Here is a 61,389-nt window from a genome sequence, read left to right as displayed (position 1 = left end):
AGAATGATTGGAAATTAGAATTCAACTAGATATTTTGGAGGATTATGATCAGTGATACTATGGTTTCATTAAAAGATTGTTTTAAAGACAGTTGAATCTGTGAAACAGGCAATTTCATATTGGGTGTGTAAGTGGTGTGACTCTTGAAGTTTGCATGAAGCGCCAACTAGGGGGGCTAGGAACTCTTTTCCCTGGTATACCTGGGACAAAACATAACCAAATTCCTAAATGGATCCTATCACTACAGTGGATAGACGGTTGGCTAACCCATGGGACTGGATGGGGTTAGGCTAGACTGATGGATCCCTAAAATGAGACTCAATTCTGTTATGGTACGATAGATGAAGCAAATCACAGATAGTCTTGTTCTATGGAAAAGAATCAATGGCTGTGTCTCTCGATGAGGAAAAAAGTGTTGGTCTCTATGATCCAAGTGCAAGTTTCTTCCTTTTACTTTCTACTATTTTCTTTTGCTTAACTCACCTTCTAGTATTTCTTTTGCTTTTAACTTTTTCTTCTTCTTTTTTCTTGAGTGATGTAGAGAGAGAATCTACTTTTTAACTTCTTCTTCTTTTTTACAGGTTTTACATTTTTTTAGGTTGTAGGTTTTCCTCAACTATTAAAGGTAAGAGCTCAATCAACTGCTTTTTTTTAATGGTTCAATATGTGTGCCATAATTTTTTAAAACTTTTCTGTTATATATGTTATTGAAACTGTGTACGTGTGTGTGTGTGTGTGTGTGTGTGTGAGAGAGAGAGAGAGAGAGAGAGAGAGAGAGAGAGAGAATATGTGTTTTTTTTAAATAGTTGTGATGTACAAAGAGAAACTCATGATCTTTTAAAACTTTTTTAAACATTTAGGCGAGGAGAGAGAGAGAGAGAGAGAGAGAATAAATTACAGGGAAAAACACTATCAGTTCTAGGGTTATACTTGGTGACACTTGTATTTAGCCATGGGCAATTATATGTGATTTTCTCACGAGTGAGATCATCAAATGTTTTGAAAGTATTTATTTCAAACATTGTATCTGAAACTAATATGAGTACTTCTAGCATTGTTTGCACCATGAATGTGGTGTTCAAGGAGGTCTTGCAATAGGCTTCGAGATGAATGTAGAGATAATTTGGCAAGATTTTTTAAAAACTTTGATGAAAGGTAACTTTTTAGGTCATTTACTTAGATATTTTGTGTGATTCAAAATAATTTTTCTATTTCCTCTACGCTTACATTTTTTTCAAGATTTTTTGGCTCTATATAGACATTGATACATGTGTGCTTCATATAGGATTAGAATAAAGAGTTATTTTGTGCTGACTCCTCAGACTCCTTTTATGTTTCTCAGTGACTCCTATACTCAGGTGGAAGATACATAATTGTAAAAGTACTAAGGGTGTTGCTTTGTGTTTTCAATAACATTACTAAAGTCCTTTTACCTAAGAAATTATGCAGATCCCTTTCTATGGAGAGCTCTTGTCCCTACTCAGTTATTGGTTGAGCTCTTAGACATAACAAAATTTGTGAGTTAATATTCCAACCTTTTCTGTTGATTATTCTTTGTGAAGGAGATAATGTTCTCTAGTACATACATGAGTATAAGGGATGGTGTTATGAGATAACAACTATATTCTTGATGTATCTATGTTTATTTTGACTTTTTGGACATTATCATTGTTAGTCTTGAGTGAGTGTTTTGTTTTAGCTTAATGGGGTTATAGGCTTTAAGAGTTCATTTTGTATTGATGTATTCTTTTTGGCTACTAAAAGCATGTTAACTAGGAGCCTATGGGGCATGGTTGTACTGAGAACTACTTATATAGCTTTTTTGAGGTTAATCTATACTCCTGTCGAAGAAGATGCAACATCTATAGACCAAGGTTAGTTAAACATCATGATTGTATGATTGTAGAGCTCTTTATCTTTAATTTGAAAATCCAAAGTTCTCATGGGTTGTATATATTAACTAGGTATAGGTCAAGTCTAGAGTATAGGTTGTCTATTTTGTTGACTATCTATGTGATGTAGATTAAGTTTGAGAAATTTATATACTTACAATTCTTTCTATTTTAGCCTTTGCATACACATTGACACATGTGTACTTTGAATAGGATTAGGATGATATGATAACACTAAAGTTATTTACATAAGAAAATATGTCGATCCCTTTTGATGGAGAGCTCCCGTTTGTGCTTAGTTTTATTAGTTGATCTCCTCGAGATGGCAAGTCTTTGCGGTCACATATTCTAATCTTTTGTTGCTAATTATTCTTTGTGAAGAAGAGGGTGTCATTTGGTTCATGCATAAGCGAGTATAAGGGATCTTCTTTTTGTAAACGAGTTCATTTCTGATGTGGATATATTTATATTGAAACTCTCTATACGTGATTTGTTTTTCGATAGAGAATACATGTCGCTTGGGTTTTATACAATAGATCTTCATAGGATTGCAGGCCCTTACAGCCCAAATTGTATCACTATGTCTTTCTTAGGCTATCGAGAGCCTACTGACTGGCAAGCTATTGGGCATGGTCATAATGATGACTATATGCATAACTTTTTGAGGCCTACCCATATGTCTATCCATGAAAGTACGTCGTTTATTAACCAGTGTATCTTAAATATTATGATTGTATGATTATAAAGCTCTTTTATCTCAAAAATCTAAAGTTTTTAACGGGTTTCTATGTATTTCCTACTTACAAGTAAAAAATCTAAAGTTTTTAACGGGTTTCTTTGTATTTCCTAGGTACAGGTCAATTTGAGAATAGAGCTCGCAACTTTTAGTATATAGGCGTGCTCGCAGCATGTGCAAGACATCACATAGACGTTGCCTTTTTGACTAAAGAGGCTCTACGTCTGCTTCTGTGGCACCATCTGATTCCACTTAGATATCTTCCAGTTTAGGGTCGTTGTATATGAGTTCTTTTAGTGGTCCTTATATAGATTATGATGATCTTCATATTTAAAATGTTTTGGTTTCCACATTTCAGTATAGTCTATTATATTTATGAGATATTTTGGTGACCACTATATAGCTTATGGGGTCGTTGTATATGAGTTTTTTTAATGGTCCTTATATAGGTTATGATGACCTTCGTATGTGAAACATTTTGGTTACCACATTTTAGTATAGTCTATTATATTCATGAGAATTTTTGGTGACCACTATATGGCTTATGGGGACTTTTGTATGTAAAGCATTTTGGTCACCACATTTTCGTATCGTTTTCAAATGTATTGTTTTTTGTGTATAATGTTCATTCATGATTCTAATTATCGTTTTGGTTATTTACAAACTTTTCAAGTTGAGAGAGAGAGAGAGAGAGAGAGAGAGAGAGAGAGAGAGAGAGAGAGAGAGATGATGAAACCTACGAGAGAGATTGGATTACTTATTAAATTTGAGTGGATTTATGCCTATGTCCAACCTATTATCTTGGGATGGACCCAACAAGCTAGTAGTTTTGCTACACTACAGTGAAGACATTGCATAATTTGTTTACGATTTGGTGATGTAAGTCAAGTTGCGATCATTGATGTTATGATACCTATCATTCGTGTCCTAGAGTGTAAAATTTGGTATGACATTGGCATTGGATGGTAAGGTTGTTATGAGATTGTTGAGAAGACGGTAGGTAGATGTGTGGCCCAGTATGAAAAGGTAGAATATTCACATTCCAATCCGTGAATGATGAAGTCTCTCTATTTGAGCATTTGAGTGAAAGCGTCCCCACCGTCGTAAACGGGTGAGGCTACTCGTACTTTTATCTTGTAGGGCCCATATAGGTATGGGAAGAACATGGAGGGGGCGAGAGATAGGTTGTGGGGTGTGGGGTTCGTAATGTGATGGGCCCAAGTGTGAAAGGGCCTGACAAGTCTGCAAGGGGAAGAGATGATATGTATGGGAGAATATATATGGCAAGAGATGTACTGTAGAATTTCATTTGAAATAAGGGCTTCCTTATGCTTTGGTTTTAGGCCCAAAGCTCACAGCATTCAAAAATTTCTCAGCAGCAACATGGCGTCAAGCGCGTATCATTTACGTTGCTGGCTTCCATCAGGTTGATATCCTTCTTTCTTTTCCTGTTCTTCTTCTTTTTGTTGCCTGTTTGCCTGCTTCCTTTACAGGTTGTCAGTAAAAAAAAAGACCATTTTTGCAGGAAAATGTTCTTAACAAATTCTTGGACTAGGGTTAAAAAAATGCAAGAAGGTTTCATGGCTTAAGAAAATGGCAATTTAGGAGCCCATTTGCCACTGGTTGCTCTCTTTTTGGAAGGCGGGCAATCACACAGGCACAAGTTGTGGGTGGTATGTGATTCAGTTTGCAAAAAAGTAGGGGTCGGGGGTATACATGCAACATCTTAGAAAGAGAGAGAAGCGTATAGGGCTAGTTGAGGCACCCAATTCATGCACGAGGCACTCAGCATGGCTTCATGCCAACGCATGAAATGCAGCCATAAAAATAGGGTTTTCTAAGAATGGCATGGTGTATTTAACTTGGAGAGTGAATTCTAAGCATTGTCCTTGATGGGATTTTCTACTTGTCGATCAATGAACTGTGATTCTCAAAGAAGAACATCAAAGACCTGCCAATTGGGCACTTAGCAATTAAATAAAAATGAAAAAAAGTGCATGCCAAATTTAGAGGGTTTATACATGCAACATCTTAGAAAGAGAGAGAAGCATATAGGGCACTTAGAAAACAATTGTACACTTGTAGAGGTTAGTTGAGGCACCCAACATGGAGTGTCTTCATGCAGGAAGTAAGTGGAGGCACTCAGCTTGGCTTCATGACAAAGCCTGAAATGCAACCATAAAAATAGGGTTTTCTAAGAATGGCACGTTGTGTTTGGCTTGGAGAGTGAATTCTAAGCATTGTCCTTGATGGGGTTTTCTGTTTGTTGATCAATGAATTGCAATTCTCAAAGAAGAACATCAAAGACCTGCCAATTGGGCACTTAGAAAACAATTGTCCACACATAGAGGTTAGCATGCAGAGGTTAGTGGAGGTGCTCAACATGTCGTGTCTTCATGCAAGAGGTCAATGGAGGTTTTGTCATGAAATGCAGCCATGAAAGTAGGGTTGTCAAAGAACGGCATGGCATATTTAATCAGAATAGTGAATCTTGAGCATTGTTCTTGATTTGGGGGGGGGTTTTCTACTCGTCAATCAATGAACTAAGTGGTTCACAAAGAAGGACATCAAAGACTTGCCAAATGCTATTTTTAGGGAATGTGAAGATGAGACATGTTTACAATGAGAGCTATAAAAAGGCTATTATCCGGTCAAAAGTTGACCCACATGGTGTTGTAGACAATCATTACGAGAGAAGGAAAGGACCGTTGGTGGCCCTTCTTCGAAAACTGGCGACAACCACCGGCCATTCATAGCAATTGTGGTTAGCTACATGTACATGTTGGCCATTGGAATGTTGTTTTTGGGGAATGTGAGGAGGTGATGTCATGTCAGCAATTAGAGCTAAAAAAGTGCTGTCAATCTGTCAAAAGCTGATCCCTAGGGGTGTTGTTGACAACCATGACGAGAGAGGAATGACCACCAGAAGATTGTTATGGTTTTGAAAGTGGTGCTAGCCATTGTTGCATGCAATGGAAATGGCAAACGAAAGCTGATGATGTCTCCGCAAAGGAAATGGCTTGAAACTGGGAGAACGGAAATGGCGCTTCTTTATCAGTATATGGTATAGATGTAAATGGAAACAATGAAAAATGTTGAGAGAAATAGAAGAGAAACTTGGGATAAATCAAAACCTAAAAGAGATAACAAGGAAAATTAGCGAGGGAAATTTCTTAGGTGAGATTAGGAAACAAGAAACAAAAACGAAAACAACGTTTACAAAGAAATGGAGTTTTTGCAATTTTGTCTTGGAAACAACCATTTTGTGCTACTATGGTGTAACAACAACTGTCTTGATTGTGCAACTCGCAACAAGGCCTTCTTTATACCTTTATGTTAGTGAGCATGAAGCAATCCACTTTAATCTTTAATACATGAGATAGAGCTGTAGAGGGAGAATATGTAGAATTGACACTAGATTGGGTCCCAATCTACCCACGTAAGATCCCCCTCCCACAAGTAGTAGTATTTGCTTTATTGCTTTGGAGAGAACAACTTTATAATGCAGAAACACTTATTGATGATAATTGATTGAGGAATGCCAAATGCAAGGACAAGGTAGACCAAACGTCGACTGAACCATCAAGCGGGCTGAAGACAACTTTGAAGCCACTATGCACACCCAAATCTGCTGATGAGGGAGATGCAAGATTGAAGGTTGAATGTTGAAGAGGACTTCGGGATGCCTTGGATTGAAGCACAATGAAGTGCTTTGCTGAAATTATGTATGCACAAGTCCTAGGCCCAATCTCCCTCCTTGTAGTTGACATCTCGTCTAGACTTGTTGGCTTGCTTGGTGAAGGCATCTTGTGCTTTGGCTAGGTGCTTCTTCACGGACTCAGTAATCTCTGAGAATGTTTCTAGTCTTGTTGGCCTCCAATGGTGGCGACACCATCCTTGTAAGGGTGACCAAATGCTGAGATGAATAAGTGAGCCAACAAGCTCTTTGTACTAAGTAGGATCATAATAGGGTGGAGAGTCATTATTTTTGTTCAACTACTGATTTGGGTCCGTAGGGCAAGATAATGAGCGATAATCCTTCATACCAAACCTCTCTAGAATCTGAGAAGCGTACAATTGTTGAGAGAGAAATATCCCCTGTGGGCATTGCCAGACCTCCATGCCAAGAAAGTCGTGAAGTAGACCAAGGTTAGTGTCATGACCCTGTGTTTTTCTCTGGACAGTATGCAGGTGGGCACGGGGACATGGTGGACAGTGTGAATGGCATCAGTTTGGAGTTGAAAAGGAAACCCATGCGTGGACAACCCCAAGTGTGAAGGGAACAAAGAGAGTTTAATTTAAAAGGTTTTATAACCTTTGGTGGCTCAAAAAAAGCTAATTTGGGAGGCTTCAATATTTTTGGAAGGTGGACACGCCTCTCTCTATTCCTCTTGCTTTTTGGGAGAAAAGGGGACTGGCGGGCTGTTTTCAGGCGCCTCTCTATTGGTACACATGCGCTTGTGCTTTTTCTCTCACTTGGAGAAGGGGCGAGCAGATGGCATGGCAGCTAGGCGCCTTTTTGATTGGTGAAAAAGCAGAGCGCTAGACTTTAGAAAACAGAGCGCCTCTTGATGGGTGGACAGCACTCACACGTGGGACAACACTTACACACTGGCTGGCTGGATTGCAGAAAGCAGATGGCTGGGTGCGCCTATCTACTGGTGGAAAAACAGTGGGACTGCACATGCGCCTTGGCTTTCTCTTTCCCTCCCTTGCTTGCTATGAAATGCCTAGCAGCATTGGTTCTTTTTGGAGGGGGCGTGTTTTTGCAGAAGACAGGGGGCTGGTTTCTCTGGACATAAAGGCGGACAGGGGTTGGTTTCTCATGAACATAGACATCATGTCGATGGCGTTCAACTGATGGAACTTTCAGCTTCTCTTTGCTTTGGTTCGGGACTGTTTTGGAAAGGTTTATGGACTGTTTCGTGGCAGTGCATGTAGCTACGAACATGAGCAATTCCGGGACTGTTTTGAGATCAGTTCGAGGATTGTTCATGGGCTATTTTTGGTTGGCTGCAAATTCAGCTATGTGCTTGGGTTTCCGGCTGCAAGTAGAGGTCACTTGGATGTGTTTCTTGGCATGGGAGTGATGCAAGCTCGCATGGCTGCATGCTCATGGAGCAGATTGTTTTCTTCCTGCTGGAAAGGAACAGAGGGACCTACAGTTATGGGCATCTCTATGTTTCCAGATGTTTCATGAGGGAACATGTAACTAGATGTATGCTGTTGTTGGCACTATTGTTGAATGGTGCTGTGAATGGTTCTGTATGGGAAACAGGGCAAAGGTTTCAAAGGGAAACAGGCCCAAGGGTTTCACGTGGAAACAGGTCGTAGGTTTCTCGAGGAAACATGTTTATGGTTCTCCAAGAGATAGGTCACATGCAGGCAAAAGGTACAGGAATGGACACATGTTTGGTACAGCCTTGCTCTACTGATTGGACAGGGGACAAGGAATCCATGATAGAGATGGATAGTACCCTTGGAAGGTAGAGAGGGTTGGTACAGGTGTGTCGACTGTATGGTATGCTGTGCTGTGATGCGAGATCTTTTTTGGGAGACAGTTTGGGAGTCTGTGTTGTGATGCAGAAGCACTGGATGTGTCAAGGTGTGATGCTGTTCATAGGGTGAGAGGCTATGGATGGTTGTGGCGCCTTGATCATGGGAGAAAGCTTCTGTATGCAGACTCAATGTGAGAGTCTTTTGATGTGAACAATGGCTGGACTTGTTTGTGGATGCCGAGTGGACAAGAAGCCATGATGCGGGGTCTTTGCAGGCTTCAGGGGTTCTATTGTGACATGCAAGACTCTATGAACTATTCACTAACCTTGGCCACCCTTTTATAGGCTCTTGGCAGGTCATCGGGCGTCCAGTCTTGGGCGCCCGCCCGTCCATACTTGGGTGCCTACCCGTTAGTCTATCCCTAGCCCAGCTTGCCAATCGGCTTGCCTAGCTCCAAGCTTTCCCAAGCCTCGAAGCTAGTCTTGTGTGCGTGTAGCACATGGTAGATACACACTGTGCACATGACATACGCCCCTTCCTCTAAGAGCTCACTCCTGAGCTCACTAAAAAGCTAGGGTAATCCCTCTTAAGGGTAGTCAATGTCTCCCATGTAGTGTCCTCCTCAACACGATCCTTCCACTTGATCTTGTATTCCGTGATAAGTGTATTACGCAATCGTCTTCCACGAAATCCAAGAATCTTTTCAGGTTCATGTGGAATAAATGTCATATTCTTGACATCTATAATTTCTTGAGGAGTAACTAACTGGTCTGTTCCACCCAGTACTTCCTTAAGTCTAGTGACATGAAATACAGGATGAACTTTCACATGAGAAGGCAAATCCAATTCATATGCGATTGAACCAATCCGTCATGTGATATGAAATGGTCCACAGTATCTAGGGGATAATTTCGGAGATCGACTTGTCTGTAAAGTCTCGGAATCTTTCGGAACTCGCAAATATACCATCGTTCCTTCACAGAACTCTCTGGGTGACGATGTCTATTAGAAGAAAATCTGTCTCTGTCTTGAGCACTTCTAATAGATTCCTTCGCAACGTGTAACATTTCTTGCATATCTTGCAAAAAATTATGCGCTGCATCATGCTGAAGTTCTGAAAATTCCGCTGTAATAGGTGATCTAGGTTGAAAACCATACATAAGCATAAAAAGACTAAAACCTGTACTTGTATGCTTAGTACTATTACATGCAAATTCTAACATAGGAAGATAATTCTCCCATGAACTCTGTCTTTTGGAGACATGCTCGAAGCATATCCTCCAAAATTTGATTCACTCTTTCAGTCTGGCCATAAGATTGAGGACATAGTAGCAATGAAACGCGTTTCGCTGTTCTTGAGGCATACGAAACGTTTCGAAACGTTTCGTTGTTTTTGAAACGAGTTTTTTTTTGACATTTTTTTTCCCCAAAACTGCAATATCCACGTTAAAAAAACGTTTGGCTGCCGTTTTTGTGCGTTTCTGTGCGAGCGCCGAGCAGCCTGCAGGTTCTTCGAAGTCACGACTCACGCGGCGGCGGCGCACAGGTTCTTCGACTCACGCTCTCTCTCTACACCTCTCTCTCTCTACACCTCTCTCTCTACACTGACTTGCCTCTCTCTCTCTCTCTACACCTCTCTCTCTCTCTCTCTCTCTCTCTCTCTCTCTCTCTACACACACACACACAGCCGTGCTGCATTGCTGTTGTGTGTGTGTCTCTCTCTCTCTCTGTACACACACACGTCACACGTCCTCTTTACACCTCTCTCTCTCTCTCTCTCTCTCTCTCTCTCTCTCTCTCTCTCTCTCTCTCTCTGTGTGTGTGTGTACACACACGTCACACGTCCTCTTTACACACCTCTCTCTCTCTTTACACCTCTCTCTCTCTCTCTCTCTCTCTCTCTCTCTCTCTCTCTCTCTCTCTGAACTACAGAATTATGATTAAATTCATAAGGCTGAAAATTAACCTGAACTTTGAACTTTGAAGGCTGAAATTTTCTTGAACTTTTTACAGAATAGAGATGGGTCGCAATCGTGATGCTGTATGGGCCCATGTCACCTCACTTGGAAGATACGGTGAGTCTGGGGCCGAAAAGTGGAAGTGCAATTTCTGCTTATTAGTGACCGGCGGGAGTGTAACCCGCATCAAAGCCCATTTGTCTGGCTTGAAGGGTGAGGGCATTTGTGCTTGTCCCAGGGTACCAAAGGCTGTGTATGACAGTCTACAAGAATGGAAGAAAATCCAAGAAGGGGTTGTAGACTCTAACACAGGTACAGGTGTCGAGGAAGAAGAGAGCTTCGAGGTAGTGGCAAAGAGGGGGAAAACTCATGTGGCTGAAAGCCAAGATTCCTTTGCAGGTGGTGTGTATGCAGGTACGAGCTCTATGCCGGTAGCGGCTCGTTCTAAATTGCCGATTGTGGGGTCTCTCAAGAGAGGCAATATCAAAGCAGGTTTTCAAAAGCAGGCTGTGAAAGAGGCAACTCGAGAGCTCACTAAGCTCTTCATACAATGTGCCTTGTCTTTCAACATACTACGCACAAATCGTTGGAAATGTGCCATGCGTGCCGTCAGTCGGATTGGATACGAGTGGGAGGGACCCAACTATGAGACTATGCGCACTAAAGAGCTACGCAGAGAGCGTGCACAGGTGCATCACGAAATTCAGCCATTAAGGAAGACTTGGGAAAAGTATGGTTGCTCATTGCTTTGTGACGGGTGGTCAGATGTACGCAAGAGAAGTGTGTACAACATCTTGGTGTCCTCTTGCAAGGGCACAATGTTTTTGCGTGCCATTGATGCATCCCAGCCAGGCACAGTGGTTACAGGAGAGTTCATTTGGCGCCATTTGCGTGAGGCTGTTTTGGAAGTTGGGCCGGAAAATATTGTGCAGGTTGTGACTGACAATGGTTCAAATTGTGTCAGTATGGGCCGCATGCTTGAGGATGAGTTTCCACGCATTGTTTGGACACCATGTGCCAGTCATAGTTTGGATCTTATGATGGAGGATATGGGCAAGCTAGGTTGGTTGCAGGAAGTATTAAATACAGCTCGCTTCATTGTCAAATTTGTCACAAAGCGGCCCAAGATCCTTTCTATCTACAGGGCACAGGGTGAGTTGGAGCTGTGTAAACCCGCCATCACTAGGTTTGCATATATGTTCATAGTGCTTGATAGAGTAGTAAGAGTACGAAAGGGACTCTTACGACTAGTGGTGTCCAAGGAATGGTATGACTGGGAAGCTGAAAATAAGTGTTCAAAGTCAGATAAGTTTGTTAGCACTATCATGGGTGCTGAGTGGTGGGCAACAGCAGAGGGATTGGTGAGGATTTTACAACCTTTCTACAGCGTATTACGAATCACCGACATGGAGGGTTGCACCATGGGCCTCTTATATGGGTACATGGACAAGCTCGGGGAGTGCCTTATAAAGGCAACTGGTATTTCTGACATCCAGTAAGTATTATATTTTACTTCTCTTTAAATTTCAGCTCTAAACTTTATTTAATATAAACTCTAAATCGTGATTCGTGATTCGTAATGTGAGAGTGCTTTCACAGGACTGCAGCTCAGGTCCTTGTGAGAGAAATTGGAGTACATGGGCCCTTTTCCACACAAAGAAAAGGAACAAATTTACCACTCCACAATTAGAGCGGTTGGTTTATTGTCATTGCAACCTCCGTCTACTTGAGCAGAGAGGTACTTCTATAGAGCCGATTCAGGTGAATGTCGACAAAATCGACATTGAGAAAGTGAAAGACATCCCAGAGATCCCACCTGATGAGCAGGACATTTACACCATGTTATATGAGGCGGCGATGCAGGGAACCAGGCAAACACGTAGCCGCTCTCGAGCCAGGGTGGGCAGGGATACACATGGTGCTAGCACTAGCAGGAGTTTTGCACGTGGCATAGATGATGGTGGTAGCACGAGTGTTGCATGTGAGACAGCGACAGCAGAGGTTGTAGATGACTCTTCTGATTGGACCACAGCTTCTGAGGCATCTGATGTTGCAGATGAGGATGAGGATCTTGAGTTGGATGATGCAGAGGAGGATGAGTAGGCTCTCAGAGTCTAGTATCTACTTAGTACCTAGTCATGACTCATTCTCATTTTCATTTATGATTTATTGACATGTATGATGTATTATGTCATGTTTGACATTGGAGGCTACTAGCTAGAGCCTTGGATAGTGTTATTTTTAGATTTTTTTGAGTTTCTTTCTTGTATGGTGTTAGTGGCAGTCACATGTCACATGTGACATACTCTCATTTGCTTCAGCCATAGCCCATGTGGCATGTGACATTTATGATGTATCATGTGACATTTCTCATTTTATGGATTGCCACTCTTTGGTACTGACTCCTTTTGCCATTTGGTTACTTGTAAGTTGTAAATCGTAAATTATTAAGTTGTGCTAATTTATTTGAGCCTATGAGATCAAGGTAACATGTGCCCCCCCCCCCCCCCCCCCCGGGTACCCGAGCCGTTTCATACTTCTGGGCTTCACCATGAAACGTTTCGAAACGTTTCGAAACGCGTTTAAAAAACCTTTTTTATGAAACTCCTGGCTACTATGATTGAGGATGACCTGAGGAACTCAAATTCAAAGTTGTTTCCAACTTCTCAAAAACAAGTCTCCAAAAATCACTTGTAAACTTAGAGTCCCTATCACTGACTATGTCCTGCGGTAACTCGTACAGTCTAAACAATTGCTCGATAAACTGCGTTGCTAATTGCGTAGCTGTAACGGTCTTTCGTGTCGGTAAAAATCTAGCCATTTTTGTCAAGCGATCCACCACAACCCAAATAGAATCGTGGCCTTGACGTGTTCTTGGCAATCCAGTAATAAAATCCATGGAAATACTTTCCCATTTTTATACCTGGGATTTGCAAAGGATGCAACAGCCCAGTCTGTCTAAAGCGTTTAGCTTTATTTGCTTGACAAACTTGACACTTGAGAACATAATCTTCTACATACCCTTTCATCTTTGGCCAGTAAAAAGTGTATTTCACTAACGATAATGTCCTGTGTACCCTAGGGTGTCCAGCAGAAGGGGCGTCGTGACACTCCTTAAGAATCTTGGACCTAATGTCCGGGATCTGTGGTACACAAATTTTGTCATTATGGAATAGTAAACCATTCCGAATCATCCACTGACCTCCTGTAGCCTGAATGGTAGGCTGCTCAGTCACTGAGTCTTGGTCAATCAATGAGCTCTTGCCCTGGATCTTTTGCCAATATGGACCAAAATAACTATAAGTCCTGTAAAGCCCTCTCAATGACTGAAATAAGTTAGTAGTAATCTCGGTGAACGACAAAGTATTCACCTCTCTAATTCGACTAAGCGCATCTGCGACACTATTCATGGACCCCTTTTGATAACGAATCTCAAAATCAAAATCTTGCATTAACTCAGCCCATCGAGCTTTCCTTCCTCTCAAATCATCTGCATCACACATATACTTGATTGATTGATGATCAATCAATACCACAAACTTGGAGCCATATAAATAATGTCTCCAAACCTTGAGAGCGTGAATGACATCATAAAGCTCTTTCTCAAGGGTTGGCCAACGAAATTGAGTGTTGTCTAGCTTTTTACTCTCGAAAGCAACAGGTCTACCATCTTGAAATAGAGTAGCCCCGATTGCACAGTCACTGGCATCAGTCTCAAGAACATAAGGCCGACTAGGATCGGGTAATGCTAAGATAGGTGCTTCCTTGACTTTATCTTTCAAAAGTTTGAAGGCCATATCCAGATCGTTATTCCAAATGATAGGCTGATTCGACTTACTTCCATGACCTTTCGATAAGTTGGTCATCGGTAGTGTGAGCCGAGAGTACTCCCGCACAGATTTCCGAAGAAAAACAACAAAACCGAGAAAAGAATGAAGTTGTTTCACTGTCTGCGGTATAGGCCAGGCCAGAACCTTCTGAACTCCGTCATAATCAATGCTCAATCTGTCTCTAGTGATCTTGTGTCCCAAGTAAATGATTTCTATCATAAAAAACTCACATTTACTTAATTTAGCATACAGTCGATTCTGTCTTAAAATAGTTAAGACAATCGTGAGATGTCTAAGGTGATCCTGAAGAGTACGACTATATATTAAAATATCATCCGGGAACACAACCACAAATTTTCCCAAATGTTCACGAAAAAGATCGTTCATCATTTGCTGGAAAATGGCTGGAGCATTGGTTAACCCAAAAGGTAATACGAGAAACTCGTAATGGCCATACCTAGTCCGAAAGGCGGTTCTTTCGACATGCCTTTCATGAATACGTATCTAGTGATAGCCAGTACGTAAATCTATCTTTGTGAAATACTTCGCTCTGGCTAACTGGTCAATCAGGTCATCTGATCTAGGGAGAGGATAACGGTTCTTAATTGTCTAGCACACGGTAGATACACAGTGTGCACATGAGAATCTGTTCTGGAGTCTTATGACCTTGCTGATTTCATTGTTGTTGGGGTTCCATGGCCGGAGGTAGAGGAAGGGGAGTTACCCTCGATTCGGAAGGAACGCGAGGCACATGTAGAGTTGTGGGATTGTGTCAATGCTAGGGTCCGTTCTTTCATCTTCCTTAGCTGCACACTGTAGGTAATCAATCATATCAAGCATATGACGTTGGCCAGAGGTATATGGCAGCATTTGGCTTCTCTCTATAACAGGGTATCGCCCATGAAGAGGATTTCCTTGGAAGTACAGATGTGGGTTATGAATCCTGCAAAGTCATCGACGATGCGGGAGCACATTAACAAGTTGCAGGCTTTTCAGCAGGAAGTTCTCCAGGCTGGGAAAGAGATATCATCGGAGGATATGGCCATCACGTTGCTGTCGCATTTGCCCTCTCAGTACTCAGCTTTCTACTCTTCTTCGATTACCAGTGGCAGGCTCAACACCATCACATGGGAGGAGCTTGTGCCCATGGTCTTGGACTAGGAGGAAAGATTCACGAACCCTCCACAGGGCGGAGGTTCGGAGGCCTTAATTGGCCAATGGTCAAAAGGCCATAACAACAAGGGCAAAGGGAAGGCTTCACTGGAGAAGTCTTTTGAGAAGAAGTCCGACTCAGACCTTGAGAAATTGAAGGCAGAGAGGACCTGTAATGATTGTGGCGAGAAAGGCCACTATTGGAGGCAGTGTCCCAAGCGGAGCACCGAGAAAGGTGCAGAATCCTCAGCAGCAACCGTGAAGACTCCAGCTTTTGTGCACCTGGAGGAGGTGGACACCGATGTTTCATTTTCTTCTGGCAGGGAGGAGGTTGGAGGACTCTCCGCTATGGATACTCGGGAGTGGATTCTAGACAGTGGTGCTTCCGGGCACATGACTCCTTCCCGTTTAGATTTACAGGATCTCTGGAAGTATTCTGGTCACATTCTTACTGGGGATACATCCACTATCTGAGTTCACAGTGAGGGCAAGTTGGAGATAGTTCCCGATGGCAGAGGGGGGAAGCATTCCTCCCAGGTGTTGTATGTTCCATCACTTGGTTTTCATCTATTGTCAGTGCATCAGGTTTGCAAGATTGGCGTACGGGTGGAGTTTGATGAGCATTTTGTTGCTCTCCGGGACAAAGCAACAGGCCAGGTAGTTTGGGAAGGTGGAGTGGAGAATGGAGTTTACAGACTTTCAGCACTCTCTCTCTCCCAGGTCCTCAGTTTTGTGATGAGTGGCAGTCTGGTAATGGCCACTTAAGTGTGGATACGCTGCAGGTACGGGCTTTCCGGGACCAGATGGTGGATAGCTCACCAGTTGATGGCAGCAGTTGGCAAGAACTTTCTAGTACAGAAGTTGGTAGTTCTTGTGTTCGTCAGTCAGAGGAAACTTTACAAGTAATCTATGCTCTGATGTCTCGTAGCATTCGGGACAAAGAAATTCCTGTAGTTGAGGAAGTTCTTTCCACGGGGACCTATTGGAAAGCCAGGCAGGTGGTGGATGTTGTACATTCTCCAGGCTTTGTGGTTCCGGATTCAGAGGGGGCTGGTTACAGGTTTCCGAAGAAGATAAAGAATCTAAGCCTAAGAAAATCCCCGATGAAAAGGCTAAAGCAGGCATTATTGGAGGTTATCTTCCTCCAGAGGAGCAAAGGAAGTATCAGTCAGAAAACAATTGTTTTTTCTGTCACATCATAGGGCATGGTAAGAAGGATTGCCATAAATGGCAAGCGGAACAAGCCGCTAGAGCCCCTTCTGCCACGGTTGCCACAGCCTCCCTAGCTCCTCCAGCCCTGCCTATTACTATCAATGCAGTTCAATTTTTACCTTCTATGCATCCTATGCCATCCATGGTATTTGATGCTAAGTAGGAGGGTGAGAGCGATGCTGCACAAAAAAGCCTCATCCGAGCTTATGGCTCTACCAAGGGCCGACAGTTTGTAGTCCTATTTCATATGGGCAGTTCTGAAGACGCCATCTCTCCCCAGTTGGCTAACAAAATGAGCTGCACATTAGTCCCATATCATCTGGATGTGGACGGTTTCACACCTGGTCTCCGCACCCACATTTCTCAGAAGGCACAACAATTTGCCTTTGATGTTCAGAAGGCCTCATTCCAACGAGATTTCATCGTCTCCTCTCTGTTGGGGTGTGACATAATCTTAGGAATTCAGTGGTTCCGTCAGTATGAGCCTATTCTCGATTGGGGGCATGACACTTTTACTCTCTGTAAAGGTTTTCCTGAGCCTGTCATGATTTGTGGGGACAGAAGCATTCTTGGTATCCCATTGATTTCGCATCTCCAGGCTCGACGAGCTATCCGCAAGGGAGCAGAAAGAGCACTACTTTATGTTCGTGCTCAAACAGCCTCTCCCTCATCGGTAGCATCCATCTCATCCTTAGTTCCTCAGTTAGCAGACCTCTTGTCCAGACATCAGGACATTATGCTTAAGGACGATCTCCCGCCCAGTCTCCCACCCTCTCGCCCTGAGGACCATCACATTGATTTGATCCCTGGATTGGATCCTCCTAGCAGGTTTTCCTATCGTCTTTCCAAGACTTTAGAGGGTGAGTTAGAAAAACAGTTATCTGAGCTCCTTCGAGCCGGATTCATTCGGCCTTCTTCCTCACCATTTGCTGCACCCATCCTATTTGTCCAAAAGAAGGACAAGTCTGCACGCCTTTGTGTAGACTACAAGGCATTAAACAAACTCACCATTAAGAATAAGTTTCCTATGCCAAGGATTGAGTACATTTTGGAGCGTTTAGACGGTGCTAAATTTTTCACTAAGATTGACCTCAAGAGTGGTTACCATTAGGTCCGCATTTTTGAAGCTGACATTCCAAAAACAGCTTTCCGGACAGAGCGTGGTCACTACGAGTTTGTAGTCATGCCTTTTGGGCTTACAAATGCACCCGCAACCTTCAATAAAATGATGTCCAAGATTTTCGCAGTCCCAAGAAATCCGCTCATTCGTAGGTCTTTGTCAGGTCTATAGTACCCATGTCCATCAATTTTCCAACCTTGCAGCACCTCTTACCGACTTGCTCAAGGGGGTGAAGACTCGCAAGCAGAAAGTCTCAGTTTTACAGGCAAGGCACTTGATGCATTCTGTGCACTCCAGAAAGCCGCCTCCGAAGCACGTGTATTAAAGTTAGCATCTTGGGATGAACCTTTCGAGGTCATTACCGATGCCAGTAGTGTAGCCATAGGTGCAGTTCTCCAGTAGGACAATAGACCTGTGGCATACTACAGTAGAAAGTTGGATGTCGTCGAAAAGAATTATTTGGTATATGACAAAGAGCTTTTGCCTTTTGGGTGTGATCACAACGCTCAAACATTGGAAGCCTTTTCTTTATGGACAGGTTTTCATAGTAAAAACAGACCACCAAGCACTTAAGTGGCTTCAAACTATGCCAAGTGCCCAGTGGAGTGATCGACAGGCCAAGTGGAGTCAACTCTTCCAACAGTTTGGAGGAATGATTGAATAGATGCCTGGTAAGCATAACCTAGTAGCAGATGCTCTTAGTCGAAAGGCGAGCATCCAGGCAATCCAAGAATCTACCATTCTCGAAATCAAGGGAAAGGACTTAGATAGTATGAAAGACCAATATGTTGACTCCCCTGAGTTTGGTACTCAGTACAGTTTGGCCCTCAATTCTGAGCCAGGCCATTATTCAGTACAGAATGGTTGGTTGATCTTCAAGAACCGCCTTTGTGTCATTCGGGAAAAGCGTTTCGCTCTTCTCCATGACGCCCATGACTCCTTAGTTGGAGGCCATAGGGGTATCAAGAGTACCCTCGAGAAATTAGAGCGGTCCTTTTATTGGCCAAAGATGAGGCATGATGTCTATTCACATGCTCAAGCCTATAAGATTTGTCAAAAAGTAAAGATTCCACATACAAAGAAGGCTGGTTTACTTTAACCTTTGCCTATCCCTGACGGACCTTTCATCGACATATCTATGGACTTTGTGGGGCCTCTACCAGCATCCACTGGATCTCGGAACACTCAGTGTTTTACCATTGTGGATCGCTTCAATAAATTCTGCATGCTCATCCCATGCAAGCATACAGCCACAGCCGAGGACGTAGCCTGCCTGTTTCTCAAGCATTGGTACCCAATTTGTGTTTGCCTAGCACCATTACATCAGATAGAGATTCCAAGTTTACCTCGCATTTCTGGAGGACATTATTTGAAAACTTCGGAACTAAGTTGCAGTTGTCTAGTGCATTTCATCCGCAGACAGATGGCCAAATAGAAATTTATAACCAGTTGGCCTTTGATGTTCTCAAGTCATATTGTCATGACTAGCATTCCAAATGGGAACATTATCTTCCATTGGTCCAAGCTATCTTCAACGACACTCATTCATCCAGTGTCGGACGGACTCCATATGAAGTAGCCTTTGGTCGCCGTTTCTCTTCTCTTTTGACGAGATTGGTGTCTCCATCTCTAAAGGCTAATAAAACCATAGAAGCATTTTTCAAGATCATTGAGTCAGTCAAGGACCGCTTGACCAAAGCACAGGAAGCATATAACAGACAGGCGAATAAGTCTAGACGAGATGTCCACTTCAAGGAAGGGGATTGGGTCTATCTGCGTATGATGAAACAAAGATTGAAACAAGTGGGCAAACGTTGTCCCAAGCTTTCATTTCGTAGTTTTGGACCTTTTCCAATAGTCAAAAAGTTAAGTGATGTCTCCATGAAGTTGAAATTGCCTAACAGTTGGACGATGCATGATGTTTTTCATGTTTCTTGGCTAAAACCATATGTTGGACCAAAAGTGTTTGATGTTTTAGATGAACAACCGGGAGGTACAAGATTAGTACGGGCAGTATTTGTTGTGCAGGCAGAGCAATATTCCGGTTGCAACTGGTGGGTATAGACTGTGCAAAACAGTACGAAGCAGGTACTAGCAACGAATAGGGCTTGTACAACTGGTAAGGGGCTGTACGGGCTGAAGTACAGAATTGGGTACAGGTTGTAGCCTTCGATTTTACGCCTGCTAGTCCTCCAAGGAGAGAGCAATTGTAAAAAAAAAAAGAAAAAAGTTGTAGCGCGTTCGAAGAGAGAGCAATCGGCGAAGGTATCTACCACCTTTTCTCCTCCCTTCGCACATACGTGGCCTCCCCCAATCTCCTTGCGTGTAATTTATTTACATGGCAAGTTTTGTTATAGGCTTTGTTTACACTAAACTTTCCACAAGTGGACTTTGGGCACCCACACTAATTATTGCACTTTGCCCATGGTTAAATGAATGTGAACTCATAACCTTATAAACACCAACGTTAATATGAGTTAAAAATATAACCTAAAAAATGGGTTAAAAAGAATACTTACCACCTGTTCACATGCCACACGAACGTGTTTAGACAGTCACACCCAGACGTGGTAGACGAAGTAGAAGTCATCGATCCTTCTTTATCGTTGGAAGCATGGTTCCGGTCGACGGATACGTCAGTTCTATACGAAATTCCGAGATCGAGGTACCCACGAAGCCGTATAATTAGACGAGGAGTTCTTTCAAGAGTACTCCCAATTGCTGGCGGACTACTTGGAAGCCATGAACCTGCCGCCAAGCTAAGTAGGAGGGAATGTCACATGCACTCTACACTGTAGCGCATGGTGACAAACTGGCTCATCATCATCAGAGCAACATTGTACATTATTAGTTCCATTCAGGATGATATTTGTCGTACGTCGTGACCCCATTGTAATCCTCAGTCTAGGATAAGTCAGGCACGAGCTACGTAGGTCATTCTCAGCCATAGCAAGTCAGTCAGTCAGTCTAAGTCCCTTAACCCACTTAAAGAGACGCATTCATGCATATACAGTCAGGAGAAACCTTAGGGTTTGCATTAGAAAGCATCATGCATATTGCACATCATTCATGCATAGCATCTAGACCATTGCAGGAACCCCAGATATCATCCAGTATTTATCAGGATATTTACTAGGATTTTTTTGGTATTTTTTCCATCATTTTCAGCATTTTTCACATCATTTATGCATTTATGTTGGACATGAGCGGTCGACCAGCTCAGTAGCCAGCCGACTGGCTCCTTGTGTCCATATAAATAGAGTCCTTGCATAATCATTCACTCATTCAATCATATTCAGCAATTAGCACTTAGGCGCATCAGTCTTCAGCCTCACATTTACTTCAGCCCTATGCGTTTTGGAGAAGCGTGTCATCCTACAGCTAGAGGAGCATCAATGCTTGTGCATTCAGCCCTCCATCAGCAAACACAGCAGTTCTCAGCATTCAAGCCATCAATAAATCTTGCGTTTTCTGCATCCATACACTTTTTAACATTCATCATCTCATCGTTTTGGTCCAACCACTTGGTGAAGGTAAAACGCAGCATTCATAAGCATTTACAGCATTCATACTCAGTCTAGAACAGTCCCAAACAGCCCCTCTCTCAGCCCTAGCTTTTCATTCCATTGGGAAGAGTGCATAGGCTCGAGATTGGACAGCTTTGGTGCTTCTACAGCGGTGCACAGTTCAGCCCAACACTTGGTCTTCAGAGGTCTTGCGTTTGGCTTATCGTCAGTCGCACTGTCAGTCTCTTTAAAGATAATAAAGAAAATACTATATCGGTAACGGGATAGGGGGCTCTTCAGTGGGTAATTCGGGACCTCATACAGTGTACAGTTCTCATCTCTCTCTCTCATATCCCTCTAAAGTTTGAAGTATTAAAGTGGATTGCTAAATTCGCGAAACTCAGGATATAGAAGACGGTGTGAGCATTTGTGTGACATGATCCTCCAATACGAATACTTCCGCTGCATGTTACAAAAAATATGGCATGACAAGGTTAACTTTGGGAGCTATGAACTAGATGTGTTCCAGGTTCAGTGCTTGGTGTAGTGGAGGCTGTGGACAGGATGTTTTCCGAGTTCATTGTTTGAGGTTTTCGGACGTGATGTGTTCATAGTCCATTGTTGGGGGATTATGGGTGTGGTTTGTCCGACAGCTCATCATTCTATATACTTGGTGTTCACTGCACACTGGTGTGGGAATTTGGAGCCAAGCAGATTTCTTTGCTGTTCAAGGTGGCATTCTGTTTTCAGGAGTCAGGTTGGCAGGTGCTCTTTCCGAGGTGTATCCGGTTCTATGCAATACTGGAGTGTCCATGGTTGCATCTTCATTAGCTTATCTTCTTCAGACTTTTCTCACTATGAGCTGTAGAGGGGGTGTTAGAATTTTGTGCATCTCTGTGTGTGGGAACCGGTCCAGTCCCCCATCATTGTACTACTTGTTTGTCTCATAGGCCAATTTTGGCCTTTTGCAGATGTTAATATATCTATCTATCTTTCTTTCTCTCTCTCTCTCTCTCTGCTTCCATGTAACATGCGGAAGCTTCGGGGTAGATCGGTAACTTCAATGCTCAGAAATTAGCAAACGTTCATGACGAGAATAATGCACAGAACTGAAAGTAGATGTGTAGAAAAATAGAGAGAGAGAAGAAGAAGAAGAAGAAGAAGAATATATTATCGTCCTCGGGAGGCCGAAAAACGGCCCATGGGACCCCCACGAAGCAAGTACAAAAGCTGTGAACAAAGCCTCCTCCTTTCATGGGAGGGAAAGGAAAAAAAAGACTAGTGTGTGGCCAATTGTGTTACAAGGTAGTCACGGTGCTTGAGAATTTTGATGAAGTATATGCCAAGGGCAGCAAGTTGGCCATGCGAGAGCAAATTCACTAAGTCGGTGTATCCTTCTAAAGTGGTGCTGAAATCTCTCCTTATGTGCTGATATTGTGGGCATGTTAAAAGAACATGCTCCTCTGTCTCCACTGCTCCCAGACTACATAGCCGGCATAATCTTTTCTTTCTCGAGACGCCGCTCCATGCTCCTCTCTCAATCTCGAGAGTGTGTGACCGGGTGCGGATGAGCGCAAGACCTCGCCTGGCATTAGCAGGAATGGGTGTGCTTATGTATTTCTGAGCATTATCTTCTTCTTGTGAGTATGTGACCCAGTGGTTTGGATTAATGTGCAAACAGTAGTATTCATATTTAGCCCTTTTTTTTGCTGATTGCCATTGGCAATGTAGTGCTTCCAATAATGCTTGGTGGAATGCTATCTCGTCTACTTTGTCTGGTGATGTATCTAGGTACAAGGCTACACCCCATCTTTGGAACCAGCCCTTGATGTTATGCATCCATCCTGATGATAGCATCTTACTTTTGTTTGTCTTTTGTGGTCTCTTACTTGCTTCCCATGCTTTCCTTGGTAGTCTCTCTACCTTCATGGATTTGACCTTCCTTATGTACTTAAAAACCCTTTCAAGTGCTCGGAGCTCAATGGGTCTGCTGCCTGTTTCAAGGAGTAATATAGAGTAAGGAGTGGTAATTTTGACTCCCAAGTGTCTTCTAAGGAATGCCTTTTGCATTTTCTCAATGTCATTCCATGTTGATGGAGAGATACTGCCACCCCATACCTCAACTCCATAGAGCACTGTTTGTAAGACATATGCATCGAATAATATGCGCCTAATGTGCCATCTCTTGGTGTTACTGCTGCTGCAATCATTCTCAAAGTGGTAATATTTCCCCCACCCAGCATCAATCCTTCTTTGTACACACTGATTCCACCTGTGATTTGCCGGGACATCAACTCCCAGATACTTGAATGACTGCACCATCTCAGTTTGCTGTCCATTATACATAATGCATGGATAGTTGGTAGGCTGAATTGTTTTCACCACCATCATTTTAGTTTTGGTGACATTGATTGCTAGGCCACTTTCCTTACAAAACTCATGGAGCATGTGCATCATCCGCTGCATGTTTTCTGCTGTGTATGAAAAAAATATTACATCATCTGCATATAGTAGCAGTAATATAGTGTATCCAAAAATTTGAGGAGCATCTTTCAGTTCAGCAGGCTCTGTTTCCCTGACCAACTCTTCCAATCTATCAATGCATAGGCCAAACAAAGTTGGTGACAGAGGGCAGCCCTGTTTGACACCCATATTACTGTAAAAAGAGGTTGACATTCCATTTGTGCCTTTGAGTTGACAGACCACCTTCTCATAGAGCTTATAGACTGCCACCCTTAGGTCATTTGGCACCCCTAAGTGCACCATTCTCTCCCATAGGCTGTTCCTTGGCACGGTGTCAAATGCTTTCTTAAAATCTACAAAGCAGCAAAAGAGGGGTTTTCCTTGTAAACGGCTCTCCTCCATCAGAACCCGTATTGTGACCAAGTGATCTACTGTGTTATGGGGAGAGCGAGAGAGAGAGAGAGAGAGAGTAGGAGAGCCTAGAGGACATAGTATTGGGTCCCAAATACCCTTTGTAGGACCCCCACAACGAATGGTGTATATGCTTTATTAGAATGATGCAAATCAGAAAATAAAAACTGTACTTTGACCTGTTTTGGCTGAGATAAATCTCTGCCCTTGACCTTCATTCTTCACCCTTGCGTTAGCTTCTCCCTTGGCTGTCCGAGCCCTTGAGCTGCTGTAGCACTTTGTGAAATATGAGATGCAATGAATGAAAACATGGCTGGCCTTTTATACCTCCTCAGGCACCCAGCCGCCCAGCAGCATGTAGTCGGGTAGCATCAATTAATGCTCACGACTTGCACAAATAGCAATAAAATGCTGAAAAAGGTTTTCACACTTCAGTAAAGTGGCCTGGCCACTATGGACTGCTGGGAAGCCTGTGCGGGCTGCCCCACACCTGGCCGATAGGTTATAAAAGGCCGGATGCCTTGTCGGCTGCCTGTCGAGAGGCCCTAGGATTGGCCGACAGCCCTTCCAGCCCATCACATGGTTGGTGGGCACAGCCGGGGCCCTCCTGGCCCCTTGGGGGTGGTTCTACACCTCCCCCATGCCCACATAAATGATCTTGGGGTAGCCCTATGGGCTGGCCCCATCTCTACATGCAAATCCTACATGCCTGCACAGAGGTCTGGCATCCAGTATCATACCAGATACACAGAACCACTGACATCATTCCAGAGGGAGACTCACAGCGCGGACTGGCATTGCTTCATGTGCAAGACAATGCACACCTGACCCCGAACGCATGGAGTGCCCTGGCTGACTTGTCCCGGACTGGGCTCACATGGGACCAGTTTTCCACTCCAGGTCTTGCACCTTCTTGTTCAGATATGTCTACGTGGCATCCAAGTGGGGGATGCACGTGACATTCCAACTGTGCATATCCAACAGTTTGTGGTTGGAGAGGAGGCTATTAGCAGCTCCAAAGTTTGGTGCATGGGAACTATCAGTCGGAGTTCCAAGCATGGAAAGAAATTTGGTGGGACAGGTCAGCTTTAGTAGTTATGGATTGAATGTGTTTCAAATTCATTGGTTGGTTTAGTAGAAACTGTGGACTGGATGTGTTCCAAGTTAATCGTTCGAGGTTTTGGGACGCAATGTGTTCACAGTCCACTGTTGGGGGATTATGGGCGTGGTTTGTCTAACAGCTCATCATTTTGTATACTTGGAGTTCATTGCACATTGGTGTGGGACTTCGGATCCAAGCATATTTCTTTGCTGTTTAGGGTGGCATTTTGTTTGGAGGAGTCAGGTTGGAAGGTGCTCTTTACGAGGTGTATTTGGTACTGTGCAATACTGGAGTGTCCATGGTTTGCTGATGTAGCTGTCGGCGTGTTTTATATGCTCACGATTGTAAAAAATCAGCATTTAATGCTATCGCTTTTCCACATGTTGATAGGTTTTTTCGTGCTCAAGGAATATGTCCAATGGATGTGCCTATCTCAAACCCGAGGAATAAGAAATAAAGCTTCGAGTATGATTAGACCCTTAGGAAATATGGGGCTGTTGCGTGGCTACTTGCTAATTAGAACTAGCCGTTGTCACTTCGACCAAAAGAAGAAAGCGCACTTGCATGGGCAGTAAAGGAGAGGAGATGCTCGAGATTTCGAAGAAGAGAGCACAGAGTTGCGGGAAGCTGGGGAGAGAAGAATTGGGGCATTGTGTGTGAGCTTGGTTGCAGAGAAGAGTCATGAAGAAGCCAAGAGACGCTTGGGTGAAGTAGTTCTGTGGAAGTTTTGTTGTGATTGTTTTGTTGGGGAAGAAGAAGACGCGGGTTTGTTTGAGGAGATTTGAGTCTGCCTAGAGCAGAGGTTGCAAAGGCGAGAGAGGGTCTTGTAGGAGGCTGGTTCCCTAGGACCTTTGAAGCTGCAACTCTGTTGGAACTTGGACTAGCTCAAAGTCTTATTCAACAATTCTCTGTGGTATTTGTTGGTGGAAGCCTGTAGAGTATAGTGGCGACTCTTGTTGTTGTTGTTGGTCTTGGGGAGTTGAAATACAGGATTTTTGTTGGGGATAATTGTGTGGAAGTCCCTTGGTTCCATAATGTTTTTTTCTTACCTGTTAAATCCCAAAACCTCAGGATTGTTGAGATTGGCTTAGTTACCTATACAGAGGTGTGATTGTGTTGGATTGATGAATTCCTATGCTTTGGTTTTATCTGTGTTGTTTTGATAGAGTTTGTTGAGTCAGAACTGTGTCAGTTAGCTTGAATTTGAGGCAGCAGGTTTTGACGGAGGCAGCTGGAGTCAGCTGTGTGTCAGGATAGGTCAACTGATGTTGTGGGAATATAGATCTTGTTTTGTTGAATACTTGTGAAGGTTGGGCTGACAATTAGAAGCAGTCATAAGTCAGTCTGATAGGTTGGGCACTACTAGTGGTGTAGGTGTCAATCGAGGACTGTGTCAGGGCAGAAGGGAGTCAGTTAGGATCAGCTGAGGCTCAGAAGGAATCAGTAGAGGATATTCAAGGATAGATCTAGTTTTTTTTGGACTGGAGAGAAGAGATTTTGAGTCAGATCTAACAGTCAGCTATCAACAGTCGGGCATAATTGAAGAGAAAGGTATTCCAGAGTCAAAAGACTGTCGGCTATTGTCAGCTGTGAGTGTAGGGAGTTGAGTCTTGGTGGGGTTTGAAGTGTTTGAGGGATTGGAGGTGTCAGTGAACCATTGAGGGTCGAAGTCTGACTCAAAACTGAGTCGGCTGAAGCGGATAGGTGGGTGAGTTCCCAGTCAGCAGATAGTCAGCAGGAGGTCAGTAGGGGAGTACTGACAGGCTTAGCAGAGTCCAGAACCAAGTTCTTGTAGCTAGCTGATACTGGAGGAACCTTGAGGAAGCTTGTTGGACGCTCTTCGGATTGAGGTCATCAGCCAGTGTTTGATTCGGATATGCAGTTAGCATCTGACTAGTGTGTGTCAGCTCAGAGTGTTTGTGGTTAGCTGGTGGTCAGCCAAAGTCAGCTGAAGGGTTATAAGGGAAGATTAGGGTCATTGGAGATTAGAGCTGATAAGGGAGGACCATTGGAGTAGTCATCTGGGCTATCTTAAGGGTTTGGAGAGTGTGCTGGGTTGTGGTGCTAGGTGGTAGTTCTGTCCTCACGGTGGTGTGTTTCAGACGGGCTATAGAGGCAGGTCTCCCCAACACATCAACGTGTGAGACGGTTGGGTCTGATACATGGACTGACTGTTCATTAAGTGACAGACTTGACACCTAAGGCTTGGAAAAACCTACGTAGCTTTTGCCTGACGTGTCCCTGGACTAGGGCTCACAATGGGGTCACAATGTACGACAAATAATCCCTAAAAGGCGACTAATTTTGTACAAATATAGCATTGATGATGAGCTAGCGTGTCACATGGCACCTCAATGCATGGGTGCATGTGACAATGGCAATATGATTTGAGAACATCAAAGGCTAGTTGATTATAAATTTCTATTTGACCATGTGTATGTGGATGAATTGTACTAGACAATTGTAACTTAGAGTCGCAAATTTATCAAATAATGCTCTCCAGAAATGATTGTCCATGGTAAACCACAAACGGTGTACCGAAGTCGGATATAGGTTGAATCTAATTTTTCCAAAACACATGCAAGGGACAGCCTTGTCCAATTGTAAGGCTTGCGTGGAGGTTCATATTACCTGGGCGAGTCCCAAACAGTGGTTATTGGCATCTCTAGGTCTTGTCTAGGGCAGATTTGGTAGTTTGGGAAGGCTGTTTTGTTTTTCTCTAGGGAACTCAAATTTTTGAGTCTCTCAACCATGTTATGGGTTTTGGATGCATGAGAACATTATCTGTAGTTGTACCAAAAAAATGGGTCTGTTGTTGTACCAAAAAAATGGGTCTGTTGTTGTAGAGAAACCTGGCTTTCCTCATGCTAGAATTGAGAATCCTAGTTTAAATTTGACATCTTCTTCACCTAAAGGCTCGTATTTTTAATAATGTACTCATAATCCTGGAATATAGGATCATGTTGGTTGTTGTATGATGGGTAAGAATGAGTTACCTTTAGTTTCAGCCTTTATCTGCTCAGTTAAGAGAAAGTTATGAACACATGATACAGTCTAGATCTAGTCAACCTTTCATTCTCTAACATCATTGCTCACGGGCAATTGAACTCCTAAAAGGGTGAGAGGACTTTTGACCTGCGTATTTGAGAAAGTAATAACTTTGCCTCTGCCACAACTTTTAGTGTTACTGTGAGCCCAATCGTGGCTCGTAATTTCTTCTTCCTTAGATAGCTTCTCCAAGATAAGTCGATTCTCAAAGTTGAGGACCCTAATGACATTGGCGACAACTGGACCGTCACATACACCTCCACTGGAGTGCTATGTGACACACTGGCTCTACTTCAGTGCAACATGTATACAATAGGATTACATATTTTGTTGTATGCCGTGACCCCATTGTGAGCCCTCGGGGACATGTTAGGCACGAGTTACGTAGGTCAATCTCCACCGCAATAGAGTCTGCATGTGTGAGTCCTCTTACCCACTTGGAGAATTTATGAGATAAAGCCAACCTTAGCATAGGTATTGATCAGTAAGCATGTAGGGCTTAAGCACATGGACCAGCCCATAAGGGCCATCATCAAAGGCCATAGAGGGCATAGGCAGCTAGTCTGCAGCCTACAGATGCTCCAAATCAGTGGTCGGCCAGCATCAGGTGTACTCGCATGAGTCGGCCAGTATATGGAGTGGACAGCAGCAGTTGGCCAACATCGGACAGTCGGGCAGCATCATGTGGGCAGCAGTGTAGACATGTGCAGCATTTATTGCTGATTAAAAGGCATTTTTGTCCATAAAAATAGGCTGACAGCTGATAAACAGGCCGACCAGAAGCCCAATACTATATATAAGCAAGTGCTCAGTTCTCAGCCAAAAGCATCATTCATAAAATCATCTTCAGCAGTTATCAAGCAGTTATGTGTGCCTAGAGCTTCCGGCTTCTTGCGGCAGCAGTTAGCACTTTATTGTGCTAGAGTTCCCAAGGCCTCCGCAAACAACATTCTTCAGCATTCAGCCAGCATAAGTGCATCCCTCAGTTTTGGGTTTGCATGGTGGTCATTGAAGAGCTATTCAAAGGAGCTTAGACAGCGTATGGTTCAGCCTGCGTTCGGTCTACTTGGTCCTTGCGTTTGGCAGTCCTCAGTCATCGTTCATACTCATTGTACAAAGTTCTCCAAAGAAATATAAGCAAATACTCTTGATTGCATGGGGGCCCTTTAGTGGGTGATTGGGACCCAATAGTGTGTCAACTATATCTTCTCTTCTCTCTCAATTTGGAATTGCATAAACTCACGGGTATAAAGAAGGCTTTCTTGTGGGTTACGAAAATCAACCTATTGCATGCTACATGGACTCCAAATCAAAACAAGAGCCTTCTCTATAAGTTGTGTAACACATTATTTTTATTTGTTATGGGTAAATTATAACTGCTTGATGAGGTGAATCCGCTTACAGTTTGAAGTTTGAACAAGGTAATGTATGTTAAGGGATGCCACAAGCTTACCTTAGCTCCACAGTATTAGGTTGGACCAAAACTTGCAAGAGAATTGCCAGCATATTCAGGAGAGATTTGTATGCACCATGATCTACAACGTGGATAATCAGTACATTCAGACGGATTTTATGCACATTTGCAGGTTTATCATGTGCATAAAATATGGAGCCTACTCTGCAAAACTGTCAACAAAGCATCCTTGGGATTAAATTCTGACTTTGTCACACAAATTTGATGTGATGCAGGAGAACTGGCACGTGGTTGTGTGTTAAGAATGGGAAAGAATGGTGGAATATGTTTTGGAGGAAGAGGAGTGCTTTCTGAGAGTTTCGGTGGGTGAGTAAACCTTATCACTTCTTCCTCACTTGTCTAGCGCACGGTATACAGGTTCTTTAAGTTTTGCAAGACTTGATGTTCAAGGGCAAGTTACCTTATGGTGGAAAGAAGAGACAACTTTGATATTCATGGAAACGTGTCCAGGGTCCCTTTCTCCATCTAAACGTTTGGCGCAGACATGGCACCTGAATCTAACCACAGCCTTGAACTTGAATTTAGTTTTAACTGCATTTTTTTCTCCATATCATAAACTGGATTAAGCACGCGTCGCACATATCTGTACAGAACACCGTCACAATAAATTAGAAGGAGAGCCATACATTGTGGTTAGAAATTTAGTGGCTGATCCAAGAGAACTCCATGTAGTCTAGCTGGCTCCAAAGTTTGTATTGCATGTTGTACACTTGGGTTCTTTGCTGGTGTGGGGACAGATTTTTGTAGTAGGGAGCGCGGATCTTGGAACATTTAACTATTAACTTAATTAAACTCATAATAAGCATTAAGGATTTAAATCACCAAACATGAGACCATCAACACTGCATTAGGTGTGGAAGGTCCCCCCTCCCCCCCTTTTTCTGCGTAGATAATCTTTATTAAAAAAGGATATATATTTTTTTTTGTACAAGCTTGAGGGGCGGAGCCACCAAGCGGTGATGTGAACAGGCAAAAACATTGGGCAGCTGGTGGAGCTGGGCGGTGGTGGTTCACTGTCCACTAGCTCCGTCCAGAATGGTGGTGGAAATGGGCAATGGCTGGCTTAGGGCAAGTGGCGATGGTCAGCTTTGGATGGGGTGGCGGCAGCTGGATTGTGCGCTAGTTCTGATACCAATTATTGGGTATTAGGGTTTAATCACAAGGTTAAACAAGAGTGATTAGGAAGAGGGGGCACAAGATAAACTCAAAGATTAGGCACACTTAATCATTATGATAATGGTCTTGTCTCCCCCTTTACAAGGTGTATACATATGTTGCCACCACATATGCCACATGTCAAACTATGATGCCAAGTGTCCCTAAGAGGTATCACCTTCATACATGATTGCTTACATAAGATCCTCTTGAGAGGTTGTTCCCACACACAAAAGAACCCACACACTAGTAGCTGTTCACACACACGAGAACCACTTTATTTTTACCTAGAATAATAAGTAAATAGGTGCTAGTTTACACAACCACCTAGCAACTCTTTATTCCCACATTCAATATTTAACAGTAACATAGATGGCATATCTCCTCAATTTGCTTATACATAAGCTGAGCTATATAGCCCCAAATACTCTGAATAGCTCTAATAGCTCTACACACCCATATGCAATGTTGTACTGTCTCAGAATCTATCGGGCATCTAGGACGGAGGGTTCTGCACCAAAAATAGCCCTCCACTGATTAATGGGGAGGCCACCACGCAAGCATAACCAAAAGACATGAGAGATCTGGCTCCTCCTGGATAACCTGTACGAGTGCCAAAGTCTGAGCCAAAATCTCTTTTGAATCAATGTATTATGTGGTAATGTCATAACTCTCCCAATGCAGCCCGAGTGTAGGAGTCCTTTGAATGTGTCGAATTGCTTCATTTGAAACTCAGGCTTCTGAAGTCGCTTCATTTGAAACTCAGGCTCATGCTGTAGTCGTGCCGCCTCCTTAGCAAGGTATTGCTCAAGAGTCAGCACGGGAGGTTAAGGAGTGGGTTGGGTGGGTTGTTAAGAAATGGTTTGTGGTGGTGGACTAGATGGTGTAGAAGTGGGTTGGGATTGTGCACCGGAAAAAAGAAGATGGAAGTGGTGGTTGTGGTTGTGGTATTATTTGTGAAACCACTGGTTTGGCTGCCTGGGCAGCCGAGGCTTGGGCCACAATCGTCACGAGATGTGATGGTGTAGAAGTCACTACTGTGGGAGTCTTTGTCGTAGTGTAAATTGATGTAGAGGGTCGGATGCACTGGACTCAATCCCTCTAATCTCCTCTAGCTCGTCTAGAGTGGGAATGTTTAGTTTTCTTCCCAACGCAAGTAAACCAATCCACTATGTGTGTGGGATGACTACTTACAGGTTGCCCTGAGCAAAAACAGACCATCCACACAAGACAATTTTTTTCCTGCACTGCAAAGGTTATCAAGCTCAAAACTCTGATACGAGTGTTACATGCAGAAGCTAATGTAACCTTTATGCAAGAGAGAGATGGAGTGGAGAGAGAGTACTACACAGGATTGGGTCCCAATATCGCTCCGAAGGGACCTTACCCGTGGGTGTATTTACGCTATTGCTGCATGAAGTAAAGCCTGGTCAGCCTACGCTGAGGCTGTCGGCTTGTAGAGGACCTGCCCTTGACCACATTAATGATGGCTGACTGCTGTACCTGCTGTGTCATGCTCCATCAAACTACTTAGGGCTTACAAGCAGTGCCATTTAGGAATACCTTCGTATTCTCTTCCCTCTCTCTCCTATCCTCTCACGGAGCTTTCAAAACTTGTATTTTCAAAGATAATATGCTTACAATGTGTTTTCATCTGATTGTGTTTTCATTATTTTACAGTTTCATATCATATCATGAATAATGTTTTAATAAGTATATTCTTCTGCCGAGTTTGCAAAGCTTGTCTAGTCATCAGTCGTGTGGTAAGTAGAGTGATTTTTGGACCAATTACATGCCTTCTGTCTGTCTTGTTGTAGTTCCAGCAAAAAGTTCAGATGCCTATTCCACCTGATAAAATGCCAAATGAGGGGTTTAAAATTTCTCATTTATGGTGAATGCAGGACAGTTCTCAAAGTAAATCAAAAACAGCTTTTTGATGTGAGATGCTCAGAGAGACCGAATGGAGACCTGGAGGATAAGCTTGGGAATGCAAAACCTGCTCAAATGGATGAATACACTCTCGAGGCTGAGCTGCAGGCTGCTATTAAATCCGAAAACTATGCAAAAGCTGCAAGATTGAGAGATGAGCTTCGAGCCTTACAAGAGGATAGTAGGGCTGGAGTGGTAGCTGCAAATGCCAAGTTTTATAGAGCATTTGAGTTGGGAGATTTGAAGGTAATGCGGAGCATTTGGGCACCTGGAGACAATGTGCACTGTATACATCCAGGAGCCGGCCGAATATCGGGCCATGATATGGTTATGGCAAGTTGGGAGTTAATGCTGGGTCCAGAAATAGCCTTGCCTCTGAAGATTGAGCTACACAACATGGAAGTTCAGGTGAAGGGAAGGTTAGCGTATGTCACATGCTTGGAGGTCGTACGAACTAGTGGTGCTAGCTGGGGAAAGCAGTTGGCAACCAATGTTTTTGAGAAACAGAATGGGATTTGGTACATATGTATGCATCATGCTTCCCACATCACGCTATGATTTTGGTAGAAGTAACCCGAAGGTAATGTCAAAGAACATGTTTGATGTATACAAAGCATGGGGGTGAAAGTTTTTTGTGATGCATTCTCCAATGCTGTATTCTCTATTCTCGTATACCTCCTTTTACCAGTACCTGAGGTTTGTGCCCGAAACATGCAAATAAATCATTCTATTTCCTCTCTATGGGTTCCAATGTTTTTTATCTTCATTTACACGGTGACATCAAAAGCCAATAATTTCACCAAAATATTGTACTATCTTGTAAGTGTTTTTCGAAATACGAGTGTTTGGAACTTGGGGCGCTCAAAAGTTGAACCGTCAATGACAGTGGCATCACTTCATTTGCATGAGGATTTCTTCTTATCATAAAAAAAATTAGCACCATGCTTGTCATGATTCTTTTGATTATGGCCCGTATTGTCCTGAAGTGCTTTGGAAGGGTATGGTCGGCTTTTGGAGGATAACTTTTGATGGCAAACACTCCACCTTGTGATGCTAACCCCCCACACGATCATCCTGCATTTGCTTTCTCGAGCCACCCCTGAGCTTGGGGGAGAGAGATGCATGCACCACCTTAGCATGAGGCCTTCAGCCCACCTCACGACTAGACTAGCACCATGCATGTCCTGCACCTCCGTGGTACTAGCATATTCGCTCGACATCTCTCGTTGACTCACATATGGCATGTTCAACACCAAGTTATGATCCCTCTTCATCCTTATGAGTCCACTCTAACAAACAATAAAGTTTTTCAAAACTATCATAATAATCTTTGCTTCTCATCAATCCCTTCAACACTTATGAAAGTAAAACCACTAGTAGAGATTTATGCGATTTGGCTAGCTCTACTCGAATGTCTTCAAAGATCTTAGAGACACACGTTGAGAGAGAGAGAGAGAGAGAGAGAGAGAGAGAGTCCAAAGTTCTTTTTTATGATTACCAAAATCCAGTCAACATTACGTCATCCCCATAGTATGATGCAAGCATATTTCTTGCATCATAGATAAACATTTCATTGCCATAAAGCACTTGGATCACAACAAAAGTGTTACCAATAATAGCCACTACTATTCTGGAAAAAAATCACAACTACTATTCAGTCACCTCTATCAAGGATTTGCTTCCATAGACGTTTTTTATTTATCATGACAAAAAATCCCATGGATTCAAAATAGAGAAAAAAAATATTACATTAATATGAATTGAACAAGGTTTAATGAGAGAGAGATGCTTGTCCATCAAGATATGCAACCATGAATCAAACCAAGTTTAATCTAAGAGAGAGAAGCTAATCCATCAAGATATGCAAGCATGCAGGATATTTTTATTTGGGTTACATTGATGGGAGCCATTTCTCGCTTCTAATCCTGCACTCAAAATGGAAGAAACCAAGGCAATTTGATGCCATGATTACAGCTAGCCATAAATTAATGAATAGGAGATCGAATTGAAAATGAAATTAATTAGACTAAGCTCACCATTTGGTAGGCAACATGTATTCCAGCATGCCTTTGTGAGTAGTGCAGCATCTTCATCCTTGCTCCAAATCATCCTCCTATGATGCATACAAGCATTCTCTACTAGTGTCCTAGCATTGCAGCATCTCCACACAATATCTCCATTGGCATAGTGGCAAAAGCATCAATCTCTATCTCTCTTGAACGTAGCAAAGCATAGTAGTGCGCTGAAGATCTCCCCCGATCGATGCGCTGAAGATTATTATAACCTCTAACGTCCTTAAAAAGAAAAACAAATTGTTATAACCTCTAACGTCAAGAGGAATTCCATAGCATCATCATCGACCGTTAAAAAAAAAATATTGGCGGTAATATTTCAAAAGAGCGCTGATTTCTGCCACATAATGGTAGCCTACAGAGTAGATTAAACGATGATGGATTTTTTTTAAAAAAAACACAGAATTGTGCAAGCGGCCATCAGATGGACGCCTAAAACATGCACCCGTTGTAAAAAAAATTACCGTCAGCATTTAAAAAGCTCGCTGAATTCCGCCACTCTCAAACATTGTGCGGCCTCACCGCATTGGTGACCCGCCTATGCCCATGACATTGAATCCACCTAGCACGGTAGGCTGCCACCGCCTTTCACTCAAGATCCCTCGGGTAGTGTCTGTCCGCACCTACAGAAGAAGAATGAACGAATAGATGGAGGTCGTTTCATTTTAAAAACTTATTTTTACTTGTTGTAGTACTCTATTAGCAGCAGCTACAACAAGAAAGGAACGTGTAAGAACGCAAAAGGCCACCACTACGAACACAATCGGAACCACAGATTGAACACCCAGCCCCATCTCATTAGCTCCAGAACTCTCAGATGGTTTGTGAGTCACGAGCTATAATACCCCGTCTACTCCCAGAAACGACTCACGAGCCCGGACACGAGCCAACACGAGCTCCTTGTGCTGTTGAGTAAGTTATTGCGCGTGTCAGAAACTTGGCTGTTCCCCCGAGTATCCTCCGACGTTTACTCAACTCTTGTTGTAGGAAAGGACAAAGAGTTGAGTAAAGTTGCCCTTTTCCAAGAAAGGCAATTTTTTTGCAAGTGAGGTACCTACCTTGTTTTCTAGGAAAGTCGCCCTTCTCCAAGAAAGGCAATTTTTTTTCTTTGCCCTTCGTTTACATTAAAGTTACCTTTCTAGGTAGAATACAACCAACAATACTTAAAACTATTGCATGTAACATAAATATTGTCTCTCTAGATAAAATACAATCAACAATATACTTAAAAAGATTACATCTAACATAAAGATTGTATTTTTAAGCAAACGTACTTAAAATACAACCAAGAAATCTCATGAATTGTACATTATCAAATAGTCAATCCATAAACTCACATCATGCAGGTCCAACATAATCTAGAATCTTAGAAACCAAATCATAGAAGTAAAATATCACAAATGTTTCAATACAATAGATCATCACCAAAAGCTCATATGACCATCAATGTCATGAATAATGTCATCAATAATAACCACACATCATACCCATAGTATGATGCAAGCATATTTCTTGCATCATAGATAAACATTTCATTGCCATAAAGCACTTGGATCACAACAAAAGTGTTCTCAATAATAGCCACTAATTGTGCTAGTTAGTAAATGGTGCACGATGCTCGCTCTTGCCTTTGACCGTGATTAATTATTTCTTAGGCTAAGGTGAGACGTTACAATTGGAGATGCTATGCTAGAGTAGTTGTGGAGGAGGGGAATGCTTTGAGGGTGGCGGAAGACATTGTTGGGGTCGACACGTGTCTTGATTTCAGCAAGCCGGAGAAAGTTGTCCCCAAAGTAGCTACGGCCCCATGTCGCGTTAGCCTCTTCGAAGGTCGAGTTGCCACCGAGCTCCAAATCAAGGTAGCCCACGTAGGCTCGCCGAGGGTCCAGGGACACGTAAGGTGCCATGTATGCATGGAGTGTCCGGGACCAGGCCAGGAGGGTCTCGTCCGGGCGCCCGGTCTCGTTGTCCCAATCTGCATGGTACTGTATGACGTACCAATTGCCTGCCCGGTGTGGAAAGGCGATCTGGTCTGCAGGTATCCTAACCATCACCCCTTGGTAAGGCTCTAGAAGCAAGCTGCCCAAGCTTGGGTTGGCCTCCAACAAATCAAACACACCATCCCACGCTTCCTTTGAGATGGGCGCTTGCACGTAGTCGGACTTTGCTTTAAAGTAGTTTTTGTCTGTGTTGAGCCTCTCTGTTAACCCTAATGGGCTCCCGGCTCTCCCTACATTGGCCACAGCTTCTATCCATGTCCCCTCATCGCAATCATCGGCTGTCAATCCTAGCTGTGGATAAATCTCATTCATCAACTCTACCGTCTCATTAATTCCCCCCATGTAGTAGCCATAAAACAACCCACTCAGATTGCTAGACACACTAGCTCCACCAGTGAGATACACTACTATTTGCATGTCTTCTGGAGCTTCAAATGGGGCTACAGTTTGCCAGTCATAAATGAGCTCATTGAGAAGGGTTCTGTTGGTTCTTAGCACATTAAACGCAGTCACTCTAGAGGCTACAGGCACAAGACGGAGCCTCCACGCAACCACTACACCCCAGCTGCCTCCACCGCCCCCTCTCAGAGCCCAAAAGTAGTCTTCACCCATGCTTTCTCTGTTAAGAAGCTCACCATTGGCATCCACAAGCAATGCATCAATCACATTGTCTGCAGCAATACCATGTTTCCGAGACATGAAGCTGTAGCCGCCCCCACTGATATGCCCTCCTGCACACACAGTGGGACAAACCCCAGCTGGGAAACCATAGTCGGAAGTAACTTGGGAGATGCCATAGTAGAGCTGGCCAAGGGTAATGCCAGCTTGGGCCCAAGCGGTTTTGGAGTCCATGTCCACCTCCACAGTCTGCAGGTTCATCAAATCGATGACCACGAAAGGGCTCTCAGCAGTGTAGGATAGGCCCTCGTAGTCGTGTCCGCCGCTACGGACACGAAGCAATAATCCACTGTTGATGGTGCAGTTAACTGCGGTTTGGACTTGCTGGGCGGACTCGGGGAGGACCAAAACAGAGGGGACGGGCGCCCCGGGCTCGCTGAAACGCAGATTCTGAACTGAGAAGTCGAGCAAATGGTAGAATGTGGGTGCGTCCGAGCTACGGGTGGTATAGTTCTGCACACCTCCATTTTGCAAGCACTCTAGAAAGCTGGGCTCCGCAACAAGAGGAGGAGGAGCAGCAGCAGCAGCTACAACAAGAAAGGAACGTGTAAGAACGCAAAAGGCCACCACTACGAACACGATCGGAACCACAGATAAAACACCCAGCCCCATCTAATTAGCTCCGGCAAAAATGAGAACTCTCAGTAGTCACGAGCTACAATACCCCGTCTACTCCCAGAAACGACTCACGAGCCCGGACACGAGCCAACACGAGCTCCTTGTGTTGTTGAGTAAACTATTGCACGTGTCAGAAACTTGGCTGTTTCCCCCGAGCATGCTCCGACGTTTACTCAACTCTTGCGCGGGGGAGACCGGGAGATTTCCTAAAATCTCCGACAATTCAATGCAGCCACTTGTAGTAGATTTTCACTAGAAAAGCAGGCAGAAGTTCAATGCAGCCCGCAGATTTTCACCAGAAAAAAAAGGGCGAGGTTTGGGTGGACAGTGATGTGGTGTTACTTTCACCAGAAAAATAGGGAGAGCTTTGGGTGGTGGACACTGATGTGATGTGTGCTTGGGTGTCCTTGCTACTGGAAATGCTCGTGTGTACTTTTACTCAATAAGGGATGTGTGTACTTTTTAATGTAGAACAATTTTAGCAAGCAAGGACGGATATTTTTCCAATAAAAGAATCATGTAAAAAAAGCAAGATTCTCTAACTTTTATCTAATTTACCACAAATTGCAATCTGCGATCTTTTTTTGGCCTGTTGATGAGACATTCTTTTACTTTGGAGCCACGATTGCTCCTGCTGTTGAGCAGTGATGGGAGATGTAAGGTCTGAGCTTGCTAGAATCACAAGTGCTAGCATCTCGCTCTTGACACGGCCGTTTGTTGCATCAGGACTTGGGAGCCTTGCGCGACTAGTTGGCTCTCACAAAACGAACGCACTCGTCATGGTCCATCTCATGATACACCATACATAGCTCCCAATGTTTGCAACTGGTCGAGCGCACCATTCTCCTGTCGCTGCCCTCCCTTCGGACCATCTTCCATGCGTCTCCCTTTTTGTGGCAATCGTTAGAGATGGAGTCGGCTTAGGCTATTAGGGTTTCTTAGCGTCGTTGACGATAACCACTGCTAGGATGGGCACACTTGATGTGCACCATTTTTGGTGCTCCTAATTTCTAAAGTAAACTAGGGATGAAAAGTAAGCTAGGGACCTCGAGAGTGGCGAGCGACTAGAAATGAACAAAAAAATTGTCTCTGAATTTTTGGTGTGTGAGCTTCTTCCTCTCCCTCTCCCTCTCCCTCCCTCCCTCTCTCTCTTTCTCTCTCTCTCTCTCTCTCACTCACTTACACACACACACACACACTTTTTTTAGTGAAACCATTGAGTGGGGCAACCGAAACTCAAATCAGAAATAGTGGGAAAACACCTCAAATTGTAGAAAAGCAAGCTTTCCACGATCATTAGAATCTCTAAGAGATTGGTAAAGTGATCTACGAAAGAAGGAAAAGGGTCGACATGAACAATAGAAAAAAGCAACTGATTTTAGACATGGTAGATAGTCCAAAATGCCATGCTCTTGTCCAATCCAAGAAGGCTACATAGGCTGAGAAAATGCCTTACATACAATTGACCCTTATTCACACTTGGGCGCCCAAAACTTACTTAACTAAGGCCTTGGGTGGCCAATATCTCATAATGTACAACTTTTATAGTGCCTTTGCATGACACTTATTGATGTCCTCAAATGGAGGAGCATATTTATTAATCCAAAATGGGATTAACACCCCTACTTGATGTAGGTTCTGTCCTCAGAACTTGTTATCGAGGTCGAAAGACCTAGTCGCTGAACTCGTGTGACGATAGAAGTTCCGACGCGACTGAAGCTTTTTTAGGGTTCTTCCTGAATGCATCGTGTGATCTCCAGAACCCAGTGTCGACCATGTCTTCGAATGTGATATACATATATGCTGGTAGACACCTTAGGCGATGATAGTATATCATGCCTCTGTCACTTGGTCCTTGATTCATGTCGAACTGCAGCTGATCAACACCATATCCGTCATATCTTTCCTTGGGTTGTTCTATCAGGACCACGAGCAGTTTTAGGAATCGAACACTAGCCACAATTGCTGGGTCCGAGATACGACGCCATGCTCAGCATATGCTTTCTTTGCTCTCCTATATCTGTAAATGTTGCTGGCATGAAGATAGGGAAGTTATAACAGACATGTGAATCCCTTTGCTTTGCCTCTTGAAACTCCAATGGTGTCCATCTTCTCTTCATCAGTGTCATGTATAAGGGATCTACTCTTTGTGTTGGTGGTGCACACATATATTCATGGCTATATTCCAGGATTGTAAGGTACTCTTTTCTCCAATCTGGCTATATTCCAGGATTGTAAGGTACTCTTTTCTCCAATCTGGCTATATTTCGAAATCCTCCAGCTTGGGGTTGGCATCATCTATGATAATTGCTGTATAACCCTCTCGTATAACCCTCTCTTGTGTGGACTAGATGAGCCTTCCTCCACCTATGAAAGCAGTAAACTGATCATAAATGTCACAATCCTTATTTCCAATAGATCACCCAAATGTGGATTTTCTAGCTTTGTGTGTCATGCCACGTTGGACCATAACATGCCCTCTCTAGACAAGGACAATAGCTCTTCTAATTATGGTCTAGGTGCTCAGAGAGGGTACAGTACATAGGGTTGCTTTGTTGGTGTGACATCTGAGTATGCTTTGGGTAGAATCCGTCAAGTTGGTTCAAAGGGTGTTATTTGCATTAACACCTTGAACAGGAGTTTTGGTTTGAGTAGCGGATTCCTAGCTCTTATAAAACCTTCCTACTCTATAGCAGACAAGGACTCAAGTATAGAATCATCAGTAAATGGTTCAATTGTGACGTGGTAGAGTGTGACGTATCTCTTGAGTTGGCCATGGTGGAGATGGCGGATCAGGTGCCAGTAACTCCTCAAGGGCGAGAGTGTTAGTGGGAAATTCTAAGGGTTGAGAAGGGAGAGTAGAAAAAATACAATCAGCTTGAGATTTGTCAATAGGCGGAGCATTTGGATATGGATTAAGTAATTTACTATGGCGCCATTAGAATATACGGGGTAAGTAGGATTAAGTGATGAACTTGATGTTTCTTCTTGACCATGGCCTAAACTTGGGGGTGGGTGGCTGGGTTTGTGGAGTTTCATAAAGTCTTATAGCTCAGTTATGTCCTCTGGATTTATGTTGGGATACTCAATATGTGTTTTATCAAAAGTATAAAGGACATTGGTTAACATGGCTTCTAGATGTTTATAGATATTATGATATAGTTGTGGAATACTAAAAGGATGATATAAAGAGGACTCACATAGATTTAAGTGCTGGTGGTGAGCATTATATACCTCTAGCTACCCATGGCTTATGATCCATTGATAACTTTGGGCTACAACCTCATAGTTGGCCGGTGTATCAAGAATATCATCTGGAACAAACATGTCTAATTTATCAATGCTGTTGTCCAGGATTTCGGAGTTTTGTAGCACACGACACCAACTACAAAGGTTGAGCATAATGGGGTGCAAGGGATAAAAGTAAATATCTTTAGGATCAGTTAGCACCAATAAGTCCCCCTGAAAAATTCCCTTGATGATGGTGGGATTAGCATCACATTCTGTGTTTTGTTTAATGAGTGTTAGTTCTCCTAGGCTTAAGTCATCAGACAAGTTTATATCATATTGAAGTAAAGAGAGGGTTAGCATAGACAAAAAGAGAGTCAGAGTTTGAGGAGGGGCCCGAGGAGTTACTAGCAAAAACTGATCTATCTCTGAAGCTCGCTCAAGGAGTATGCGCATCTCGTCTGTGGGTTCTTGTCATTGACTGTGTTCTTGGATAGCCAGTTGGCATTCCAACTCTTGGATGCGCGAGTCCTTGGTGTGTTGAGAAGGTTTGAAATAGCTATTTCTCTTACCATCCTGGCAGCATCTAGCTCTTCAAAGCACCTTGTTGCTTCTTCTTGTGCTCGTCTGGCTGTAGCCTCTCTTCCCTGAGCCTCTATAATCCTTTGAAGTCTTTTTGTAGCATCTAGCTCTTCAAAGCACCTTGTTGCTTCTTCTTGTGCTCGTCTGGCTGTAGCCTCTCTTCCCTGAGCCTCTGTAATCCTTTGAAGTCTTTTTGCAGGCCAAATTTTGACTTTCTTGTAGCTGCTGTGTGACTTGCACCATAGCTTCGTGGTGTGTAGCCATCACTCTTTGCATATCATACTCATTGGTGCTGAAGGTCTCATTGAGTGCTCTAATCTTCTTGGCATTTGATTTGTTGATCTATTATCTTTCTTGTTGTAGTTGGCTCACTTTGTGTTCTGCTTCCTTAGAGTTAAGGATAGTGTATGGAGTTGACCTTGTAGCTCTTCTTCCTTGGCTAGGGAGGTCTGCTTTAGCTCCTGTAGCTGTTGAGCATGGATAACCGCTTGCTCCTGGTTATGTGTGACTTCCTTCTGAAGTTGCTCTTTAGCTTGCTCCAACAACTGCGCTTTCAATCTGTATTCTCTTTGATCTTTTGCACAGTGGTTTGACTAGTTGGCTCTCACAAAACGAATGCACTCGTCATGGGTCATCAGCTCCCATCTCATGATACACCATAGCTCCCAATGTTTGCAACTGGTCGAGTGCACCATTCTCATGTCGCACTATGTACTTGCCCCACAGGACCATCTTCCCGTCTCCCTTTTTTTTTTGGCAATCGTTAGAGATGGAGTCGGCTTAGGCTATTAGGGTTCCTTAGCGTCGTTGACGATAACCACTGCTAGGATGGGCACACTTGATGTGCACCATTTTTGGTGCTCCTAATTTCTAAAGTAAACTAGGGATGAAAAGTAAGCTAGGGACCTCGAGAGTGGCGAGAGCAACGAGAAATGAACAAAAAATTTGACTCTGAATTTTTGGTGTGCGAGCTTCTTCCTCTCCCTCTCCCTCTCTCTCTCTCTCTCTCTCTCTCTCTCTCTCTCAGTCACACACACACACACACACACACACACACACACACACACACACACACACTCTTTTTTTTAGTGAAACCATTGAGTGGGGCAACTGAGACTCAAATCAAAAATAGTGGGAAAACACCTCAAGTTGCAGAAAAGCAAGCTTTCCACCACGATCATAAGAATCTCTAAGAGACTGGTAAAGTGATCTACGAAAGAAGGAAAAGAGTCGACATGAACAATAGAAAAAAGCAGCTAATTTTAGACATGGAAGATAGTCCAAAATGCCATGCTCTTGTCCAATCCAAGAAGGCTACATAGGCTGAGAAAATGCCTTACATACAATTGACCCTTATTCACACCTGGGCACCCAAAACTTACTTAACTAAGGCCTTGGGTGGCCAATATCTCATAATGTACATCTTTTATAGTGACTTTGCATGACACTTATTAATGTCCTCAAATGGAGGAGCATATTTGTTAATCCAAAATGGGATTAACACCCCTACCTGATGTAGGTTCTTTCCTCAGAACTTGTTACCGAGGTCAAAAGACCTAGTCGTCTCGCTGAACTCGTGTGACGATAGAAGTTCCGACGCGACTGAAGCTTTTTTAGGGTTCTTCCTGAATGCATCGTGTGATCTCCAGAACCCAGTGTCGACCATGTCTTCGAATGTGATATACATATATGCTGGTAGACACCTTAGGCAATGATAATACAACATCATGCCTCTATCACTTGGTCCTTGATTCATGTCAAATTGCAGCTGATCAACACCATATCCATCATATCTTTCCTTGGGTTGATCTATCAGGACCACGAGCAGTTTTAGGAATCGAACACTAGCCACAATTGTTGCTGGGTCCGAGATACGGCGCCATGCTTAGCATATGCTTTCTTTGCTCTCCTATATCTGTAAATGTTGCTAGCATGAAGATAGGGAAGTTATAGCAGACATGTGAATCCCTTTGCTTTGCCTCTTGAAACTCCAATGGTGTCCATCTTCTCTTCAGTGTCATGTACAAGGGATCTACTCTTTGTGTTGGTGGTGCAGACATATATTCATGGCTATATTCCAGGATTGTAAGGTACTCTTTTCTCCATTCTGGCTATATTCTGAAATCCTCCAGCTTGGGGTTGGCATTATCTATGATAATTGCTGTATAACCCTCTCTTGTGTGGACTAGATGAGCCTTCCTCCACCTATGGAAGCAGTAACTGATCATAAATGTCACAATCCTTATTTCCAATAGATTGGGCGAATTTGGATTTTCCAGCTTTGTGTTCATGCAACGTTGGACCATAACATGCCCTCTCTAGAGACAAGGACAGTAGCTCTTCTAATTATGGTCTAGGTGCTCAGAGAGGGTACAGTACATAGGGTTGCTTTGTTGGTGTGACATCTGTTGAGATATCGAGCTCATCTAGTGAGGCGGTGGACACTATGATGACCCGCCTGGGAGATAGGCCCCACACTTACACCACTGGCATGGTTGGTGAGATCATGGATGATATGTGACCAGTGGGATGACATACTATGTGACAGCCATTCTAGAGACTGTCATAGTTATAGCGCCAGCTCATTTAGTTGGGTTCACACTATAGAGAACCCTAGTATGTATTTGGTTGAGTACCTTCTCATAGGTGTGTACTCTTATCTTTGTATATAGTGTGTTGAGTGTTGTGTAAAGAAGAAGAAGATTTTTAGTCTCTCACCTTGTGTGTTCTCTTTTAAGGTTTTGTGAGTGTGTGTGTGCTTGCAAGAGCTCAAGCTCTCTTCTCCCCTGCATCTTTTCATGGTATCAGAGCCTGGTTCATGCTAAGGGCTGAGCTGCAAGCAAGCGAAGCACAGGAAGCGGTACGAGGGTAAGAGCTTCATCTACTCTTCTCTATTTGTGTTGACGAGACTACACCCTTGTCGGGAGCTCTACGGGAGCACTGGCGAACGATTTTTGATTGAGGATCTTTCTTCGCGGGAGTAAAGCTATAGGGCAACTACACTGTCCTATATCGGACTCCATTTTTCGGGACAAAAACGCGTTTCGAGTGCGTCAGGATCTCCGTTTTTTAGAAAGCAGACGATTTCGAGTACTACGGGTAAGTCATCGATTCTTTGCAGAACTCTATTTTAAGAACTGCAGGAAGACAGATTAGTTGTACAGACACTGTGTGTGCTGCAAGGTCAAAAGTTGCCATTGGGTGTATGTATACACATTGAGGTCACTGGTTGTGACATTTGAGTAGTGTACTACAGTACCGCTGCAGAAAATACAACAACTTGTGTAGGACAAACCAGAGTGCTGTTTCTGGTAAATTTGTGTGTGCAAGATGTCAAATGATGGCATAAACCAGATTGTTGTTGAGAAGCTTGATAAGAATAACTTCCATGCTTGGAGGTTCAGGTTGATAAATTTCCTGATAGGAAAGGGTTACTGGGACTACATAGAAGGTGAACATGAAGAGGCACCGGAGATACTGGAGATCAATCCGACTGCTCCAGATGTGAAAGAGTTCAAGGATTGGAACCAAGGAGCTAGAAAAGTTATGTATTGGCTCTCTATCAGTATATAGTACAATGATGATTGGGCACATATAGGATGCCAAGTCCCCCAAGGAGGAGTGGGACACCTTGGTAAAACTCTATGAAACAAATACCAAGGCACGAAAGATACAGTTGAAGAATAAACTTTATAATGTGGAGAAAAAGAGTATGTCTGTGAATGATTATGCATTGAAGATCAAGGGTATTGAAGATCAAGGGTATTGTGGAATCCCTTGCATCTATTGGTGTTTCAGTAGATGATGATAATAAGGTGGAAGTCTGTCTACGTGGTCTCGGGCCACAATACAAGGCGTTCAAGACGTCTATTCAGACTCGAGACGTCTATTCAGACTCGAGAAAACATTCCCAATTTCACAGATTTGGTGTCTATGTTGATTATAGAAGAGAAGAGCTTGGGTGAAGACCAACAGTCTTCAGAAAACAAAAACAATTCAGAGCAACAGGCCTTCTACACAAGTTCAGGAAGAGGACGAGGTAGAGGAGGCCGTGGATGCGGCCAAGGATGTGGCCGAATAGGTAATCAAAATTATGGCCAGTATGCACAGTGCCACATATGGCAATCTGATCAATGAAATGAACCATAAGATGTAGTTGGCTTGTGAGAATTGACCGTGGGAATGTCTCGTCCACCAAACAAACCACCTCCACCGCCATGACCCTTGCATAGTCAAGTGTACATGGATCGATTTCCTTTGAGCTCACATATCTACAATGCGAAACAATAAACAAATCATTTTGAGGAAAACGCGTGTAAAAAATTGGCTATGAGGGTTTGGGGTACAAACCTCACAAGCCCCCTCGTCTTATAAATCGTCTCTCGCACTCCGTGGGATGCACAATTGGAAATGCTTGTAGAAAGAATAAACTATAAACATTATACACCATGATTAGAAACATCATGATTGAACAAGGGAAATATGTATAACTTCAATGTTTCACTTACTTGAAGCATCTTGTGCCAATCGTGGGACTTCAAGCCATATAATTGCTCAACACCTCTCTTCTTTGTCTTTGTGAAGGCACCTTTTAAATACCTCATGCACCCCATTGGAGTACGAAATGTAGTAATGGCATCTTTCAGCAACTTCTCCTTCTTTGTCAATATCCAAGGTATCCATATTCTTTACCTTATGTTTCCCAAGAATGAGAAGGGATAACATGACATGTCCTTTCTTTATTGCCATGGATGGAGGAATGTTGTAGTTCACCACTACCACTAGCCATATACTATATGAGGTGCTCTTGATTCCAAAAGGATTAACACCATCCATACCCAATCCAAGTCTCAAATGTCTAGGATCTTTCTTGAATCTTGGCCACATTTCCTCGATGTGCTTCCATGCATGAGTGTCTACCGGAATTCTCTTCTTTCTATCATTGGATTGATGAGAGAAATGCCGTGACATGAGCTCTGCAATAGATTTGCACTTGAACATGTGTTGGATGCGAGGAATGATAGGAAAATGTCGCAACACCTTACGACGCAGCACATGTAGACCTTTAAGGTCCTCTCAATATCTTGGCTCACCACAAATAGGACACCTTGAGCCGCCGCATGTATCCCATGGAAGAGAACATAATCATTGATACATGCATGGATGTGAGTATAATCCAAGCCTCCAAGAGATGTCACAAAGCGCCTTGCTTGGTCTCTTGAGGTTGGAAGTTTATCCTCCTTTGGAAGCATCTTCAACAAAAGCCTATCGACAAAACAATCAAATACATTAATATAAAAAATAATTTCTTCTTATATATCTATAATGGAAGTAGACAATTTATGAAAGTAGATAACTCACTTGAGAAGTGCACTCAAACTTGCATTGCTCCATCCATAGATTGTTTGCAAGTTGAGCAACTCGAGAGCAGGGCGTAGAATGGAATATGTGTATCTCTCAAAAAGTGGGATCGAAGCCGCATTATAAAGATGATCATTTTCCATTGGCTTTTTCATTTTCACTACGCTCATTGGCAAATAGAGCACATAAGTACCATACCTTCTAAAACCTCTTCCTCCACCATCTCATGAGGAAAGGGTGGTGGGCTTGTATCTCCACCATTCCAATCCTCCACCACTTCTATGTTTTGTAAAGCCTCTGCCATTACTCTATGATGCTTGGCCTCTTGACGTCGCCTATGAGTTAACATAGAAGGGTGCGGGGCATTATCCTACCTACAAGTATTTCAATGTGAGTCTCCATTGAATACTAATTCTTAATTAAATTCTTACAATATAAGCAAAGTATACTTACCACATTGACCCCGTCGGTTCCCATTTTTCATACATTGAAATGTGATTCATCGTAATGCTACATTGTTGATGCATACATCCTCGACAACGATCACACATACATTTTATTTTTTGTTACAACAACCAACGATCTCGATTTTAAACACGAAGGGAATCATCATCACTAGAAGAATTGATTGATGAAGACATCCTGCATATTCAAAAAAAGAATAAATAATTTTCATCTTTCTATGTGTGCAAAAACTTTTCTGTTTTGTTTCGCGTTTATTTGCACGTCTGTACACACATCTAAAAGCGCATCTATAAACACGTCTACTCTCTAGAATAGACATGTTATAGATGCACTTTTAGATGCATGTATAGACGTGCTTATTGACGTGCAAATAGACACACACTGTGGCAAAGAAGATCGAAAATCAAACCTGAGAGTGTTTTACCTTTATTCTGACAAAACGCAGTTCTTTCAAAAAACATCCTGCCCTATTTCTAATCCTCTCTCACCCTCTCAAGCTTCTAACCCTCTCTCACCCTCTCAAGCCTTTGTCACCCTCTCAAGCTTCATCACCTATGTGCAAATCTGCTTTACAAAGGAGTGTGGAGTAAGAGTTTACCTTGGTACATACCTTGGTTGTGGTGAGTCTTTTTCTCTTCTTCTTCTTCTTGCTCCTTTTCTTCTTGTTCTTCTTCTTGCTCTTGCTCTTCTTCTTGAACCCTTAATATTTTCTTGGTTTGTATGTATGCATTACTAATCTTTTTCTCACCCTTTTGTTGGTTTTGTAGGTCCTCTAATCCTCTCTTTCAACATCACGAAAAAGAGGTAAGTGCTTTCATATCTTTCCTCTATTATTATTGCACCCTTGGGTGCTGGGGATTTATTTTGTAGTTTTGCGCATAAGCTTTATGCATAAGCCTTATATATGCATAAGGCCTCATGCATAAGCTTTGTGCATAAGGCCTCATGCATAGTTTTATGCTTAAGGCCTCATGCATAGCTTTATGCATATAAGCCTTTATGTATAAGCCTTATGCTTTAAGCTTTATGCATAAGCCTTAAATATAAGCTTTATGCTTTATGCATAAGCCTTATACATAAGCTTTATGCTTTATGCATAGGCCTTATATATAGGCTTTATGCTTTATTCATAAGCTTTATACTTTATGCTTAAGGCCTTATGCTTAAGCTTTATTTGATAAGCCTTATGCATAAGCTTTATGCCTTATGCTTTAAGCTTTATACATAAGCCTCATGCTAAGATTTATGCATAAGGCCTCATGCATAGCTTTATGCATAAGCCTTATACATAAGCTTTATGCTTTATGCTTAAGGCCTTATGCTTTATGCTTTAGTACTTTATGCCTTAAGCGTTAAGCCTTATGCTTTATGCTTTAGTACTTTATGCCTTAAGCGTTAAGCCTTATGCATAATACTTTAAACATAATGCCTTATGCATCGCTTTATACATAAGCTTTACTAATCTTTTGCTCACCCTTTTGTTAGTTTTGTAGGTCCTCTAATCCTCTCTTTCATGATGAAAAAGAGGTAAGTGCTTTCATATCTTTCTCTCTTTCCTCTATTATTATTTCACCCTTCAGTTCTAGGGATTTGTTTTGTAGGTTTGCGCATAAGCCTTATGCATAAGCTTTATGCATAAGCCTTATGCATATAAGGCCTCATGCATAAAATTTATGCATGAGGCCTTATGCATAAACTTTATGTATAAGGCCTCATGCATATTTTTATGCTTAAGGCCTCATGTATAGCTTTATGCGTAAGGCCTCATGCATAGCTTTATGCTTAACGCCTCATGTATAGCTTTATGCATAAGGCCTCATGCACAGCTTTATGTACCTTATGCATAAGCTTTATGCCTTAAGCTTTATGCTTAAGGAATAGTACTTTAAGCTTATGCATAGTACTTTAAACATAATGCCTCATGCATCTCTTTATGCATAAGCTTTACTAATCTTTTACTCACCCTTTTGTTGGTTTTGTAGGTCCTCTAATCCTCTCTTTAAACATCACGCGTTAAACATCATAAAAAAGAGGTAAATGCTTTCATATCTTTTCTCTCTTTCCTCTATTATTATTACACCCTTGGGTGCTGGGGATTTTTTTTGTAGGTTTGCGCATAAGCCTTATGTATAAGATTTATTCATAAGCCTTATGTGTAAGTTTTATGCATAAGCTCTCATGCATAAGGCCTCATGCATAGTTTTATGCTTCAGGCCTCATGCATAGCTTTATGCATAAGGCCTCATGCTGCATAGCTTTATGCATACACTTTATGCATAGGCCTTATGCATAAGGCCTCATGCATAGCTTTTTGCATAAGCCTTATGCTTTAAGCATTATGCATAAGCTTTATGCTTAAGGCATAGTACTTTAAACATAATGTCTCATGCATCGCTTTATGCATAAGCTTTACTAATCTTTTGCTCACTCTTTTGTTGGTTTTGTAGGTCCTCTAATCCTCTCTTTCAACATCACGAAAAAGAGTAAGTGCTTTCATATCTTTTCTCTCTTTCCTCTATTATTATTGCACCCTTGGGTGTGCTGGGGATTTGTTTTGTAGGTTTGCGCATAAGCTTTATGCATACCTAAGGCCTTATGCATAAGCCTCATGCATAAGCTTTATGCATAAGGCCTCATGCATAGTTTTATGCTTAAGACCTCATGCATAGCTTTATGTATAAGGTCTCATGCATAGTTTATGCTTAAGGCCTCATGCATAGTGCTTTATGCATAAGCCTCATGCATAAGCATGAGGCTTATGCATAGTTTATGCTTAAGGCCTCATGCATAGTGCTTTATGCATAACCCTTATGCATAAGCATTATGCATAAGGCCTCATGCATAGTTTTATGCATAATCCTTATGCGTAAGGCCTCATGCATAGCTTTATGCATAAGGCCTCATGCATAGCTTTAAGGCCTCATGTGTAGCTTTATGCATAAGGCCTCATGCATAGCTTTATGCTTAAAGCCTCATGCTTAAGGTCTTATGCATAGTGCCTTATGCATAAGGTCTCATGCATAGTGCCTTATGCATAAGGTCTCATGCATAAGCTTTATGCATAAGGCCTAATGCATAATGATTTATGTAAGGCTTGTGTAACGGCTTGCATAAGACTTGCATAACGCATAGTTTTGGGATAAGATGATTCTCGGCTTGAATAATGGCTTACATGCTTTCTTAATATTTGTTTATTTTTTTTGTTTTGAAGAATGAGATGATTCCTGGGGTCAATTGACTTAAAGAGCCGGGAAGTCTTCATTTCATAATATTTTCTTTGTTTTTTGTATAGATGTGGCCTGGGTCCTTGTCCTCTTGTCCCACCACAGACCCATAGGTTAAGGCTCTCATCGAGTATCAATGATGGCTTACTAGGAAGGGAGGTAGAGGGCATCTTTGGCTATACTCCCACCCCTGAGCAGTTGGCAGCTTATCATCAGGGACGCCTTTACCATCAGGTCCACGCCCACAGCCCAACAGAGTCCCTTGCCAGGCACTTTACCCTTGCTAGACACTTCACCTGCCTTTACATTCACCCCTTATCCATCAGCCCTAGTTAGTGCTATACCATCTCCTACACCTGCACCTTCAGGAGATGTGACACTTCACAGTCATCATGGCTCTCATGAGAGTGGCAGTCGTCGTCATATAGGGAGGGTAGTCGTGGAGATAGTGGTGTCGTACCTCACGCCACACTAGCACTGAGAGTGGAGGTAGAGAAGATAGAGGAGATAGAGGATGCCTAGGGCAGTGCTTTAGGGGTGGGGATAGTTCTTCAAAGTCACCACCACATCATGGTGATATATCATATTATGATATCACAGATGTGGGCGACATAGTTGATGACTCTCGTGGGAAGGAGGTGGTAAACAACTTGTGCCAAGTAGTTTTTGCACACTATAAAGACTGCTTTATACATTTTAAGCAGCAAAGGAAGAGCCTAGTGGATGATTGCATTAAAGCTGTCCACAAGAAGTATCCTAATCCTCACAAAACCAAAGGTTTAATAGTAGATGGGTACAACTCAAAATCAAAGACATACTTAAGAATAGGAGGTCTCTAGTAAGGAGACATGCAAAGGAGGAGACACAGCAAGTCATCTACTACTCATAGGGACGAGTGGAAGAAAGCCAAGAAGGAGCTCCTAGAAGGAGTAGTGAACCAGAAAACAAAGAGAAGTGTGGTGAATAAAAATGGTGCCAACCACCTCGGCGCCTCTAGCTCTCCTTGTCTCTAGACTGGCCTCTTACACTTGTGTATGATTGCTACTGCTACTGTAAATCATTGGACTGTTAATGTCCATAATTCTTATTTCCATGTCGGCCACCACCTTGGCCATGACCACAACCTCCACCTCTGCCTCGACCTAAATTGGGGTAGAAAGCCTCTTCTGGTGTATTCTTGCTTTGTAAAGAAGAGTCCTCACCAAGAGGCTTTTATTCTATGATCAGTATAGAAGAAAAATTATGACCATAGGGTTGTTTCTTCAAGTTTAAGAGACACATGCCCTATATACTTTATGAAGGTATTTATAAAAGACTCAATGAAATTATGCCATAGATTTTGTCCATTGTTAGAAAGAAAAATACTCAATTTGACATCAGTCCAGTTTGTGGCAAGTTAAACTATAGGGGGACAATCCCAGTGAAAACTATTCAAGGATGAACTAGTGGTGTTCCAAAGTTTATCACATGTATAGTTTTATCTCTCTTTGACCTAATTTTTATTGGAGATAATAGAAGACGTGCTAGAAATTATTATCCTGCCCTTTTTGCTTACATGTTAGTTCACATGGAACTCTGCTAACACCAAGTTTATGATTATAACTCCTCCTTTTTGAAAGGCTGTACAAACCTCAAAATTCCTACATAGTTTAGAGACCTTTCTTATAACCTTTCTCTAGCAATGTCATTTGACATTAATTCACCTATGTCTTAGATTTTCAATTTTGAAACTAAAAGAAAGAGTTATAGTGCAATAGTTAAACTCATGTCTTCCTTTTATCAACTTAATCAACTTAATCAAGGATGCTGGATTCATACTGATCATTCATTATCTTTTTTTTAATACTATGTTTAAAATTTTGGATGGATTGAAAGTTATACAGTCTATTGTCCACTCACATAATACAATCTAATACCAAATCAAAGAGCTCTCAATTGAGACTTAACTACACCAACAAAAGTGAATATCCTAATGGATTCTTTATCCTATAAATTTGGAAGTTCATATTGCCAAAATTTCTTTGTCTATAGCAATATGACCTGGATATCTCCACATGACACTTATCCAACTTCAAAACTCCTACGAGTCATGTTAGAGTGTAGTCGATTAGCTTATTTATCCAAACAAAATGGCACTCTATTTTAGTAATTATTTTGAATTTTCAATAATAAACAAAACTTCAAATGGTCAAAGATTTGGACACGCAACCACAAGTAATGCTTTGTCATGATACCTATCGATAACACGATATTTTTTGCTCCAAACACCCGCTTTTGTCAGATCATGGAACACATATATATTATTCGGGAATATAGCATAGAATACAACCTAACAATATCTGTTGAGGAATTTGTTACTCGTCTTCACTACCTTAAATCTAAGTTATCACACTTAAGAAAGTAATTATATCTAATCATCTCCGTGTTATTAGAGGATTGTAAAACTTATTATTGAACTTGTTATAGTTAATATTTTTATCAATTTCAAATTTTATATTTTTTTAATAGCAAACAACTCATCAATTTAAGGTAAGTATCTCTTACCTTGATATCAATAATCAGTTTTTATTTTATTTTATGATGTCAAGTATTACTTGAATTGTTGTTTTCAATACTATCGCAATAGCAACTTTTGAAAATCAAATATTAGTTGTTGTTTTTTAATTTTTCTTTAGTATTTGATTTTAGTTAAAAAGCTTATACTTTGTATGCATAGAAAGTATATAGACTCACATGTTCTTGGACTATTAAATTGTTTTTGGTTGACAATCTCAACAACACCACAACAATGAGAAATGTGTTTTCTAACACTCTTCTCATTAAAAAATATTTATTATTTCTTAATTTTCAACTATGGCAGATTTGCTACAACATCCCACAATACAAGAACAAATTGACTCTCTTGTGAGTTGTTATATAAAGAACGGGAACTTCGAGAGGATTTTCAAAAGAAAATCTTAAAAAAATTGAGCAAGAAAAATAAAAAAAAGAAATAAGAAAAGTTAACAAATTCAAGGAAACATACACTTATAGCTCCATTAATAACAAAAAGTGCAAAAAATGTGTCGTTACATGTTACAAATCTCGTCAAGAACATTATGCTAAAGACTATGTGATGAAACAGAAGAACAAGTTCATATCTACATCCACAAATGATGAAAAACATCTCAAGCAAGAGGGTATCATCATCAATACACTATCAAACGGTCGAGGTATGTATGCATTATTTTTGCAAATAGTTCAGATTTTGTTTTTGCATTTGCTTTATCATTTCTATAACTTAAAGAACTAAATAGTACAACCCTACCAAACTATAGTTTCAACATTAAAATTACATCAAATTAGGAAACCTAGATAATATTTAGATTCCATGCTGATAATAAGTTTATCACGAGATTCATAGTTCAAAAATTACATCCCAAAAGAGAGACTATAATAACTTAAAAACCATCTTAATCTTTAGAATAATAATTCAAAAAGAAATTTATTATTCAAAGAAAGCTCATTAACATCTCAATCACCTCTCATTTATAAGTAAGAATACACTTTAGCATGCATACTCTAAATATTTTTCACACTTTAGATATTAATTTATAATATTCTAATTAAGAATTTAAATTTTTTTAAAAATAATTTAAAATTTTTTAAGATAAAGAAAATTTCTGTGAGAATATAAGTTTCAGAGAGAATTGGCCACTCTGCCTCAAACTTCTATTTTGAAGGAGTTATATGTGGAATTAATCAAGTGGTATGGGATGTCACATTTATTTCATGTAGATACACACTACACATTTATGTCTTCTATCTTTTACCATCTTATGTGTATATGTGGAATGCATCTTTGTGGTATGTGACACTTAGACTCATTTCACATATGTTCATTTGATTGGATTGTTGCATATCTACATTACATCTTGATCAAGTTTTTCACACCAATCATGAAGCCATTCTCTCATGGATTTATGCAACAGAGGACACTTGCAACCCAAGCAAGAGGGAATGTTATGAGAAACACTCTTGAGTATTGAGAATTATATTTCTTATTTTATATCGGGGATGACCATGTGTACTGTGGTTGTTGGTACATGTGATTTGATATTACGGTTGCCTATTTCTCATGATAATGTTGTGATTAATTGATGTGTTCAATCAATTGTTGAACTAACATGGATTATGTCTATGACTATAGGAAATGAGATGTGTGAGAGTACCAATTGAGTTGTCGTATGGATTGAGATGTCTGAAGGTACCAATTGAGATGTTGCACTATACGAGGATGGTGGATTGAGCGGTGGTGTGGAGATGAAGATCATGTGCTAATCATGTATTAGAATTTTATTAATCATTTATAGCCTATCATGTGGCTAGATTTTATGTGTGTGTGCAGAAGATTATTTTATATGTGAATGTGCATAAGATTATTTTATGTGCAAATGTGCATAAGATTCTTTTATGTCCGTGTGTGCACAAGTAGTTATTTGCATAAGATTATTTTATGTCCGTGTGTGCACAAGTAGTTATTTGTATAAGCCCATTAGTATTTATCATTAGGCAAAGGTTTTGTCATGTGTAAACCTTAGAAACTTTTGAAAAGGTTATTTCTATGTAAAACAAAAGCGCAAAATTGGAAAAGGTGCTATTGTTGGCTCCAAGAGCTAAAATTTTGAATATGACATTAATACCACGTGTGGGAGAAGGAGCCACACACGTCGAGGGGGAGACCCAATGCTTATATTTTTTGTGGTGAAGTATTTTTCACGAGTTCTTGTTCATCTTCTCTATGCTTGTAATATTTTTCTCTATTTAATTTTAATTGTATTGCGAGGATATGGATTTAATTTGTAATTGGAGAAAGATTAATGTTTCACCTCATGATGTTTTCTTGACCCTTCTTTTTAGCATTCTCGCTATGCCAAACTTATAAAGGTCATAAGCTTATATTTTTTGTGGTGAAGTATTTTTCACAAGTTCTTGTTCATCTTCTCTATGCTTGTAATATTTTTCTCTATTTAATTTTAATTGTATTACGAGGATATGGATTTAATTTGTACTTGGAGAAAGATTAATGTTTCACCTCATGATGTTTTCTTGACCCTTCTTTTTAGCATTCTCGCTATGCCAAACTTATAAAGGTCATATGCATAAATCAAGATCTCCAAAAACAAAAAGGGCCCAACATTTAAGGAAAAAAATGCCAATCTAAAAGGCTTGTAGATGAACGAGAGATCTTTTGATTAAAAAAAGGGACCGGGCCCAACAAGGGGGGGGAGGCATGCACGTGCATCATAAATATTTCAATTTTAAGACCTATAATTACTAAACAAAGCAAAGGATTGAAATTTAGATTACGAGAAAAATAATTGGAACATACCTTGCCATGCTATTTCTCTCCTTCTGCTCCTTATGATATATCACACTCAACTTTGCTTATGTTTTGCAAATTTTCTCTTGATCCATGTAGCTTCTTTATTCACTTACTATTTGAACATCTTGGCTATTGTTGAATGAGAGTTTTTGGTGGCACATTTACTTTATGAACATCTTGGCTATTTATGAATGAGAGTTTTTAGTGGAAATTTTATGTTTGAACATCTTGGCTATTGTTTAATGGAAATTTTCAGTAGCAAATTTACTTTTGAACATCTTGGTTTAATGAGAGTTTTCGGAAGCAAGTTTTCTTTTGAGCATCTTGTTTGAATGAGAGCTCTTTGATGGTACTTTTCTTGACTTGATTTGATTGCCTCTATAGCAAATCAAGTCCTTGACTTGATTTGATTTGATGGCACATTCCTTTGACTTGATTTGATTATTTTTATAGCAATGGAGGAAATATGTAGTTGCTACTTTCAAAAATTTAGTAGAGAGTTTGGGAGATTAGAAGCAACCCCTCTCTCTCTCTCTCTCTCACACACACACACACACACACACACACACACACAAGAGCTTGGGAGATTAGAAGCATCCCCCCTCCCCTCCCCTCCCCCCTCCCCCCCCCCTCTCTCTCTCTCTCTCTCACACACACACACACACACACACACAAAGGTCATCAAGAATGATTTTTGAGGGGGTGGGTCACCCTTCAAAATAATGGGTTTAGTAGAAATAATAGAGATTTTTAGAGTTTAGCTTATTTTAATGAAGGACTTGCAAGTTGTACATGCTTTTCATGTACATTATAAGGGTAAAAGGACTTGCAATTTGTTGTACATGCTTTTTCCACTAGAAAAAAGGGACTTGTAAATTGTTGTACATGCTTTTTCCAATAGAGAAAAAAAGGGCCGGGGGCAACAATTGGGGAAAGCACAAATACTTTCATTTTCAAAGCTACCATTAGCAAATGAAACATGAGGTTGAAATTTTGGATTACGTAAACATTATTTAGCTTTGCTTCATGAAGCAAGCCGCAAGCTTTCTCTTGATCAGCTTCTCGATCACCCACCTCTTCTAATGGCATAAGCTTGGGATACTTTCATCTCCAAGGATCTTAACGCCGTGCCGTTACCCCAATTCAACATTGCGGTGCTTGGGCTTCTCGATATTTTGACCAAAGTTGATAGCGGTCAGCTCGTTAAGCATGAGTTTGTGAAGCACGTCGAGTGAACACTGGAAGGAGATGGTGGCAGATCCCATCAACAAGGGTTTTTATTGATGTAGCTACACAACAGCAGGGTTATAGTGTAGCAACAATGATGTAGCTTTTATAAAAGGATTTGGAAAAGTGTCGGGGCATAAGCGTTGCTGTAAGTGCTTATAGTAGCGATGCTATTTTTTGATGCTATAAGCGCTACCATTTCCACATTATAACCACCGCTATATCCCTCGATATAAGCGTGGATACTTTCCATGTTATTTTTGCCATTGAGCGATGCCAATAAAAAATGACAGCATCGTTATTTCTATTGCTCAGTGGCACACTGATAAAAAACAACGTTGCTATTTTTGTCGCTCAGCAACGCTGATAAAAAACAACTTCACTATTTTTGTCGCTCAACAACGTCACTATTTCCATCACTCAGCGGCGTTGATGTATATAAAAATTTGGGGGCAGATTGGGGTGCTAATGCCCCAATCTACCCCGAAAAAAATTAATTCAATATATTGAAGACAGTTCTAATTTGTACAAAAACAAACATATCAACATATGAAAATACATTTGAAACATAGTAACTCCCAAAATTTTATTTGTATTAAATCTCAAACTCTATAAAAGGCAAGTTACATCCAAAATGCCATAACGTGAGAGCTACGTCGAGTATCGAGTTACACAATATAAAACACAATAGCACGGTCTCTACTCATCCTCCTCCTCCTCCTCCTCCTCCTCCTCATTCTCCTCGCCTATTGCCTCTTTGTCATCCTCCTATATTACACAAGATTAAGTAATATTAAAACACAAATAAGATAAATTTCTAAAAGCTAATAAAACAAAAGGGATTTGAACTTTTAAAACCTACTAAAAAAAGTGACATAGCGGGCATAGCTTCATAGTTCAAAGCAACACCCTATTGTCACAACCATTCAAATGTGGTCAAGATCCCACACTGTGATAAGCAAAGTCATACTCGTCACATAAGAAGGAGAATGGCCCACCACATTTTCCTATGTTAAACACACATTAAAAAATAATAATTTATATAATATTTAATTCTTTGGATGTCGAAGTTTTGAATACAAAATTTTAAGAGTTTAGATACTTAAAAACTAAGCAAGGAAAGATGGCCTTCCAACCGATCTAAGATGAGAAGCCCCTCTTACATGCATGCGTACTGGGGCTTCTTCTCTTTGTTGCTTGAATAGATCGAAATTTTTTGGGTACATCTTTTTGGCCTTCTTCCAATATTTTTTTGATTCTCCTAGTAACTTGATGCCACCATGCTTCATGGCCTTGGGGCAATAAATGATTTCTTGTGACTCACATGTCCCGGCATATGATCTGACATCTTAAGGTCATTAAACTGTAAGTCGGGGTGTGGCACAAGAAACTCTATCTTTAGTACACATAGAATGTATTGCTTCCTTGCATTGTCTTGATATCTCATGAAATGCCCCAAATGTTTCTAAACTCAAGATTTAGAAGGTAATGCATGCATGATATGGCATGCTTCCCCTTGCTATCCTCAAATATTCTCCCATCTTTTTGCCCGTCTCACATGGTAAGGAAGTTTTACAAGTTCATAGGCATTTGGATCCACCACCTGATCTACGTGCACATCCTCTGATGGGGAATTAGAAGCAGATCTATTATTTCCCCCAAAATAACCGCCCACAACCACCCCCACTAGAACAACAAGAAGAGGTAGACCTCATATCTGGCTAGGTTATGGACTAGGAGCCACATAAGAAATGGGAGTGGGCTGGTCGCAACCTCCACGTGAAGGCCAAGGACCCTAAAATGGACTAGATCCCTTGATGGGAGTGGATAAGGGTATAGGAGTAGAACCACCCTAAAAATGTTCCACACATTCTCTCTCCCATACTAATGCGACACACTAGTGGCCAATTATGACAGCCACTCCATGTCCGCATCATCAGCCATGGACATTGAATGATAGATTGCTAGGATTGTAAAGTTTGGATCGTCCGTGCACATGTCTACATTATGAAAGTGAGGATATCATGTTTATAGAGAATAAGGAGGACTTAAAAAGAAAATTTATTATCTGTATACCTTATGCATGCTCAAAGCTTAAATAACCCATTAGAACTCTTCTAATCCTCATGTGATAGTAGAACTTTATTAAGTCCTTCTAGAATATTGCTTAGACAAGCAGGGTTGATAGTGTCCCTTTTCAATCATAGCTTCTGAGACTTTCCACATGCTACGCACTATTAACGACAACAAAGGGAACTTCACTTTTACAACATAAGGATAGTGAAAAGATTGAGGGATCCCCCCACCACTATAGCCATCTACTCGTGGATAACCACTCATAACATGACTTAACCAACATTCTAAATGGCCTACAATAATGTCCCATATCTCTATGCATAAGCCTTATGTATAAGATCTATGCATTAGCCATAAGCTTGCAATCCAAATAAAGCACAAAAGAATATAAAATTTGAAACCCTAGAACTCAAGGGTGCAAACCAAATAAATGAGAAGAATAAGAACATTAGAGTTTACCAAGAGATGGAATGATGCTTGGGATACTCGAGTCGTTCTATGTAGATAGGACGTAAACCTTTTTTACCGCTCTAACAAAAGAATTCTTAAAGATTAAATCACATAAGAATGCTCAAAGCTTTCATAACATAAGAATACATTAGAACTCTTATACTTCTCATGTGATATAAAAACTTTATTAAGTCCTTCTAGAATACTTCTTAGACAAATAGAGTCATTAGTTCTCCTTTTGGATGGAAGCTTGTAAGGAATTTCCACACGCTCCCCACTATTAAAGCCAAAGATAACTTCTCTTTTACAAGAGAAGGATAGTGAAAAGATCGAGGGCTCCCCTCTCCACTATAGCCACCTACTTGCGAATAACCACTCCTAACCTAACTTAACCAACATATATTATAAGTGGCCTACAATAATGCCCCATATCTCTATGTATAAGCTTTATGCATAAGCTCTATGCATAAGACATAAGCTTGCAATCCAAATAAAGCACAAGAGAATATAAAAATTGAAACCCTGGAACTCAAGGGTGGTGCAAACCAAATGAATGGGAAGAATAAGAACATTGGAGTTTACCAAGAGATGGAATGATACTTGGGATACTTGAGTTACTCTATGTAGATAGGACGTAGACCTTTTTTACCGCTCTAACACAAGAATGCTTAAAGCTTAAATCACATAAGGATGCTCAAATATTTAATAACACAAGAACACATTAGAACTCTTATACATCTCATGTGATATTAAAACTTTATTAAGTCCTTGTAGAATAATGCTTAGACAAGTAGGGTGAACAGTGCTCCTCTTGGATCGTAGCTTCTGAGGACTTTCCACATGCTCCCCATTATTAAAGCGAAAGGAAACTTCTATTTTACAAGAGGAAGGATAGTGAAAAGATCAAGGGCTCCCCCCTCCACTATAGCACCTACTTGTGGATAACCAATCCTAACCTGGATTCACCAACATATGTTCTAAATGGCCTCCAATAATGTCCCATATCTCTATGCATAAGCCTTATGAGTGAGCTCTATGCATAAGCCATAAGACATAATCTTGCAATTCAAATAAAGCACAAGAGAATATAAAAATTGAAACCTTGTAACTCAAGGGTGCAATCCAAAAATAAATGAGAAGAATACGAACGTTGGAGTTTACCAAGAGATGGAATGATGCTTGGGATACTTGAGTCACTCTATGTAGATAGGACGTAGACCTTTTTTACCGCTCTAACATAAGAATGCTTAAATCTTAAATCACATAAGAATGCTCAAAGATTTAATAACACAAGAACAAATTAGAACTCTTATACTTCTCATATGATATTAAAACTTTATTAAGTCCTTCTAGAATATTTCTTAGACAATCAGGGTGGACAGTGCTCCTTTTGGATCGTAGCTTCTAAGGACTTTCCACATGCTCCCCACTATTAAAGCCAAAGGAAACTTCTCTTTTACAAGATAAGGATAGTGAAAAGATTGAGGGCTCCCCCCTCCACTATAGCCACCTACTTGCGGATAACCACTCCTAACCTGACTTAACCAATAATTTAT

The 61,389-nt window shown here is 41.6% G+C and overlaps 1 protein-coding gene, 1 long non-coding RNA gene and 1 pseudogene across 6 annotated transcripts; 1 reads left to right on the top strand and 2 right to left on the bottom strand.

The window, feature by feature from the left end:
• Positions 1-3,870: 3,870 nt before the first annotated feature.
• On the top strand, positions 3,871-33,224 carry LOC147620873 (Nuclear transport factor 2 (NTF2) family protein). Of its 4 annotated transcripts, none has more exons than XM_086825135.1 (3): positions 3,871-4,054; positions 29,619-29,709; positions 32,460-33,224. In XM_086825135.1, the coding sequence occupies exons 1-3, from the start codon at positions 3,886-3,888 to the stop codon at positions 33,043-33,045; spliced, it is 846 nt and encodes a 281-aa protein (XP_086681261.1). In that variant the 5' UTR covers positions 3,871-3,885; the 3' UTR covers positions 33,046-33,224. The 4 variants fall into 4 exon arrangements, with proteins under 4 accessions (XP_086681261.1, XP_086681264.1, XP_086681262.1 ...); XM_086825138.1 differs by having other exon boundaries at positions 3,872-4,054; positions 32,465-33,224; XM_086825136.1 differs by having other exon boundaries at positions 3,912-4,054; positions 29,619-29,705; positions 32,465-33,224.
• Positions 33,225-34,093: 869 nt separating this feature from the next.
• Positions 34,094-35,364, bottom strand: LOC147620872 (uncharacterized). 2 transcript variants are annotated; one of them, XR_015270021.1, is made up of 3 exons: positions 35,024-35,364; positions 34,524-34,781; positions 34,094-34,412 (listed from the first exon to the last, which is right to left on the bottom strand). It is a non-coding gene; the product is annotated as an uncharacterized LOC147620872 (long non-coding RNA). The 2 variants fall into 2 exon arrangements; XR_015270020.1 differs by having other exon boundaries at positions 34,094-34,781.
• Positions 35,365-36,047: 683 nt separating this feature from the next.
• LOC147620871 (berberine bridge enzyme-like D-2 pseudogene) lies at positions 36,048-37,925 on the bottom strand (annotated as a pseudogene).
• Between the last annotated feature and the right edge of the window lie 23,464 nt (positions 37,926-61,389).

This window comes from Cibotium barometz, chromosome 31 (genome assembly GCF_041138505.1).
Source record: "Cibotium barometz isolate CiBa-2024 chromosome 31, ASM4113850v1, whole genome shotgun sequence".
Lineage (NCBI taxonomy): Eukaryota > Viridiplantae > Streptophyta > Polypodiopsida > Cyatheales > Cibotiaceae > Cibotium > Cibotium barometz.
Note: the sequence above shows the minus strand (reverse complement) of the source record. Positions and strands in the feature narration are given on the sequence as shown.

What these genes read in the sequence shown, in the direction of transcription:
- LOC147620873 (XM_086825135.1), top strand. Translation starts at nt 3,886, where the DNA reads ATGATATGTATGGGAGAATATATATGGCAAGAGATGTACTGTAGAATT. An exon ending in ACGTTGCTGGCTTCCATCAG is followed by an intron (nt 4,055 to 29,618) that starts GTTGATATCCTT and finishes GATGTGATGCAG; the next exon opens with GAGAACTGGCACGTGGTTGT. An exon ending in CTTTCTGAGAGTTTCGGTGG is followed by an intron (nt 29,710 to 32,459) that starts GTGAGTAAACCT and finishes TGGTGAATGCAG; the next exon opens with GACAGTTCTCAAAGTAAATC.